General features: G+C 41.0%; 1 protein-coding gene across 1 annotated transcript; it reads left to right on the forward strand.

Annotated features, from left to right (window-relative positions):
• Positions 1 to 8,610: 8,610 nt before the first annotated feature.
• Positions 8,611 to 49,374, forward strand: LOC138987029 (rho GTPase-activating protein 20-like; the record flags this gene model as incomplete). Its single annotated transcript, XM_070366991.1, has 9 exons — positions 8,611 to 8,763; positions 15,057 to 15,221; positions 21,002 to 21,151; positions 26,219 to 26,303; positions 28,722 to 28,799; positions 31,770 to 31,833; positions 34,160 to 34,354; positions 47,215 to 47,390; positions 49,213 to 49,374. Coding segments are annotated over exons 5-9 (624 nt in total), but the record flags the coding sequence as incomplete, so codon positions are not given.
• Positions 49,375 to 56,521: the final 7,147 nt, after the last annotated feature.

The raw sequence follows: 56,521 nt of genomic DNA on the forward strand, positions 1-56,521 counted from the left end.
TCACAGGTACCCAGACTAACTGAGTGGCAGCCTCCTCAACTGTACAATGGCCAATTTTCTAGTGGAAGGAGAATACTGTCTTTATTTTCTTTAAAAACAAGATACCATTGCTGTTGTTATTTGCTAAGTCGGGTCCAGCTCTTTGTGACCCCATAGACTGTAGACCACCAGGCTCCTCTGTCCTTGGGATTCTCCAGGGAAGAATCGTGGAGTGGGTTGCCTTGTCCTTCTCCAGAGGATCTTGCTCCCAAGAATCAACCCCTCGTCTCCTGCATTTGCAGACAGATTCTTTACCCTTAAGTCACCAGGGAAGACCTATAACTACCATACAGTCGGGCATTTACACTCCTAGGCCTTTAACCTAGAGAAATGGATACTTACATCGACACCAAAAAAAGTGTACACAAATGTTTGCTGCAGCTTTATTTGTAACGGCCCCAAACTGAAGACAGCACAGGCGTTCCCCAACATGGTTAAACAAACCCTGATACATCATTCTCATGGACTGCTACTGAGAGGTACAAGGAAATGAACTATTAATCCCTGCAACAGTCTAGATGAATCTCCAATTATGCTGAGCAGGGAGCAAAACGGGAGCAAATCCCTAAATGTTACATCCTGTATGATCCCGTTGATATAACATTCTTGAAAGGGCAAAAATAAAGGAGAAAACTTAGTGGCTGCAGGGATTAAAGAGGTGGCAGAAGTGGAGGGGAGTCTGTGTGGCTGTAAAGGATCACTGAGGTGATGGAAACATGCTGTATCTTGACAGTTTCAATGTTAATATCCTAGTTATATTGTACTATAGTTTAGAGAGATACTACCATCGTGGAAAACTGGTAAAAGGTCATAGACTGTGTTATTTCTTGTAACTGTGTGTGAATCTAGAGTTATTTCAAAATAAAAATATAAATTTAAAAAAATCAAAGCGTCAGTCGTTCAGCCATGTCCAGCTCTTTGCGACTGCATGGACTGTAGCCCAGCAGGCTCCTCTGTCCATGGGATTCTCCAGGCAAGAATACTGGAGTGGGTTACCATTCCCTTCTCCAAAAACATTGAAAGATGGACATAAAGTCAGGGAAACAAACATTGAAGCTGGTCTGCTATGGCACGAGCCTCACAATGTTGACAGCATAATGGCCAGTGACCTGGACTACTACAGAATCCTCAGGCTTCATGGGTTTGTTCACAGTACTCTGCCAAGTGCTGTAGACACACTCAGCTTTCAGTGCCGAGATTTGGAGAAAAAAGGATTTTCACGGCAATCAAAAAGCTCTTTGAGCGTTTTGATTGTCATTCAAGGTTTTACCACATCAGGTAATCCTTTAATATACTATTTTTTTATCATCAAAACAAACTGGTGTTCACAGTGAATTTTATTTTGTTTCTTCTAAGACATGAACTAATTTTTAACCTCAGCATAGGTTTCTTGAAAAGCTACTGGTGTTCCTAAGATTCATACTGCGGAACACAAGTGAGCAGCTTTACATCTTCAGGGTGGGCCAGGGTGTAGGGGGACATTTTCTTGGCTTCAAGGCTAGAATTTTCTGTAGATCTATGAAAATATCTGCTCTATTTATCAAAGAGTCTTTATGTTCAGTGTAACATATTTGTTTTGATGAGGCAGTTCTCTGAGACCTTAGCTCAATCAATGAATAACTAGGCACTGCCTAGTATCTAGAAACTTTTTTGATGTTTCCAGGATTATTTCGCTGATTTAGAGAATTTTCCCCAAAATTTGAATACTGATTTAGATATGATTGAAATCAGTTTTCCAGAATCCTCGGTTATCTAAAATTTTAGGCTATCATGAAACCAAGTTGAAATTACTTCTTGGCAAATCTCCATATCTTTTTATCTCTAATAGGCCACACATTATCCTATTTTGTGTGGTTATTGGGTTCTTACTATTGTCTGTTTTTGCCTTCCTGCCATCCTCTCTACCTTTGGCCTCTTGGTTCTCCTCTTCCTAACAGTTCATGACCAGCTCCCTTCCTTTCTCTGTTCCCTGCCTCTAAGAGTCCGCATGCCCAAGGGCTTTGTCCTTGAACTTGTCACCTGTCCACATCAACTGCCCGAGTGACCTCATTTCTCTCAGTAACTTTCTATAGCTTGCTGATTCCTGGATTTGAGCTGTGAAGCCCTGTTTGGGAGACTGAGGCTTCTTTTTAAAGTTGTGTCAATCTTGACATTTAACATAAACCCCATCGTATATCTGACCAGTGACTCGTTGTTCTGTGGTGTTTGATGTTTTTCAGAAGCCCTTCTGTTGAGGTGGACACCAAGAGTGAGAATACTTCATCATCCGAGGGAGCCAACGGTACCCTGCTGATCCACAGCCCCGCAGAACTCAAAAGCGGCTGGAGGAAGCAGAAGGGGTACCTCTCCTCATTTAGTGATTCGTTGTTTGCGTCTAATACCACGCGTACATATTACATGCTTTCCTAATTACTATAAAATGGCACCTCTGGTAACCTTGAGGAAAATATGACAGGCAGGGTCTCTCTTCTCTGTGGCTTATAGACAGATGACAAAAAAAGAAGAGGGGGAAAGGAGAGATTGCGTCGTGCTTGTGATACAAGGTAGATACCATGAGCATCATGAAGGGGACCATGAAGACGATGGGACCATATTCAAAAAGGGTTGTCCAGCAGGACCTCTCAAGAAGGCAGCCTCTAAGCTAGACCTGTGGATTGAGAAGCAGCCTCCATTCCCAGCCAAGGCGGCTGAGCCTTCGAGGCTGAGGGAGCAGCAGGCTTGACTGGGTGCCGCTGGGCACCGTGGATGGGGTAGTTCTGGGAAGGCCAATGTGACTGGAGCCTAAAGTGAGGGGCATGACATTAGATATAACACTGTAGTCAGGGTCCAGCCACACAGGGTCCCCACAGGCCACAGTAAGGGGTTAAAATACATGCTGAAAGGTGTTTAACTAGGATAGTAACCATATCTGACATATACTTTTTAGCAAAGCTTTCTGGCTATCGGTAGACGAGAGATTTTGGAGTAAGCAAGGGTGGAAGCAGGGAGACTAGTTAGGGAGGCAACAGTCCTGTGAACAGTATCAAGGACTCCATCCTGGGGTTGGCAGTAAAAACAAAAGATTCAGCCACACAGATGCGGAATATATGTTGGAGACAGAACCAGAGGGCTGCACTTTCCTCTCAACCCTCAACATAGATGCAACTAACACCATAGGCTTGGTGGCTTAACAAAAGAAATGTGTTCCCTTATAGTTTCTGGAGGCTGGACATCCAAGATCAGGTACCAGTATGGTGAGGCTCTAGTGAGAGCTCTCGTCCTGCCTTGCACATGGCTGTCTTCTCATTGTGTGCTCACAAGGCATTTCCTTGGTGCCAATAAGCCCACCATCCTACTGGATTTGAATCTTACCCTTTATGCCCTCATTAGCCTCCATGACATCCCCCAAAGCTCTATCTCCAAATATAGTCTCATTTGCAGGAGGCGTCCACTGTATTAAGGACTTTAGCAGCCAGGGGGGCGGGGGACACAATTCCCCACTGCAGTAACCACAGCACTGAGTACTTGTACTTCACACAAGTTTGAAAAAGACCTAGAAGATCATTCCCACAGTAACATTTAGGTGTATTCATGATCATTATTAATATAAAAAAATTTTTTTCAGAAGGAAATAACTAAAAAGAAATCACTTCCTGTGATAACAAACATATCTCTTCCCTGTCTTGCCTCATTCTTAGATGGGATATCGTATCCTGCCTTGAACCAATCTGTTCAAATTAATAATCTGAGTGTAGCACCTAGTTTTGCCACTTAGCCCTAAGAAGAGGTGGGGGCACTGAGGTTCCCTATTGCCTCACCTCACCTTCAGACTTCAGTGGAAAACTCACTCATCTTGAGGCTGATGCTATAGAAATGAACACAAATGGAATAAATAGTTTACTAACTTCTCACTATGCATTTGATGAGAATAAGTACATTTTAGTTTCTAGGTAATAATAGGGGGGGATTTACATATTTATTTCTTCACAGAGAAATTATATTTCTCCAATTGTGGGATGTTAATATTCACGGAAAATTATTTTGAGATTTTTTTGGTCATTTTTCCCCATATTACAAGCATTAGAAATGTCTGTTCTCAAGAATTAATTTCATGAATTCTTCAACATCATTTTGATATTCATTAGAATGCTAATAAGCTATCTTTAAATAAAATTATTACTTTTAATTTTTATAACATGATCTACTTTATAAATATTAAGATATTAATACTAGCATGGGCCTATGAAGAATTACAGAGAAGGCAATGGCAAGCCATCCAGTACTCTTGCCTAGAAAATCCCATGGATGGAGGAGCCTGGTAGGCTGCAGTCCATGGGGGGGTCGCTCTGAGTCCGACGTGACTAAGCGACTTCACTTTCACTTTTCACTTTCATGCAATGGAGAAGGAAATGGCAACCCACTCCAGTGTTCTTGCCTGGAGAATCCCAGGGACGGCAGAGCCGGGTGGGCTGCCGTCTCTGGGGTCGCACAGAGTCGGACACGACTGAAGCGACTTAGCAGCAGCATAAATAGCCAACCAGAGAAGGCAATGGCAACCCACTCCAGTACTCTTGCCTAGAAAATCTCATGGATGGAGGAGCCTGGTAGGCTGCAGTCCATGGGGTCGCTAGGAGTCGGACACGACTGAGGGACTTCACTTTCACTTTTCACTTTCATGCTTTGGAGAAGGAAATGGCAACCCACTCCAGTGTTGTTGCCTGGAGAATCCCAGGGATGGTGGAGCCTTGTGGGCTGCCATCTATGGGGTCGGACAGAGTCACACACAATGGAAGTGACTTAGCAGCAGCATCATTGCCAACACCATTTTTAGACATCACTATCCTCACATTTAGTTGTTACAAAATACAGAAACAATATAAAATGAATGTTATTTAGATCAAAAGATAATTAGTATTAACTTATCAGTGAAACAGCAGACACTTACACACTTACCACACAATCTCTATTTCCAAGCATTTAAGGAACAGTCCAGAGAAGGCGATGGCACCTCACTCCAGTACTCTTGCCTGGTAAATCCCATGGATGGAGGAGCCTGGTGGGCTGCAGTCCATGGGGTCGCAAAGAGTTAGACATGACTGAGTGACTTCACTTTCACTTTCATGCATTGGAGAAGGAAATGGCAACCCACTCCAGTTTTCTTGCCTGGAGAATCTCAGGGACCGGGGAGCCTGGTGGGTTGCCATCTACAGGGTCGCACAGAGTCAGACACGACTGAAGAGACTTAGCAGCAAGGGAACAGTCTTGTGTTAGAATAGGGGAAGTCTGCCTAGAATCCCAGAAACTCCACAAACCACTGGGGCTTACCCTCCAGTATGAGGAGAAGGGCAGAGTTAGAGATGGTTATGTAGCCTCACTGTCTCAATGGACATGAATCTGGGCAAACTCGCGGGATAGTGAAGGTCAGGGGAGCCTGGCATTCTTCAGTCCAGGGGGTTGCAAACAGTCTGACATGACTTAGCAACTGAAGAACAACAACAAAAAGGAAAGGAGCGGGATGTGGGAATCCGTAGTAAGGGATACACAATAAAAATTTTAAATGTAGTCCTCCTCTTCCTTCTCATCCTTCAGTCATTTTATATTAGATTCATTCTAACTTGTGAGAAAATCTCATTAAATCGTGACTAAGGCTGAAGAAATACAATGAGACCCTAGGAGAATCCACTGCAGTATAAAGTTTTGTTGTCTTAAACATTTCCAAGCTGACATCTAGCTTTGTTGGTATAGTGTCATGAGATTTATCATGTCAGTCTGCAAATTAAAGAACAATCCTGTCAGAAAGCCTGGTGGCTCCTGGAGAAGTGTGGAGGCTGAGGATAGGAAAGAGGAGAAGGGTACCTCAGGGAAGCTGAGGTCCACACCGATGGAGGCCAATGGGTACGACCACAGACTGGTGATTTAGGTTGTCTGAGTTCAAACCCTGTTTCTGTTGCTTTGGGAAATTGACTTAACCTCACCTGTAAAATGGAGCTGCTGCTGCTAAGTCGCTTCAGTCGTGTCTGACTGTGCGACCCCATAGACCGCAGCGCACCAGGCTCCCCATCCCTGGGATTCTCCAGGCAGACTGGAGTGGGTTGCCCAAGAGTCTAGTGGGGAATATAAAATATGTATTCAGATTACTATTATAAGAGCCAACAAGAAAAACCACAAACTGCCATATGGTCAAATTTCAATTCTCCGCCATTGTCAAAGGAAAGAGACCGTCCTTAGGAGAAGAGGTTAGGGGCCTCGCTGCCCAGAAGCCACGTGACCCCTGGGTTGGCTGGAGCTGATCCTTCATTACTATTATACTGGGCTTCTTGCCCTCACAGGTACCCAGACTAACTGAGTGGCAGCCTCCTCAACTGTACAATGGCCAATTTTCTAGTGGAAGGAGAATACTGTCTTTATTTTCTTTAAAAACAAGATACCATTGCTGTTGTTATTTGCTAAGTCGGGTCCAGCTCTTTGTGACCCCATAGACTGTAGACCACCAGGCTCCTCTGTCCTTGGGATTCTCCAGGGAAGAATCGTGGAGTGGGTTGCCTTGTCCTTCTCCAGAGGATCTTGCTCCCAAGAATCAACCCCTCGTCTCCTGCATTTGCAGACAGATTCTTTACCCTTAAGTCACCAGGGAAGACCTATAACTACCATACAGTCGGGCATTTACACTCCTAGGCCTTTAACCTAGAGAAATGGATACTTACATCGACACCAAAAAAAGTGTACACAAATGTTTGCTGCAGCTTTATTTGTAACGGCCCCAAACTGAAGACAGCACAGGCGTTCCCCAACATGGTTAAACAAACCCTGATACATCATTCTCATGGACTGCTACTGAGAGGTACAAGGAAATGAACTATTAATCCCTGCAACAGTCTAGATGAATCTCCAATTATGCTGAGCAGGGAGCAAAACGGGAGCAAATCCCTAAATGTTACATCCTGTATGATCCCGTTGATATAACATTCTTGAAAGGGCAAAAATAAAGGAGAAAACTTAGTGGCTGCAGGGATTAAAGAGGTGGCAGAAGTGGAGGGGAGTCTGTGTGGCTGTAAAGGATCACTGAGGTGATGGAAACATGCTGTATCTTGACAGTTTCAATGTTAATATCCTAGTTATATTGTACTATAGTTTAGAGAGATACTACCATCGTGGAAAACTGGTAAAAGGTCATAGACTGTGTTATTTCTTGTAACTGTGTGTGAATCTAGAGTTATTTCAAAATAAAAATATAAATTAAAAAAAAAAATCAAAGCGTCAGTCGTTCAGCCATGTCCAGCTCTTTATGACTGCATGGACTGTAGCCCAGCAGGCTCCTCTGTCCATGGGATTCTCCAGGCAAGAATACTGGAGTGGGTTACCATTCCCTTCTCCAAAAACATTGAAAGATGGACATAAAGTCAGGGAAACAAACATTGAAGCTGGTCTGCTATGGCACGAGCCTCACAATGTTGACAGCATAATGGCCAGTGACCTGGACTACTACAGAATCCTCAGGCTTCATGGGTTTGTTCACAGTACTCTGCCAAGTGCTGTAGACACACTCAGCTTTCAGTGCCGAGATTTGGAGAAAAAGGATTTTTCACGGCAATCAAAAAGCTCTTTGAGCGTTTTGATTGTCATTCAAGGTTTTACCACATCAGGTAATCATTTAATATACTATTTTTTTATCATCAAAACAAACTGGTGTTCACAGTGAATTTTATTTTGTTTCTTCTAAGACATGAACTAATTTTTAACCTCAGCATAGGTTTCTTGAAAAGCTACTGGTGTTCCTAAGATTCATACTCATGGAACACAAGTGAGCAGCTTTACATCTTCAGGGTGGGCCAGGGTGTAGGGGGACATTTTCTTGGCTTCAAGGCTAGAATTTTCTGTAGATCTATGAAAATATCTGCTCTATTTATCAAAGAGTCTTTATGTTCAGTGTAACATATTTGTTTTGATGAGGCAGTTCTCTGAGACCTTAGCTCAATCAATGAATAACTAGGCACTGCCTAGTATCTAGAAACTTTTTTGATGTTTCCAGGATTATTTCGCTGATTTAGAGAATTTTCCCCAAAATTTGAATACTGATTTAGATATGATTGAAATCAGTTTTCCAGAATCCTCGGTTATCTAAAATTTTAGGCTATCATGAAACCAAGTTGAAATTACTTCTTGGCAAATCTCCATATCTTTTTATCTCTAATAGGCCACACATTATCCTATTTTGTGTGGTTATTGGGTTTTTACTATTGTCTGTTTTTGCCTTCCTGCCATCCTCTCTACCTTTGGCCTCTTGGTTCTCCTCTTCCTAACAGTTCATGACCAGCTCCCTTCCTTTCTCTGTTCCCTGCCTCTAAGAGTCCGCATGCCCAAGGGCTTTGTCCTTGAACTTGTCACCTGTCCACATCAACTGCCCGAGTGACCTCATTTCTCTCAGTAACTTTCTATAGCTTGCTGATTCCTGGATTTGAGCTGTGAAGCCCTGTTTGGGAGACTGAGGCTTCTTTTTAAAGTTGTGTCAATCTTGACATTTAACATAAACCCCATCGTATATCTGACCAGTGACTCGTTGTTCTGTGGTGTTTGATGTTTTTCAGAAGCCCTTCTGTTGAGGTGGACACCAAGAGTGAGAATACTTCATCATCCGAGGGAGCAACGGTACCCTGCTGATCCACAGCCCCGCAGAACTCAAAAGCGGCTGGAGGAAGCAGAAGGGGTACCTCTCCTCATTTAGTGATTGCTTGCGTCTAATACCACGTGCGTACATATTACATGCTTTCCTAATTACTATAAAATGGCACCTCTGGTAACCTTGAGGAAAATATGACAGGCAGGGTCTCTCTTCTCTGTGGCTTATAGACAGATGACAAAAAAAGAAGAGGGGGAAAGGAGAGATTGCGCGTCGTGCTTGTGATACAAGGTAGATACCATGAGCATCATGAAGGGGACCATGAAGACGATGGGACCATATTCAAAAGGGTTGTCCAGCAGGACCTCTCAAGAAGGCAGCCTCTAAGCTAGACCTGTGGATTGAGAAGCAGCCTCCATTCCCAGCCAAGGCGGCTGAGCCTTCGAGGCTGAGGGAGCAGCAGGCTTGACTGGGTGCCGCTGGGCACCGTGGATGGGGTAGTTCTGGGAAGGCCAATGTGACTGGAGCCTAAAGTGAGGGGCATGACATTAGATATAACACTGTAGTCAGGGTCCAGCCACACAGGGTCCCCACAGGCCACAGTAAGGGGTTAAAATACATGCTGAAAGGTGTTTAACTAGGATAGTAACCATATCTGACATATACTTTTTAGCAAAGCTTTCTGGCTATCGGTAGACGAGAGATTTTGGAGTAAGCAAGGGTGGAAGCAGGGAGACTAGTTAGGGAGGCAACAGTCCTGTGAACAGTATCAAGGACTCCATCCTGGGGTTGGCAGTAAAAACAAAAGATTCAGCCACACAGATGCGGAATATATGTTGGAGACAGAACCAGAGGGCTGCACTTTCCTCTCAACCCTCAACATAGATGCAACTAACACCATAGGCTTGGTGGCTTAACAAAAGAAATGTGTTCCCTTATAGTTTCTGGAGGCTGGACATCCAAGATCAGGTACCAGTATGGTGAGGCTCTAGTGAGAGCTCTCGTCCTGCCTTGCACATGGCTGTCTTCTCATTGTGTGCTCACAAGGCATTTCCTTGGTGCCAATAAGCCCACCATCCTACTGGATTTGAATCTTACCCTTTATGCCCTCATTAGCCTCCATGACATCCCCCAAAGCTCTATCTCCAAATATAGTCTCATTTGCAGGGAGGGCGTCACTGTATTAAGGACTTTAGCAGCCAGGAGGGGCGGGGGACACAATTCCCCCACTGCAGTAACCACAGCACTGAGTACTTGTACTTCACACAAGTTTTGAAAAAGACCTAGAAGATCATTCCCACAGTAACATTTAGGTGTATTCATGATCATTATTAATATAAAAAATTTTTTTCAGAAGGAAATAACTAAAAAGAAATCACTTCCTGTGATACAAACATATCTCTTCCCTGTCTTGCCTCATTCTTAGATGGGATATCGTATCCTGCCTTGAACCAATCTGTTCAAATTAATAATCTGAGTGTAGCACCTAGTTTTGCCACTTAGCCCTAAGAAGAGGTGGGGGCACTGAGGTTCCCTATTGCCTCACCTCACCTTCAGACTTCAGTGGAAAACTCACTCATCTTGAGGCTGATGCTATAGAAATGAACACAAATGGAATAAATAGTTTACTAACTTCTCACTATGCATTTGATGAGAATAAGTACATTTTAGTTTCTAGGTAATAATAAGGGGGATTTACATATTTATTTCTTCACAGAGAAATTATATTTCTCCAATTGTGGGATGTTAATATTCACGGAAAATTATTTTGAGATTTTTTTGGTCATTTTTCCCCATATTACAAGCATTAGAAATGTCTGTTCTCAAGAATTAATTTCATGAATTCTTCAACATCATTTTGATATTCATTAGAATGCTAATAAGCTATCTTTAAATAAAATTATTACTTTTAATTTTTATAACATGATCTACTTTATAAATATTAAGATATTAATACTAGCATAGGCCTATGAAGAATTACAGAGAAGGCAATGGCAAGCCATCCAGTACTCTTGCCTAGAAAATCCCATGGATGGAGGAGCCTGGTAGGCTGCAGTCCATGGGGTCGCTACGAGTCCGACGTGACTAAGCGACTTCACTTTCACTTTTCACTTTCATGCAATGGAGAAGGAAATGGCAACCCACTCCAGTGTTCTTGCCTGGAGAATCCCAGGGACGGCAGAGCCGGGTGGGCTGCCGTCTCTGGGGTCGCACAGAGTCGGACACGACTGAAGCGACTTAGCAGCAGCATAAATAGCCAACCAGAGAAGGCAATGGCAACCCACTCCAGTACTCTTGCCTAGAAAATCTCATGGATGGAGGAGCCTGGTAGGCTGCAGTCCATGGGGTCGCTAGGAGTCGGACACGACTGAGGGACTTCACTTTCACTTTTCACTTTCATGCTTTGGAGAAGGAAATGGCAACCCACTCCAGTGTTGTTGCCTGGAGAATCCCAGGGATGGTGGAGCCTTGTGGGCTGCCATCTATGGGGTCGGACAGAGTCACACACAATGGAAGTGACTTAGCAGCAGCATCATTGCCAACACCATTTTTAGACATCACTATCCTCACATTTAGTTGTTACAAAATACAGAAACAATATAAAATGAATGTTATTTAGATCAAAAGATAATTAGTATTAACTTATCAGTGAAACAGCAGACACTTACACACTATACCACAATCTCTATTTCCAAGCATTTAAGGGAACAGTCCAGAGAAGGCGATGGCACCTCACTCCAGTACTCTTGCCTGGTAAATCCCATGGATGGAGGAGCCTGGTGGGCTGCAGTCCATGGGGTCGCAAAGAGTTAGACATGACTGAGTGACTTCACTTTCACTTTCATGCATTGGAGAAGGAAATGGCAACCCACTCCAGTTTTCTTGCCTGGAGAATCTCAGGGACCGGGGAGCCTGGTGGGTTGCCATCTACAGGGTCGCACAGAGTCAGACACGACTGAAGAGACTTAGCAGCAAGGGAACAGTCTTGTGTTAGAATAGGGGAAGTCTGCCTAGAATCCCAGAAACTCCACAAACCACTGGGGCTTACCCTCCAGTATGAGGAGAAGGGCAGAGTTAGAGATGGTTATGTAGCCTCACTGTCTCAATGGACATGAATCTGGGCAAACTCGCGGGATAGTGAAGGTCAGGGGAGCCTGGCATTCTTCAGTCCAGGGGGTTGCAAACAGTCTGACATGACTTAGCAACTGAAGAACAACAACAAAAAGGAAAGGAGTGGGATGTGGGAATCCGTAGTAAGGGATACACAATAAAAATTTTAAATGTAGTCCTCCTCTTCCTTCTCATCCTTCAGTCATTTTATATTAGATTCATTCTAACTTGTGAGAAAATCTCATTAAATCGTGACTAAGGCTGAAGAAATACAATGAGACCCTAGGAGAATCCACTGCAGTATAAAGTTTTGTTGTCTTAAACATTTCCAAGCTGACATCTAGCTTTGTTGGTATAGTGTCATGAGATTTATCATGTCAGTCTGCAAATTAAAGAACAATCCTGTCAGAAAGCCTGGTGGCTCCTGGAGAAGTGTGGAGGCTGAGGATAGAAAGAGGAGAAGGGTACCTCAGGGAAGCTGAGGTCCACACCGATGGAGGCCAATGGGTACGACCACAGACTGGTGATTTAGGTTGTCTGAGTTCAAACCCTGTTTCTGTTGCTTTGGGAAATTGACTTAACCTCACCTGTAAAATGGAGCTGCTGCTGCTAAGTCGCTTCAGTCGTGTCTGACTCTGTGCGACCCCATAGACCGCAGCGCACCAGGCTCCCCCATCCCTGGGATTCTCCAGGCAAGAATACTGGAGTGGGTTGCCATGCCCTCCTCCAGGGAATCTTCCCCACCCAGGAACTGAACCCACATCTCCTGTGTCTTCTGCATTGCAGGTAGATTCTTTACCCACTTTGCCATCTTAGAAGCCCCTGAAAGAGTCTAGTGGGGAATATAAAATATGTATTCAGATTACTATTATAAGAGCCGACAAGAGAAACCACAAACTGCCATATGGTCAAATTTCAGTTCTCCGCCATTGTCAAAGGAAAGAGACCGTCCTTAGGAGAAGAGGTTAGGGGCCTCGCTGCCCAGAAGCCACGTGACCCCTGGGTTGGCTGGAGCTGATCCTTCATTACTATTATACTGGGCTTCTTGCCCTCACAGGTACCCAGACTAACTGAGTGGCAGCCTCCTCAACTGTACAATGGCCAATTTTCTAGTGGAAGGAGAATACTGTCTTTATTTTCTTTAAAAACAAGATACCATTGCTGTTGTTATTTGCTAAGTCGGGTCCAGCTCTTTGTGACCCCATAGACTGTAGACCACCAGGCTCCTCTGTCCTTGGGATTCTCCAGGGAAGAATCGTGGAGTGGGTTGCCTTGTCCTTCTCCAGAGGATCTTGCTCCCAAGAATCAACCCCTCGTCTCCTGCATTTGCAGACAGATTCTTTACCCCTAAGTCACCAGGGAAGACTTACAACTACCATACAGTCGGGCATTTACACTCCTAGGCCTTTAACCTAGAGAAATGGATACTTACATCGACACCAAAAAAAGTGTACACAAATGTTTGCTGCAGCTTTATTTGTAACGGCCCCAAACTGAAGACAGCACAGGCGTTCCCCAACATGGTTAAACAAACCCTGATACATCATTCTCATGGACTGCTACTGAGAGGTACAAGGAAATGAACTATTAATCCCTGCAACAGTCTAGATGAATCTCCAATTATGCTGAGCAGGGAGCAAAACGGGAGCAAATCCCTAAATGTTACATCCTGTATGATCCCGTTGATATAACGTTCTTGAAAGGGCAAAAATAAAGGAGAAAACTTAGTGGCTGCAGGGATTAAAGAGGTGGCAGAAGTGGAGGGGAGTCTGTGTGGCTGTAAAGGATCACTGAGGTGATGGAAACATGCTGTATCTTGACAGTTTCAATGTTAATATCCTAGTTATATTGTACTATAGTTTAGAGAGATACTACCATCGTGGAAAACTGGTAAAAGGTCATAGACTGTGTTATTTCTTGTAACTGTGTGTGAATCTAGAGTTATTTCAAAATAAAAATATTAATTAAAAAAAATCAAAGCGTCAGTCGTTCAGCCATGTCCAGCTCTTTGCGACTGCATGGACTGTAGCCCAGCAGGCTCCTCTGTCCATGGGATTCTCCAGGCAAGAATACTGGAGTGGGTTACCATTCCCTTCTCCAAAAACATTGAAAGATGGACGTAAAGTCAGGGAAACAAACATTGAAGCTGGTCTGCTATGGCACGAGCCTCACAATGTTGACATCATAATGGCCAGTGACCTGGACTACTACAGAATCCTCAGGCTTCATGGGTTTGTTCACAGTACTCTGCCAAGTGCTGTAGACACACTCAGCTTTCAGTGCCGAGATTTGGAGAAAAAAGGATTTTCACGGCAATCAAAAAGCTCTTTGAGCGTTTTGATTGTCATTCAAGGTTTTACCACATCAGGTAATCCTTTAATATACTATTTTTTTATCATCAAAACAAACTGGTGTTCACAGTGAATTTTATTTTGTTTCTTCTAAGACATGAACTAATTTTTAACCTCAGCATGGGTTTCTTGAAAGGCTACTGGTGTTCCTAAGATTCATACTGCGGAACACAAGTGAGCAGCTTTACATCTTCAGGGTGGGCCAGGGTGTAGGGGGACATTTTCTTGGCTTCAAGGCTAGAATTTTCTGTAGATCTATGAAAATATCTGCTCTATTTATCAAAGAGTCTTTATGTTCAGTGTAACATATTTGTTTTGATGAGGCAGTTCTCTGAGACCTTAGCTCAATCAATGAATAACTAGGCACTGCCTAGTATCTAGAAACTTTTTTGATGTTTCCAGGATTATTTCGCTGATCTTAGAGAATTTTCCCCAAAATTTGAATACTGATTTAGATATGATTGAAATCAGTTTTCCAGAATCCTCGGTTATCTAAAATTTTAGGCTATCATGAAACCAAGTTGAAATTACTTCTTGGCAAATCTCCATATCTTTTTATCTCTAATAGGCCACACATTATCCTATTTTGTGTGGTTATTGGGTTCTTACTATTGTCTGTTTTTGCCTTCCTGCCATCCTCTCTACCTTTGGCCTCTTGGTTCTCCTCTTCCTAACAGTTCATGACCAGCTCCCTTCCTTTCTCTGTTCCCTGCCTCTAAGAGTCCGCATGCCCAAGGGCTTTGTCCTTGAACTTGTCGCCTGTCCACATCAACTGCCCGAGTGACCTCATTTCTCTCAGTAACTTTCTATAGCTTGCTGATTCCTGGATTTGAGCTGTGAAGCCCTGTTTGGGAGACTGAGGCTTCTTTTTAAAGTTGTGTCAATCTTGACATTTAACATAAACCCCATCGTATATCTGACCAGTGACTCGTTGTTCTGTGGTGTTTGATGTTTTTCAGAAGCCCTTCTGTTGAGGTGGACACCAAGAGTGAGAATACTTCATCATCCGAGGGAGCCAACGGTACCCTGCTGATCCACAGCCCCGCAGAACTCAAAAGCGGCTGGAGGAAGCAGAAGGGGTACCTCTCCTCATTTAGTGATTCGTTGCTTGCGTCTAATACCACGTGCGTACATATTACATGCTTTCCTAATTACTATAAAATGGCACCTCTGGTAACCTTGAGGAAAATATGACAGGCAGGGTCTCTCTTCTCTGTGGCTTATAGACAGATGACAAAAAAAGAAGAGGGGGAAAGGAGAGATTGCGTCGTGCTTGTGATACAAGGTAGATACCATGAGCATCATGAAGGGGACCATGAAGACGATGGGACCATATTCAAAAAGGGTTGTCCAGCAGGACCTCTCAAGAAGGCAGCCTCTAAGCTAGACCTGTGGATTGAGAAGCAGCCTCCATTCCCAGCCAAGGCGGCTGAGCCTTCGAGGCTGAGGGAGCAGCAGGCTTGACTGGGTGCCGCTGGGCACCGTGGATGGGGTAGTTCTGGGAAGGCCAATGTGACTGGAGCCTAAAGTGAGGGGCATGACATTAGATATAACACTGTAGTCAGGGTCCAGCCACACAGGGTCCCCACAGGCCACAGTAAGGGGTTAAAATACATGCTGAAAGGTGTTTAACTAGGATAGTAACCATATCTGACATATACTTTTTAGCAAAGCTTTCTGGCTATCGGTAGACGAGAGATTTTGGAGTAAGCAAGGGTGGAAGCAGGGAGACTAGTTAGGGAGGCAACAGTCCTGTGAACAGTATCAAGGACTCCATCCTGGGGTTGGCAGTAAAAACAAAAGATTCAGCCACACAGATGCGGAATATATGTTGGAGACAGAACCAGAGGGCTGCACTTTCCTCTCAACCCTCAACATAGATGCAACTAACACCATAGGCTTGGTGGCTTAACAAAAGAAATGTGTTCCCTTATAGTTTCTGGAGGCTGGACATCCAAGATCAGGTACCAGTATGGTGAGGCTCTAGTGAGAGCTCTCGTCCTGCCTTGCACATGGCTGTCTTCTCATTGTGTGCTCACAAGGCATTTCCTTGGTGCCAATAAGCCCACCATCCTACTGGATTTGAATCTTACCCTTTATGCCCTCATTAGCCTCCATGACATCCCCCAAAGCTCTATCTCCAAATATAGTCTCATTTGCAGGGAGGGCGTCACTGTATTAAGGACTTTAGCAGCCAGGAGGGGCGGGGGACACAATTCCCCCACTGCAGTAACCACAGCACTGAGTACTTGTACTTCACACAAGTTTGAGAAAAAGACCTAGAAGATCATTCCCACAGTAACATTTAGGTGTATTCATGATCATTATTAATATAAAAAAATTTTTTTCAGAAGGAAATAACTAAAAAGAAATCACTTCCTGTGATAACAAACATATCTCTTCCCTGTCTTGCCTCATTCTTAGATGGGATATCGTATCCTGCCTTGAACCAATCTGTTCAAATTAATAATCTGAGTGTAGCACCTAGTTTTGCCACTTAGCCCTAAGAAGAGGTGGGGGCACTGAGGTTCCCTATTGCCTCACCTCACCTTCAGACTTCAGTGGAAAACTCACTCATCTTGAGGCTGATGCTATAGAAATGAACACAAATGGAATAAATAGTTTACTAACTTCTCACTATGCATTTGATGAGAATAAGTACATTTTAGTTTCTAGGTAATAATAAGGGGGATTTACATATTTATTTCTTCACAGAGAAATTATATTTCTCCAATTGTGGGATGTTAATATTCACGGAAAATTATTTTGAGATTTTTTTGGTCATTTTTCCCCATATTACAAGCATTAGAAATGTCTGTTCTCAAGAATTAATCTCATGAATTCTTCAACATCATTTTGATATTCATTAGAATGCTAATAAGCTATCTTTAAATAAAATTATTACTTTTAATTTTTATAACATGATCTACTTTATAAATATTAAGATATTAATACTAGCATAGGCCTATGAAGAATTACAGAGAAGGCAATGGCAAGCCATCCAGTACTCTTGCCTAGAAAATCCCATGGATGGAGGAGCCTGGTAGGCTGCAGTCCATGGGGTCGCTACGAGTCCGACGTGACTAAGCGACTTCACTTTCACTTTTCACTTTCATGCAATGGAGAAGGAAATGGCAACCCACTCCAGTGTTCTTGCCTGGAGAATCCCAGGGATGGGAGAGCTGGGTGGGCTACTGTCTTATGGGGTCGCACAGAGTCGGACACAACTGAAGCGACTCAGCAGCAGCATACATAGCCAACCGGAGAAGGCAATGGCAACCCACTCCAGTACTCTTGCCTAGAAAATCCCATGGATGGAGGAGCCTGGTAGGCTGCAGTCCATGGGGTCACTAGGAGTTGGACATGACTGAGGGACTTCACTTTCACTTTTCACTTTCATGCTTTGGAGAAGGAAATGGCAACCCACTCCAGTGTTGTTGCCTGGAGAATCCCAGGGATGGTGGAGCCTTGTGGGCTGCCATCTATGGGGTCGGACAGAGTCACACACAATGGAAGTGACTTAGCAGCAGCATCATTGCCAACACCATTTTTAGACATCACTATCCTCCCATTTAGTTGTTACGAAATACAGAAACAATAAAAAATGAATGTTATTTAGATCAAAAGATAATTAGTATTATCAGTGAGACAGCAGACACTTACACACTATACCACAATCTCTATTTCCAAGCATCTGAAGGAACAGTCCAGAGAAAGGCAATGGCACCCCACTCCAGTACTCTTGCCTGGAAAATCACATGGATGCAGGAGCCTGGTGGGCTGCAGTCCATTGGGTCACGAAGAGTCGGACATGACTGAGTGACTTCACGTTCACTTTGATGCATTGGAGAAGGAAATGGCAACCCACTCCAGTTTTCTTGCCTGGAGAATCTCAGGGACGGAGGAGCCTGGTGGGCTGCCGTCTATTGGGTTGCACAGAGTCGGACAGGACTGAAGCGACTTAGCAGCAAGGGAACAGTCTTGTGTTGGAATAGGGGAAGTCTGCCTAGAATCCCAGAAACTCCACAAACCATTGGGGCTTACCCTCCAGTATGAGGAGAAGGGCAGAGTTAGAGATGGTTATGTAGCCTCACTGTCTCAATGGACTTGAATCTGGGCAAACTCGCGGGATAGTGAAGGTCAGGGGAACCTGGCATTCTTCAGTCCAGGGGGTTGCAAACAGTCTGACATGACTTAGCAACTGAAGAACAACAACAAAAAGGAAAGGAGCGGGATGTGGGAATCTGTAGTAAGGGATACACAATAAAAATTTTAAATGTAGTCCTCCTCTTCCTTCTCATCCTTCAGTCATTTTATATTAGATTCGTTCTAACTTGTGAGAAAATCTCATTAAATCGTGACTAAGGCTGAAGAAATACAATGAGACCCTAGGAGAATCCACTGCAGTATAAAGTTTTGTTGTCTTAAACATTTCCAAGCTGACATCTAGCTTTGTTGGTATAGTGTCATGAGATTTATCATGTCAGTCTGCAAATTAAAGAACAATCCCATCAGAAAGCCTGGTAGCTCCTGGAGAAGTGTGGAGGCTGAGGATAGGAAAGAGGAGAAGGGTACCTCAGGGAAGCTGAGGTCCACACCAATGGAGGCCAAGTGGGTAGGAGCACAGGCTGGTGATTTAGGCTGTCTGAGTTCAAACCCTGTATCTGTTGCTTTGGGAAATTGACTTAACCTCACCTGTAAAATGGAGCTGCTGCTGCTAAGTCGCTTCAGTCGTGTCCGACTCTGTGCAACCCCATAGACGGAAGCCCACCAGGCTCCCCCATCCCTGGGATTCTCCAGGCAAGAATACTGGAGTGTGTTGCCATTTCCTTCTCCAATGCATGAAAGTCAAAAGTGAAAGTGAAGTCACTCAGTCATGTCCGACTCTTACTGACCCCATGGACTGCAGCCTACCAGGCTACTCCACCCATGGGATTTTCCAGGCAAGAGTACTGGAGTGGGGTGCCATTGCTTTCTCCGAAAATGGAGCTACTAAAGACTACTTGGTGTAGTTGACCATCAAATGAAACAAATGTTTATAAAAGTCTTAGAACAGTGGTCACTATATGGTAAATACTCAGTGTTACTGGAGAATGCAAACCATGCTCTGGGCCTTTGGATAACTCCTTGATTTGGTTTCAAGGGAGTGAATGATCTTGGCACTTCCCTTCACTAAGAAGAGAATCATTGAAATGCCTTTTCCCAGGTCAGTATATTTGGACGTTTCCACACAGTACCTTGGGTGTCAACACACTTAGACATCTACATGAGAAAAAAAAATCTATAAAACCCAGCAGATAGGCATCTATCTTTCCCATTAACTGAAAGTCGCTCAGTCGTGTCCTACTCTTTGCAACCCCATGGAGTATACAGTCCATGGAATTCTCCAGGCCAGATACTGGAGTGAGTAGCCTTTCCCTTCTCCAGAGGATCTTCCAAACCCAGGAATTGAACGGGTGTGTCCTGCATTGCAGGTGGATTCTTTACCACCTATCAGGGAAGTCCTCTTTCCCATTGGGCATACATTTTTAGTTTGAAAATGCTTTTAGAGTTACTATATAGAAAAATAATTTTATTTGATAATTGTGTTTCATAAAATCTTCAAATACACAGGCACAGGGTAAAAATGTTGAAATCAAATGTAGAAAAAACCCACCTTGTATCACAAAGCAGATTTCCATCATATTTATATTCATAGTGCCCACTGAATCAAGATTATCCTTCAAGTGGGCTTCCTGCAAAATTATTTTCATTTCATAAGTCCCATTGAAGAGTTGGAGCTTTAACTGTTCCCTGAACCAGAAGAATCAAAGGCATTTCTGCACACGAGGTATCTCTGATCTCATTCTACATCTAGTGTGTCTACATGTGGTTCTGAATTGTAGAAAGTTCCAGAGCTGTGTGCCCCAGTTACCTCGGCATCTTTCATAGGGCTTGTAGCTATCTAAATCTCAGGCCTGCCAAGAGTTAAATTTGTGAATTAACCAAGAGATATGGTGGTTTCCATGTTAGAAGTCAAAAGAGAATCAGCAGAAGCTGTCAGAGAGCAGATTCATTGGTGACCTTCTGACTCCCCAGAGGTAAATGGGAAAGATGTCTATCATCTATGCAGAAGACATCCTGGCCACTGATCTGAGGTTGACTGACTGACTGAGTTTTAAGTTGGGGTTCAATTTGTATGCCAACAATTTTTCAGTTTTTACCTATAAGAGAAAATGTTATGAACAAAATTTTAAGAAAGGAAATTTAGAATAACCTATGCTAGAAAATAAAATATCTTGTTTAAAAAATTAAAGTTGAAAATGTATTTTAAATCTCTCTAGTCTAGCTTTTTTTTTTTTTTTTTGGTCTCTGTTAAGGAAAAAGTTGTGTAACTATTTTTATAAACCATATATCATGCATGTATTTTGGTTCAGCCTCTCAATATTTTTTGACATATGCAAGACATGAATGAATAATAAACTAATTATAATTACAAAAATATTTATATATTTTCTACATTTATATTATTATAATTATAAAATGCTAAATATTTACATTTATATAAGATTTATTTTTAATATAATATATAATAATAAATATGAGACTGATAAATGAGTTAATGGTTCTCTAAAAAAGCTCTAAGATATAAAGGATGGTCTATACTCATTGCTTAACATTCAGAAAATGTCTATTCCTACCATTAAGGAAGTGTTTTCAGGGACTTCCTGGACCAGCCTCCGCTGAACACGCATTTTTGAAAAGGTCTATCAAATGCCTAGCCACGCCATCTACAGTGAGAAATAGAGATGAAGGAGGCACGCTTGGCCGTCCAGCAATAAGAAACACCATCTTAGCATGAACACAGCTGCTCTCATTACGTTTCAGAAACAAACTAACAGAGGCATTATTTGGTTCTTTCCAGGTATCAAAAGAACTTTAAGATAAAAGATAAAACACCACTGAGAACCATGTGAACTGCCAACCGTATACACAAGGCTGGTGAAGCCGGCGTCGTTGCCAGAAAGTCCTTTGTCCTGGGCTGGCCCCCGGTGAGCTTTGTGGCCCCCTTCAGGTGAGACCTACAGCTTGGTGTCCTGGATCTACGTGGGTTCAAAACGAGGACATTTTCATCTGCTTGCATATTAAGCCAGTGACTCACTTCTTGACTGACCATAATGACACACATGGGCTTCCCTGGTGGCTCAGTGGTCAAGAATCTGCCTGTAATGTAGGAGACTTGCGGAAGATGCCCACTCAGCCCCTGGGTCAGGAAGATCCCCTGGAGGTGGAAATGGCAACCCACTCCAGTATTCTGCCTAGGAAATCCCATGGACAGAGGAGCCTGGCGGGCTACAGTCCATGCGGTTACAGAAAGAGTCGGACACGACTGCGTGGCATAAACAACAGCAAATGACACACATGCCTTGTGCTTTTCCCTCCTAAAAAGGTTCTCATGTGCAAATGCATGCATGTGGATAGTAACAGTGGAAATGACCGCAGTGATTTCCTTTGGTTTTGATGTGCAAATGCATGCATGTGGATAGTAACAGTGGAAATGACCGCAGTGATTTCCTTTGGTTTTGATCAGTGGTTTTTCAGATGGGCTATGTGAGCTACTTGGGAAGCCAGATCCTCTTGTGTTCATGGTATCCTTGTATGAGGAAGGAGGATCATGAGAGCAAGACTCTAGGACCCCTCACCAATATCCTGCCCTCAATCCCGATTATCTTTCTTGAAAAAGTACAATTATATTTGAAAAACTGACTTTATACTCCCAAATTAATTCCCTTTAAAATGGGATTTCATTATACACATAACATTAATTGTGTCATCAAATACTAGGTTGCCTGAATTGCTGTGTACAAATAATCTTATTTGGTGTGTGTAGAAGGGTGACAGTAAAACACAGCTACGATTCCATGGAGCACAGGTCAGTTTTCCAATTACATTCTTAGACTGGAGTGAGGACGGGGAATGTGAATATCCCAAGTTGACAGTCCCGGGTTCACCAGCGTCATGAAACATTCACCACTGCCACTTGGAACAACCACACCCCGTATCTCAGTCTTGTGCGCACACCAGGCCCTCATCACACGCACGTGACACACTTTCTTGTCCTCCTCACCTGACACCAAAATCTCTTGTCTCATCACAGAGCTAAGACAACTAAAATACTGCCGAGTGGTAAATTGACTAAATGCTAGAATTCAGCTGTTGACTTAATGAAAACTTTGAAAGCTTTTGGGGAAGAAATATGTATTTGTATCATTCTCTGTATGTCTCCTTTCCATGACTTATTTCTCTAAAGATCCAGTTCCTATTGCTTAAACATCTTTTCCATGTTTTAAGTGAATGGAAGCAGTTTCATTTGGGAATGTGCAGTTTCTGATAAGGGAGTGTCCAAGAAACTTTTTTCCTAGTGAGGCTAGAAAGGAGGAAGCCAGGTTTACACCTGTTATTTAGGTTTAAAAGCTGTGTGAGAACATACATGGCATTCATAACAATGCCTGACACCTAGTGCTTTGGCCATTTGCTCTTTTACTCTTCTGCAGGTTGCCATGAGTAATTAGAAGCTGTGTTCGGGTATATATGCAGGTTGGGAGCTCAGAGGGCACTCTACTTCCTGGTGAAACAGTTCTTGAAAAGGGGATGGGGGGTAGGAGCAGTGTTTTGGTAGGAATATAAAATGTGGCAGCCATAGGAGAACATACATATTCTGGGTATATAGCCAAGAGAAATGAAAACTTACATCCACACAAAAAACTTATACACAAACGCTCGTAGCTGCTTTATCCACCACAGCCAAAAAAAAAAAAAAGGAAATAGCCTAAGTGTTTATCAATTAATGAATGTATAAGCCAAACCTGGTATGGGGCCTGAGGATGGAGGAGACTGGGGTGTGACTCCTTAATGCACACAGGGTTTGCCGTTGGGTAGTGAAAATATTCCAGAACTAGATAATGGTGATGGTTGCACAATATTGTTAATCTACAGATGATCACTAATTGTCAGTTGTATGTTATGCATAATTTACCACAATAAATAAAATTTAATAAGTGATAAGTCTGTGTATGAATGAGCCTAAAACATTTTCAGCTCTGGATAATTAAATGCTACACAAACTTTAGCAGAGAAAATGCTAATCTTTAATAATTTAGAAGTAGATTGATCTGCATCAGAGGATCATAGTAATGAAGAATAAGTTTTCTAGAAACTAATTTCATATATTACAATTTACTATATGGTACACACATAAAGTGGGCTGGAAGAAGCACAAGCTGGAATCAAGATTGTGGGAGAAATATCAATAACCTCAGATATACAGATGACACCACCCTTATGGCAGAAAGTGAAGAGGAACTAAAAAAGCCTCTTAATGAAAGTGAAAGAGGAGAGTGAAAAAGTTGGCTTAAACCTCAACATTCAGAAAACGAAGATCATGGCATCTGGTCCCATCACTTCATGGCAAATAGATGGGGAAACAGTGGAAACAGTGTCAGACTTTATTTTTGGGGGCTCCAAAATCACTGCAGATGGTGACTGAAGCCATGAAATTAAAAGACGCTTGCTCCTTGGAAGAAAAGTTATGACCAACCTAGATAGCACATTCAAAAGCAGAGACATTACTTTGCCAACAAAGGTCCATCTAGTCAAGGCTATAGTTTTTCCAGTGGTCATGTATGGATGTGAGAGTGTGAAGAAAGCTGAGTGCCGAAGAATTGATGCTTTTGAGCTGTGGTGTTGGAGAAGACTCTTGAGAGTCCCTTGGACTGCAAGGAGATCCAACCAGTCCATTCTGAAGGAGATCAGCCCTGGGATTTCTTTGGAGGGAATGATGCTGAGGCTGAAACTCCAGTACTTTGGCCACCTCATGAAAAGAGTTGACTCATTGGAAAAGACTCTGATGCTGGGAGGGATTGGGGGCAGGAGGAGAAGGGGACGACAGAGGATGAGATGGCTGGATGGCATCACCGACTCGATGGACATGAGTCTGAGTGAACTCCGGGAGTTGGTGATGGACAGGGAGGCCTGGTGTGCTGCGATTCATGGGGTCACAAAGAGCTGGACACGACTGAGCGACTGAACTGAACAGAACTGAACACACGTAAAGGAATAAAATATGGTAGGGTTTTTTCCTAATAGGATACTCCTGTTTCTGAGATAACATAGTTCCATCCAAATGCCAATTCCTAAGTATGATTTAATCTGAATAATAATGTTCTTTATATCTGAATAGCACTTCTACCTATAAGAACACTCAGGTATAATTAATCCTTTTCCTGTTCTGGAAACTGAGGCACAGAGTGGTTCAGTGACTTGCCCATGATTACACAGCTTGCATTACACCTGCAGTTAAGTGTTTAGATTTCAAACCAACTTTTTGTCAAGTTTAACATCTACTTCTCATCACTGTAATATGGTTTAAAAAAGAGAGACTCCATATCAAAGAGCCTAATTACGAAGAAGGTACAACTTACACATGCATACACATTAGTTAACAACTGGCTGCTGATATTTTTTTTAATCTGGAATAGCACTTAATATGTTAATACAAGTCTTAATATGTTAGTGTGGAGAAGGAAACGGCACCCCACTCCAGTACTTTTGCCTAGAAAATCCCATGGACGGAGGAGCCTGGTGGGCTGCAGTGCATGGGGTCGCTAAGAGTCAGACACGACTGAGTGACTTCCCTTTCACTTTTCACTTTCATGAATTGGAGAAGGAAATGGCAACCCACTCCAGTGTTCTTGCCTGGAGAATCCCAGGGACGGGAAGCCTGGTTGGCTGCCGTCTGTGGGGTCGCACAGAGTCAGACATGACTGAAGCGACGCAGCAGCAGCAGCAGCAATATGTTAGTGTAAGTATTTTATGTAATTTTTCTTCCATTTTTTAATATTGCAGTTTTCCTGAACAAAAGGAAAAATGGCAGTCCTTCCTTCAAAGGTATTTTGACAACAGTATACATATGTTAAATTTTTAATCCATGATAGAAGAATGCAAATCTCTTCAAGGCAGTGCCCCCAAACTGTGTCCTTCTCCCTGGTAGGAATTGTTAGACTCCCCTCAAGTAACTTCTTGTTTAGGTTGATCCTGACTGCTACTGCAAAGAATGTTCTCTCATTTACATGTATGCTCTGCTTAGCTTTAAGGAAGTTCTGTGTGTCACTGTCATCTTTCCTTTCTCTCCATCCTAATGGTTGGAACTAACATTATTCTCAAAACATATGTTAAATTTCCGTAAGTGTAGATTACTTACTCTAATGAAAGATTCTCAAAGCAAATGCTACTTCCTGTCCTTGAACCCAGGAAGGCCCTGGGCCCGCCAATCTAGGCAGGAAAACTTTGAGGATTGGATCTGCTGCCCAAATCTCACATAACAAAGGCGACCTGTTACTTTCTGGGTCATATCTTATTTTCCTGAAAATATTTTTGCATATCTTCTTCCAATCCCTAATTTGATTTTACTCAGTTTATCTCTCCATGCTTTTAAGAATAATAACAAGGGCTTCCCTGATGGCTCAGTGGTAAAGAATCTGCCTGCCAATACAGGAGATACAGGTTTGATCCCTGATAGAGGAAGATCCCCCATGCCGCGGAGCAGCTAAGCCTGTGCACCACAATTGACTGAGCCTATGCTCCAGAGCCCAGGAACCGAACTGCAGCCACTGAAGCCCGCGTGCTCACAACAAGAGGAGCCACTGCAAGGAGAAGCTCGTGAACTGCAGCTGGAGCATGGCCCCCACGGGCTACAACTGGAGATGGGCCTCCACAGCAACACAGACCCAGCACAGCCGAAAATTTAAAAATTAAAATAAGGCGAAATAAAAACATAGACATTAAAAGAAGAAGAATAACAAATAAGGGACTTCCCTGGTGGTCCAGTGCAGGCGCCTGGGTTCAGTACCTGCTCAGGGAACTAGACAGATCCCAGGCGCCACAACTAAGTCTGCATGCCACCAGTAAAGATCCTATGTACCACAGGGAGACCCGGTGCAGCCAAACTAATTCAGTAAATGAGTTTTTTAAAGAAAATAATAACAGTATTTAAAAGATTAGCAACATTGATTGATTTGAAAATAAGCTAATAGCTAAAGCTAATTCGTCTACCCTATTCTGGGTTATTACTGAATTTTATTAGGTACGTCAATCTAGCCGAAGAGAAGGATCAATCAGAAAGCATTCCCCTCAAAATCTTCACTGAAGACATCAAAAACAGTGCCTGTGTAAGTATTTTTAAGATCAAAAATTAAATTCCAAGTTCTCAACTTAGCAAAATGAAACTGATAGAGATATACAGAAGAGATAGAGAGATGGGGTGGGTAGGAGGGAGAACAAAAAAGAAGAGAAAGAGAGAGGGGAGTAATTTAGCAAGCACTGTGTGGGAACACATATTTTCCCGTGAAAAGATGAGTGTCTTTACATTGTGGTTTGGATTGTTTCCACTGGTTTTTTTTTTTTTTTTTTTTTTTCCCCTGTGATGTTTTTATTTGGAATAATTGTAACTTACAGAAAAGTTAAAAAAATAGTACAAAGAACACACCATATGCCAGTTACCTAGATTCACCTATTTATGAACCTTTTGTTCCATTTGTTTGATCCATTTATTTGTCTCTTCTCTCTCTCTCTTTATATATATATATAAATATAAATATATATATATTTGTGTGTGTGTATCTAACTATTTTTGAGGGTCATACGTACACCATGCCCTTTCTCCTTAAATAATTAGGTATGTCCTAAGAATAAGGATAGTCTCTCATATAACCATCACACAGCTATGACCTTTAGTAAATTACCATATGTGTAATACTTTAATCAACCATTTACTTTTCCATTTTGTTAGCTGATCTCAATAATGCCCCTTTCTAGCACAGGATTAAGAGGAAGGTAATGCTAAATGCAGAAGACTTTTGAAAGGTCTTTCATTCTGCGGAATGTCTGGATAGAACTGAGCCAAAAGGGATGATACTTTGAAAGGATCAGCAAATCTCTACCTCATTTTGTTTATGCTACTGGGGGGAAAAAATCATACCATTAGCCCCAGTTATTTGCATGTAATTTGATTTCTGAAAGTGTAGTGCTGTAGCCTAGACATTTGTGATGAAAAGATATTCTGGATGTTTTTTTATGATACTTTGTTCTACTGTAGTTTACAGTAACTCTAGATGACACAAAACAGTATTTGAAGGTAGAAAAAGGAAGTCATTTAAGACAGTTATTTCCTGGCCAAGAGCAAAGCCAGGCAAAATCCAATTTGTTCCTGACCACCAGATAAATGCAATGCTGGCAAGAGATGCATCTAGAGGGCTCTCATGCAGCAAAGCACACTTTCGTCTCCACCTACTTTGATTTGTGACAATGGGTTACATTCAGAATTTTTCACCTAGAAATTTTAAAAAATCAACTTTATTTATGTGTAACTTACACAAAATAAACATTTCTGGTGTTCTTCATTCCTGAAGATTCAAGTTTCCTTCTAGTACTTCATTTTATCCTGGAGAACTTTCCTTTTCTTATACATATCTGGTACCAACAGATTTTCTTAGTTTCTTTCACCTGAAATGTCTTTATTTCACCTTCTTGAAGGGTATTTTTGCTGGATATAGAATTCTGTTTGTAAATGTTTTCAGCACTGTAAAGATGTTTCACTTTTAGTCTCTGTGTTTTCTGATGAGTACTCTCTGCGTTTTCTGATGAGTACTCTCTGCTCACTCAAATCAACCCTCTGTATGTGACTTGTCATTTTTCTTCAGCTGCTCTCAAGATATTCTCTTTAGTTTTGGTTTTTAGCTGTGTAGCTATGAAGTGTCAAAGCATGGTTTTCTTTTAATCTACCTGTTTGGTACTTTCTGAACTTCTTGATTTTATAAATTTATGTCTTTCACCAAGTTTGAGAAATTGTAGTCATCATTCTCTTGTATTAATTTTCTATAAGTTGCCTTCCTATTTTTATGGAGCATTTTTTAATGTGTTGTGTGGTCAAGAGCTATTATAAACACCCTGTTCACTGGCAGTTTAGAATGGAACTTACATTTTTAAAATTTTCAATCTCATTTCCTAGATTAATTGGTTTTATTTAATTAATTCATTAGATTTCAATCATGAAAATCTTAGTAATCATGACACCTGACAAAAAGAAAGTAATCACTGAATAGTAGTTAAAAAAAAAAACTTTAATAACCAGTTCTCATTCTAATTTTACTAAAACTGACTATGTAATGACAAAGAAATAAATCCATATTATAAAAGCACGACTCAGGAAGACCAAGATGGTACTTTTTTTTAAACTATCTTTCCTCCATTATGGAAACAGCCTTAAGGTGCTGAGGGTAGCCTATGTGCCCTTGTGGAATTCTCAGTCTTTCTAGTTCTTGCTTAAGCTATTATATTTTGTGTGCCTCAAATCCTTTAACAGAAATATTTGTTTTACTGAAATGCTTTCTACTAGCTTCATGTTATATAAAGGAATGGAAGTAGATTATAATTAGGGGATTATATTCTATATACAAGCATTTTACCTTGTCATTACCTGAATTATAAGCTTTGCCTTTAGAGTATAGATAACAATTTAACAATAATGATTTACTCACTTGTTTAAAAATGTTTAATTTATAGCAGCTTTTCTCACTTCTTTTTTGCAGTCTGTTACTGTAACAGTGACAAATTCAGACACAGTGAATGATGTTATCAATATGTCACTTTCAAAGCTAGGAATAACTGTAAGTTACCTGCAAGTTATTTTTAGTTAAAAGACCAACTTTGATTTTTGAGATTTGTGTGTGTATGTGTGTGTCTGTTTGTGTATAATGTATTTATTATCATAAGACAGCTGATTATTTCAGATAACTCCATCATATTTGGTAGAATTTGAAGGCAGCCAAACTATATTAATAACCTATGTGTGTGTTAGTCACTTAGTCATGTCCGACTCTTTGAGAGCCCATGGATTATAGCCCACCAGGCTGCTCTGTCTATGGAATTCTCCAGGCAACAATACTGAAGTGGGTTGCCATTCCCTTCTTTGAGGATCTTCCCAACCCAAGGATCAAACCTGGGTCTACCATATTGTAGGCAGATTCTTTACTGTCTGAGCCACCAAGGAAGCCCCTTAATAATCTATACAGATGTGTTATTTGTGTATTCCCATTATAAATTTTGTGTGAACCGAAGTCATAGCACAATGAAATCAGGCTATAATTTTACAGTTTTTTTTTTTTTTCTCTAATTTTATTTTATTTTTAAACTTTACATAATTGTATTAGTTTTGCCAAATATCAAAATGAATCCACCACAGGTATACATGTGTTCCCCATCCCGAACCCTCCTCCCTCCTCCCTCCCCATACCATCCCTCTGGGCCGTCCCAGTGCACCAGCCCCAAGCATCCAGCATCATGCATCAAACCTGGACTGGCAACTCGTTTCCTACATGATATTTTACATGTTTCATTGCCATTCTCCCAAATCTTCCCACCCTCTCCCTCTCCCACAGAGTCCATAAGACTGTTCTATACATCAGTGTCTCTTTTGCTGTCTCGTACACTGGGTTATTGTTACCATCTTTCTACAGTTTTAAGGAAAAAATGTATATTTATTATATATATATATACACACACACACACACACATAGACAATAAAATATTTATGATTCTAAATATTTCCTCCTCTATTGGATTATTCTTTTTGTATCTTCTTTCCTGATTCCTCCTGTCCCATCTCCATTTACCCTGATTGCACCTGAGGACTCAATCTCAGTATGAGAAAATCCTAAATGATATGTTTTGTTGTAAATCTGATGTAAAGACCACCTGGCAAGAAGCTACATCCCCTTGATGCAGGTCCTATAATGCAAAGGCTAATGCCTCTTGTGAACTGCTGAAGAAGACAAGTTCTGAATAAGACCATGGGTCTGGAGACGTTTGTGTACACATCTCTTTCATCTCATTTTGTTTTCAAGTGTCTGCTCTTTTATATTTTGATAGGACTGTTATGCTTGTTAAAAATTTTTTAGTGAAAGAGATGGCTATGTTTGAGGATGAGGGTTCAGAAGCAGAAAGAGGAGTGGAACATTCAGATGGACAGAACAGAACAAAGCACTTGTAAAGCATAGATCCTTATATAAAATTATATGTATTTATATATATACATATCAATGTGTAAAATGTACATATACATATAATTATGAATACATATTTATACATAAATGTGAAAATACCTTGCTATTGTGATATGACATAATTACAATATTTGTATTTGTGTTTCTCAATGGTATAATAAAGCCCCTTAAAACCTCAAGGCAGCCAGAATTTGGTATAAGACATCAAGATTTCTGTAAAAATATAATTTAATAATACATTTTAAATAAAATTGAATTCATATGCATTGAGTACAGCACCCCTCTGCACTGATTTCTAATCTATATGATATATATGCCCTGAATGAGAGTTAAATCTTAGAAGAAAGTGGCTTTAGGGATAAGGTTGGGGAGACTGATTAATGTTAGAACTCATTTTATTTCATTTTTGTAACTTTCCTTTGCTTAACGTGATCAATCTCACTAGACAAAAAATTTCTATTTCAGTGAACAACTAGGGTTATTTGCCTATATACATATGCCTGGTTTATGGGATTCCATCATAGTTTTTCCAGTTTTTACCTTAAAAGAAAAGATTTTTATCAGCTCTCTCATTTCTATTTGCCATGCCATTTTGAGCCTATTTAGTTACATGTGTGTGTTTGTGTGTGTGATTGCGTCCATACCTGGGAGCTTACTTCCTTCATGGCAAGGCCATGATTTTTAATCAGGAGTCAAAGGTAAGTGTAGTACCTAGTACCTATCACCAACAACTCTATTTCAAACATTTTTTGCTTTATCTTCTCCTGGAGGGCTCTTTAATTTAGCAGTCTTTGTAATTTATACTTGTTTCAAATGGGATATTCAGAATTCCTAGGCAGTGATTCTGCTGGAAGAAACTGTTTTCTACGTCTGACTCCCTCTTCAGGTTAGAGTCCTTGTCCCTTCTCTCCCTTGAGTGGTGTTGCCTACATCACAGCCAGTAGGCTGCCATCTACTCAAGGCCTCTTGGGCACCTGTCTCATTTTGTTAACAGTTGCTGAGCTAATGCTGCCTTTCAAGTTTTACTTTGTTCAGGAATAGTCATGGCAGAGTATGTGGCTTTCTGGACAACATGCTTGACTGGGCAGGGACATTTTAAGGCAAAAGCCAGAATTCTCCAAGGAGTCTCAAAACAGCAGAAAGCAGGATTCTTGAGATTAGACTTCTCTTCCATAGTGAAGAGAAGTTTTTTTTAAATTATTTTATTTTTTATTTATAATTTATATATTTATTTATAATTTTATTAAAAATTACTATGTTTTTTTTAATTCATGGACCACCCACAAAGTGAGAGGCTGACTGTGACTGCACTATGGTTGCACAGATCCTCACCCTCCTCACCCTTTATCAAAAAGGACAAGAATCTCAGTCGATCCATTGGAGGCTATGAGAGAGGGACAGGGGCTACTGGAATCAGCATTGTTCACTCAAAAATTGTTGCCACTTCCATGGACCAAATAGCATTTATACTGGCCCAAATTCTCCTTTTGAAAGTATAGAAATGCTAAGGAAATGAGTTCTTCAAGTATCTACTAGGAATATTTGCTGTGACACATAGTTCTTTTTCTTTCCAAGGGCTCTGAGAAAGATTACCAGTGGATCAGTTCTGCTGAGAAAAAGACTTCATATCCACTTACTGGTAAGTGTCAGGGAAAACCTAAGATGGAGCTGGTTGGGATCCAAATTGTAACTTTAAAGTCTCAAAGTAATGGTTGATCAGTCTTAAGCTTAAATGCCCTTAAACTGAAAATCTCTTGCAGTATTCATTTATACACGTCTTAAATATTTCGAAGCACCTGCTCTATCCCAAGCACAGATAGCATCTCTTCATGCAGCAGCTTATGGTCTATTTGGGAACAGCAGTGTGGATTTTTCTTCTTTACTTTTTCCACTTGACAAACAGAGTTGTCTTGAAAACACTTACTTACTTACTCTCTATTTACTCACTTAGGTATGAAAGCAACACAAGCAGGAATTTCTTTTGCTCATACATTATTTTTCATATTCCAGTCTTGACGTTCTCAGTTCCATTTTCTAACTACTAAGTTGTCTCTATTTCGTGATCATCTTCTAAAATCCAGCCATACCTCTGACCTCAAGTACATTTATTCAATACCTATTCTGTGCCCAAAGCTTTTCTCAGCATCATAAAGAAAATGAAATAATCACAATCAGACACTTAGATTCTTCACTGACTAAACCACCTGCATGTACTTTGCTGTTTCTCAAGCTGAGTTCACTAGCACTGCTCTTGAAATTTTTGATAAATAGACTATATCTTTCCTAAAATAGTTATCATAGCAAGTTAACTAAAAATAATAATGCACATTCTTGGATGAGCAAATCTGTCAGGGGTGGTCAGTGAAAAAAGGAGGAATTAAAACAAGGGAAAAGACAAAATCTGTAGTGGAACTTGCAATATAGTCATGGTGACAATGACTTCTGCTAGAAATCTTAGAGCACTTCCTCTTGTAACTTTTTTCATCTGTTCAACAATCCTGAGTCTATTACTCTTTCAAGTGATCTGAGGAACATTTTCATGTGGTCTGAAGAATCTAAACAGCTACGTTTTTTCTGTGATATGTATATTCCCAGTCTTAGAATACATAGAGTCACCGAGTATAAAGCTGAAGACAAAATCACCTCACCCATTTCACGTGTTTTTCTTGTCTTGTTGACATCCTTGTAAAAGTCAGTCAGCAGTAAAGTGGAAAAAAATTGAATATTGAAACATATTTAGTTTAATAAAATGCGTTAATTTAAATAAGACCATGTAGATGACAACTTCTAAGCTTAGAACAGCCTCAAACAGCATGGCTGGCTCTGAGGACTCCTAAGAGGCTGTCTTTCATGCTGCTGCCTCAGCAGTCATTCTGAATGTGCTTCTTAGCATGTTCTCAGCTGACAATTATGGATTAGCTCCTGGTTATCCTGGTGTCTTGGTTGTATTTTATTACTCTCAAAGAAGCTTCTTTTGCCTTAAAGGATGGAAGTCGCTGCGATTCTTGTTCTGAATAGAGCACTGACATTGTGTTTATGCCAGATGTAAAGCAAAAGCAAGAACTCCTCCAGTTGCATTTAATAAATCAGAAACAAAAGAAAAGGAGCTTTCATGCAATTCTTTAAAGATGGAATCCACAGGACAGCACAGGGTCTTAGAGAATTCTCTGGAGAGGAAGCAATTTATAGCATGAAAGAGCAAAACAAATCACTTGGCAGGCAACTCCCGATGATTTCTGGTGTGGTTTTCCACTCTGTAAACACCGTTTTGCACTTTACTTCTGGGTTTTCTCGGCCGTGCAGGCTTGTCTCTGATCACTGTCTCGTAGGAAACCCCTTAGAGGGAAGCAGCAGCGGGAGGGAAACATTAAGGCAAACCACCCCACTGCACTCTGCCTACTGAACTGACAAAAGGAAATGGAAAATCTGTTAAACTGACATGTGGGACAGAACACTGATCAGAGCCATTCTTAACATACATAGTCCGATGATTTTAAAAATATTAAGCACCAATGCTTATTAATATATTTACTTTGATCCTTATGAGTCTATGTGTGAGGGTCAGTGTTTCAAAGGAGGAATGTTAAGGCTAGCATTTTGCCTAAGATGTACAGGTGTAGTGCGTCAAGGCAGAAACTAGAAGGCCATAAATATTCTCAGATGGAAACACAATGAAAGTCAATATTGTGCAATTCACTGATGAAATGCCTTCCAAGCCAAGCAAGGTGTCTAAAAACATTTTTCTTGTTATGTTTTAAACCCTTCTGTTTGGGCACCTGCTTTTTGCAGCGTGTCCCCTTGAGAGAGTGCACATTGTGCTTACTCGGGAGTCACAGCCTTCTCTACCCGGAAGCCCCTGAAGGTCAGCAGTCACACCAGTGTGGCATACTCGCTCACGGTAAGGTGGGTTTGATCCCACCCATCACCATCGGTCTGAATCTATATTTAGATTTTTCTCCATATAGGTCATGAACATCCCTATGGAATTAAAATGAGCTGTATTCCAGCTACTGGGCTGCTGCAGCAGCAACTGGAGGGCTCCACTTCTGCTTCTGCCCTCCAGGAGGCCTTCCTGGAGGGGCCGCAAGAACTCCAAGACCAGTTTATCCTGAAACCCAGGCACTCAGCCAGAAACCAAGCCAGAAATCAGCACGGGAAAGGTGAGCCCCTTTCCTTCCTGCAAGTGGCTTCTCTTGGCTCTTGTCTCTACTCCTGAAAACAAACTGTTGACGTACAGACAGTTCTCCATGTGGGGCTGGAGGGCAGTATAGGCAGGCACCAATTCCACCCAGAATCAAGTCCAGAGAAGCCCCAAAGGTCTGAAATCAAGACCCAATTCACTTCTAGGAAGGCCTTTTTTTTTTTTTTTTTTTTTTTTTTTTTAATTAAATTCCTCTAGGTAGACAGCATAGCACTTCCTACATATAATTATGTATTCACACATCTGTGTGGGCTTTGCTGGTGGCCTAGATGGTAAAGCATCTGCCTGCAACACAGGAGATCTGAGTTCAATCCCTAGGTCAGGAAGATCCCCTGGCAAAGGGAATGGCTATCAGCCACACCAATATTCTTGCCTGGAGAATCCCACTGACAGAGGAGCCTGGCAGCCTACAGTCCATGAGATCACAAAGAGTCGAGCATGACTGAAAAACTTAAAACACACATACACACACACACACACACACACACACACACACACACACCCCTATGTATCTTATTAGAACATGAGCTTCTTATGGCCTGGAAACACACGTCCCCCATCCCAAGGTTTTGTCCAGTATCTCGGGCCCCTCACAGGAGGTGCTTAGATGACTGTGTGGCTTAGAGAAGACCCAGAATCTATTCTGGGCTTAGGCTGAAGTGGCCTTGGGCATTCTGGTTAGACTTGAACTCTCTCTCTCTTCTTTTTTTACATTAGTATATTTATTGAAGAAAATATATTTCAAAAAGAACAGTAAACCATTTGCTATTTGCTAGCAAAATTAATTTTCTCTCAGTGTATTTTGTAATTATGAAAGTCCAAATGCTCCTGCATATAGTCTATTAGCAGAGAAGGTAAATTATCAAGCACCTTGGTCAAATATCTATTTATAGAAAATCTAATATTCAGTTTTAACTAGTTTAAATTAGAGTCTTGCAATATAATTCAGTTATCAATATTCTTATTTTTCCTGTCAGTAAACTGAATGTGCTAGTTCTCTTTGGGGGAAGACTATGTTACTCAATATTTTCCTATGCTTTTGATTTTCAAGAGAAGAGAAATCTTAAGACACTTGTGTTTGAATGTCTGGTATTGTGCCTAATGAATATTTTACTAATTAATGTTATCATTAGTAAAATGTTCATTCTGATTACTTCCCATGCTGGTTTAAAGTGACCTATGATAAAAGACATATATCAATTAGGTATGTTTTGGATTGACATGTACACACTGCTCTATTTAAAATGGATAACCAACAAGGACCTGCTCTATACCACAGGGAACTATGCTGAATACTCTGTAAGAACCTAAATAGGAAAAGAATTTGAAAAAAATAGATGTATGTATAATTGAATCATTTTGCTGTACACAAGAAGCTACCACAACATTACTAACCAGTTATACTCCAATATAAAATAAAGCATTAAAAAAAGAAAATAAACTTTCGCAGAAGACAAAAATAGCAATAAAAACTAAACAATGTTGTTCAGTTCAGTTCAGCTCAGCTCAGCTCAGTTGCTCAGTCACGGCCGACTCTTTGCCACACCATGGACTGCAACACGCTAGGCCTCCCTGTCCATGACCAACGCCCAGAGTTTACTCAAACCTATGTCCATCGAGTCAGTGATGCCATCCAACCATCTCATCCTCTGTCACCCCTTCTCATCCCGCCTTCAATCTTTGCCAGGATCAGGGTCTTTTCAAATGAGATAGCTCTTTGCATCACGTGGCCAAAGTATTGACAACGTTGCATCTTCAGCAACATTCCTTCCAATGAACATTCAGGAATTATTTCCTTTAGAATGGACAGGTTGGTTCTCCTTGCTGTCCAAAGGACTCTGAGGAGTCTTCTCCAACAGCACAGTTCAAAAGCATCAATCCTTTGGTGCTCAGCTTTCTTTATCGGAGAAGGCAATGGCACCCCACTCCAGTACTCTTGCCTGGGAAATCCCATGGACGGAGGAGCCTGGTAGGCTACAGTCCATGGGGTCGTGAAGAGTCAGACACAACTGAGTGACTTCACTTTCACTTTTGACTTTCATGCACTGGAGAAGGAAATGGCAACCCACTCTAGTATTCTTGCCTGGAGAATCCCAGGGACAGGAGCCTGGTGGGCTGCCATCTATGGGGTCACACAGAGTTGGACATGACTGACGTGACTCGGCAGCAGTAGCTTTCTTTATAGTCCAACTCTCACATACATTCATGACTACTGGAAACATGATAGCTTTGACTAGATGGACCTTTGTTGGCAAAGTAATGTCTCTGCTTTTTAATATGCTGTCTAGGTTGCTCGTAACCTTTCTTCCAAGGAGCAAGCATCTTCTAATTTCAATGCTGCAGTCACCATCTGCAGTGATTTGGCACCCCAAAACATAAAGTCTGTCACTGTTTCCACTGTTTCCCCATCTATTTGCCACGAAGTAATGGGACTAGATGCCATGATCTTAGCTTTCGGAATGTTGAGTTTTAAGCCAACTTTTTCAATCTCCTCTTTCACTTTCATCAAGAGGCTCTTTAGTTCTTCTTCGTTTTCTGCCATAAAGATGGTGTCATCTGCATATCTGAGGTTATTGATATTTCTCCTGGCAATCTTTTTTTTTTCTCTTTTAAAAATGTATTTATTTTAATTGGAGGCTAATTACTTTACAATATTGTAGTGGTTTTGCCAAAATTGACATGAATCAGCCATGGGTGTACGTGCATTCCCTATTCTGAACCCCCTCCCACCTCCCTCCCCATCCCATCCCTCTGGGTCATCCTAGTGCACTAGCCCCGAGCACCCTGACTCATGCATCGAACCTGGACTGGTAATCTGTTTCACATATGGTAATATACACGTTTCAATGCTATTCTCTCAAATCATCCCACCAGCAATCCCACTGTGTGTATGCCCAGCAGTGGGATTGCTGGGTCATATGGCAGTTTTATTTCCAGTTTTTTAAGGAATCTCCACACTGTTCTCCACACTGGCTGTAATAGTTTGCATTCCCACCAACAGTGTACGAGGGTTCCCTTTGCTCCACACCCTCTCCAGCATTTATTGTTTGTAGACTTTTTGATAGCAGCCATTCTGACTGGTGTAAGATGGTACCTCATTGTGGTTTTGATTCACATTTCTCTGATAATGAGTGATGTTTAACATCTTTTCATGTGTTTGTTAGCCATCTGTATGTCTTCTTTGGAGAAATGTCTGTTTAATTCTTTGGCCCATTTTTTGATTGGGTGGTTTATTTTTCTGGAATTCAGCTGCAGGAGTTGCTTGTAAATTTTTGAGATTAATTCTTTGTCAGCTGCTTCGCTTGCTATTATTTTCTCCCATTCTGAAAGCTGTCTTTTCACCTTGCTTATAGTTTCCTTCATTGTGCAAAATCTTTTAAGTTTAATTAGGTCCCATTTGTTTATTTTTGATTTTATTTCCATTACTCTGGGAGGTGGGGCATAGAGGATCCTGCTGTGATTTATGTCAGAGAGTGTTTTGCTTATGATTTCCTCTAGGAGTTTTATAGTTTCTGATCTTACATTTAGATCTTTAATCCACTTTGAGTTTATTTTTGTTTATGGTGTTAGAAAGTTTTCTAGTTTCATTCTTTTACAATTGGTTGGCCAATTTTCCCAGCACCACTTGTTAAAGAGATTGTCTTTTCTCCATTGTATATTCTTGCCTCCTTCATCAAAGATAAGGTGTCCATAGGTGTGCGGATTTATCTCTGGGCTTTCTATTTTGTTTTATTGATTGATATTTCTGTCTTTGTGCCAGTACCATACTCTACTGATGACTGTAGCTTTGTAGTATAGCCTGAAGTTAGGCAGGTTGATTCCTCCAGTTCGAGTCTTCTTTCCCAAGAATGCTTTGGCTATTCAAGGTTTTTCTGTATTTCCATACAAATTGTGAAATTATTTGTTCTAGCTCTGTGAAAAATACCATTGGTAGCTTGATGAAAGTGAAGTCGCTCAGTTGTGTCCGACTCTTTGCTGACCCCGTGGACTGTAGCCCACCAGGGCCTCCATCCATGGGATTTTCTAGGCAAGAGTACTGGAGTGGGTGGCCATTTCCTTCTCCAGGGGATCTTCCTGACCCAGGGATCGAACCCAGGTCTCCTGCATTGCAGGCAGATGCTTTAACCTCTGAACCCATGAGACTCCCTCCTAGAAATTATTCGTTCTAGTTCTGTGAAAAATACCATTGGTAGCTTGATAGGGATTGCATTGAATCTATAGATTGCTTTGGGTAGTATACTCATTTTCACTATACTGATTCTTCCAATCCATGAACATGGTATATTTCTCCATCTATTTGTGTCCTCTTTGATTTCTTTCATCAGTGTTTTATAGTTTTCTATATATAGGTCTTTTGTCTCTTTGAAAGTGAAAGTGAAGTCTCTAAGTTGTGTCTGACTCTTTGCGACCCCGTGGACTGTAGACCACCAGGCTCCTCTGTCCATGGGATTCTCCAGGCAAGAATACTGGAGTGGGTTGCCATTTCCTTCTCCAAGTGTTCTTCCCAACTCAGGGATCGAACCCAGGTCTCCTGCATTGCAGGCAGATGCTTTAACCTCTGAGCCACCAGGGAAGCAGTTAGATATATTCCTAAGTATTTATTCTTATCATTGCAATGATGGATGGAATTGCTTCCTTAATTTCTCTGTTTTCTCATTGTTAGTGTATAGGAATGCAAGGGATTTCTGTGTGTTAGTTTGATATCCTGCAACTTTATTATATTCATTGATTAGTTCTAGTAATTTTCTGGTGGAGTCTTTATGGTTTTCTATATAGAGGATCATGTATTCTGCAAACAGTGAGAGTTTTACTTCTTCTTTTCCAATCTGGATTCCTTTTATTTCTTTTTCTGCTCTGATTGCTGTGGCCAAAACTTCCATAACTATGTTGAATAGTAGTGGTGAGAGTGGGCACACTTGCTTTGTTCCTGACTTTAGGGGAAATGCTTTCAATGTTTCACCATTGAGGATAATGTTTGCTGTGGGTTTGTCATATATAGCTTTTATTATGTTGAGGTATATTCCTTCTATTCCTGCTTTCTGGAGAGTGTTTATCATGAATGGATGTTGAATTTTGTCAAAGGCTTTCTCTGCATCTATTGAGATAATCATATGGTTTTTATCTTTCAATTTGTTAATGTGGTGTATTACATTGATTGATATGCAGATATTGAAGAATCCTTTGTATCCCTGGGATAAAGCCCACTTGGTCATGATGTATGATCTTTTTAATATGTTGTTGGATTCTGTTTGCTAGAATTTTGTTAAGGATTTTTGCATCTATGTTCATTGGTGATATTGGCCTGTAGTTCTCTTTTTTTGTGACATCCTTGTCTGGTTTTGATATTAGGGTGATGGTGGCCTCATAGAATGAATTTGGAAGTTTATCTTCCTCTGCTATTTTCTGGAAGAGTTTGCATAGGACAGGTGTGAGTTCTTCTCTAAATTTTTGGTAGAATTTGGCTGTGAAGCCGTCTGGTCCTGGGCTTTTGTTTGCTGGAAGATTTCTGATTAAAGTTTCAATTTCCGTGCTTGTGATGGGTCTGTTAAGATTTTCTATTTCTTCCTTGTTCAGTTTTGGAAAGTTATACTTTTCTAAGAATTTGTCCATTTCTTCCAAGTTGTCCATTTTATTGGCATATAATTGCTGATAGTAGTCTCTTATGATCCTTTGTATTTCTGTGCTGTCTGTTGTGATTTCTCCATTTTCATTTCTAATTTTGTTGATTTGATTCTTCTCCCTTTGTTTCTTGATGAGTCTGGCTAATGGTTTGTCAATTTTATTTATCTTCTCAAAGAACCAGCTTTTAGCTTTGTTGATTTTTTCTATGGTCTCTTTTGTTTCTTTTGCATTTATTTCTGCCCTAATTTTTAAGATTTCTTGCCTTCTATTAACCCTGGGGTTCTTCATTTCTTCCTTTTCTAGTTGCTTTAGGTGTAGAGTTAGGTTATTTATTTGACTTTTTTCTTGTTTCTTGAGGTAACCCTGTATTGCTATGAACCTTCCCCTGGGTACTGCTTTTACAGTGTCCCATACATTTTGGGTTGTTGTGTTTTCATTTTTGTTCATTTCTATGCATATTTTGATTTCTTCTATGATTTGTTGGTTATTCAGAAGCGTGTTGTTCAGCCTCCATATGTTAGAGTTTTTAATAGTTATTCTCCTGTAATTGACATTTAATCTTACTGCATTGTGGTGAGAAAAGATACTTGGAATGATTTCAATTTTTTTGAATTTGCCAAGGCTAGATTTATGGCCCAGGACGTGATCTATCCTGGAGAAGGTTCCATGTGCACTTGAGAAAAAGGTGAAATTCATTGTTTGGGAGTGAAATATCCTATAGATATCAATTAGGTCTAACTGATCCATTGTATCATTTACATTTTGTGTTTCCTGGTTAATTTTCTGTTTAGTCGCTCTATCCATAGGTGTGAGTGGGTATTAAAATCTCCCACTATTATTGTGTCACTGTTAATTTCGCCTTTCATATTTGTTATATTTATAATTGTTGTATCTTCTTATTGGATTGATCCTTTGATCAGTATGTAGTGTCCTCCTTTGTCTCTTTTCACGGCCTTTATTTCAAAGTCTATTTTAACTGATATGAGTATTGCTACTCCTGCTTTCTTTTGGTCTCTATTTGCGTGGAATATCTTTTTCCAGCCCTTCACTTTCAGTCTGTATGTGTCCCTTGTTTTGAGGTGGGTCTCTGGTAGACAGCATATATAAGGGTCTTGTTTTCTTAATCCATTCAACCAATCTTTGTCTTTTGGTTGGGGCATTCAACCCATTTACATTTAAGGTAATTATTGATAAGTATGATCCCTTTGCCATTTACTTTGTTGTTTTGGGTTCGAGTTTATATACCCTTTCTGTGTTTCCTGTCTAGAGAAGATCCTTTAGCATTTGTTGGAGAGCTGGTTTGGTGGTGCTGAATTCTCTCAGCTTTTGCTTGTCTGTAAAGCTTTTGAATTCTCCTTCATATTTGAAGGAGATCCTTGCTGTATACAGTAATCTGGGTTGAAGGTTTTTCTCTTTCATCACTTTAAGTATGTCCTGCCATTCCCTTCTGGCCTGAAGAGTTTCTGTTGAAAGATCAGCTGTTATCCTTATGGGAATACCCTTGTGTGTTATTTGTTGTTTTTCCCTTGCTGCTTTTCATATTTGTTCTTTATGTTTGATCTTCATTAACTTGATTAGTATGTGTCTTGGGGTGGTTCGCCTTGGGTTTATCCTGTTTGGGACTCTCTGGGTTTCTTGGACCTGTGTGACGATTTCCTTCCCCATTCTAGGGAAGTTTTCAACTATTATCTCCTTGAGTATTTTCTCATGGCCTTTTTGTCTTCTTCTTCTGGGACACCTATGATTCGAATGTTGGGGCGTTTCACATTGTCCCAGAGGTCTCTGAGGTTGTCCTAATTTCTTATAATTCTTTTTCCTTGTTTCCTCTCTGCTTCATTTATTTCTACCATTCTATCTTCTACCTCACTTATCCTATCTTCTGCCTCTGTTATTCTACTGTTGGTTCCCTCCAGAGTGTTTTCGGTCTCATTTAGTGCAGTATTCATTATATATTGACTCTTTTTTATTTCATCTAGGTCCTTGTTAAACCTTTCCTGCATCATCTCAATCCTTGTCTCCAGGCTATTTATCTGTAACTCCATTTAGTTTTCAAAATTTTGGATCATTTTTACTGTCATTATTCTGAATTCTTTTTCAGGTAGACTCCCTATCTCCTCATTTTTTTGTTTGGTTTGGTGGGCAATTATCATGTTACTTTACCTGCTGAGTATTTCTCTGCATTTTCATCTTGTTTAGATTGCTGTGTTTGGGGTGGATTTTCTGTATTCTGGCAGCTTGTGCTTCCTCTTTATTGTGGAGGTTCCTCCCTGTGGGTGGGGTTGGACGAGTGGCTTGTCAAGGTTTCCTGGTTAGGAAAACTTGCATTGGTGTTCTGGTGGGTGGAGACAGATTTCTCTCTGGAGTGCAATGAAGTGTCCAGTAGGGAGTTTTGAGATGTCTGTGGGTTTGGTGTGACTTTAGGCCGCCTGTATATTGAAGCTTAGGGCTATGTTCCTGCATTGCTGGAGAATTTGCGTGGTATGTCTTGGTCTGGAACTTGTTGGCTTTTGGGGGGTGCTTGGTTTCAGTGTAGGTATGGAGGCTTTCGGATGAGCTCTTATCCATTAATGTTCCCTGGAGTCAGGAGTTCTCTGGTGTTCTCAGGTTTTGAACTTAAGCCTCCTGCCTCTGGTTTTCAGTCTTATTCTTACAGTAGCCTCAAGACTTCTCTATCTATACTGCACAAATGAAAAAATATCTAGGTTAATGATGAAAAGCTTCTCCACAGTGAGGGACACCCAGAAAGGTTCACAGAGTTAGATGGAGAAGAGAAGAGGGAGGAGGGAGACAGGGATGACCAAGAGAAGAAGAGGGGGAATCAAAAGGGGTGAGAGCAAGCTAGCCAGTAATAAACTCCCTATGTGCTCTCCACAGTCTGGACCCCTCAGAGAGGTTCATGCAGTTACACAGAGAAGAGAAGAAGGAGGAAGGAGACAGAGGTGACCAGGAGGAGAAAAGAGGGAATCAAAAGGAGACAGATCCAGCCAGTAATCAGTTCCCTAAGTGTTCTCCACAAGCTGGAACACACAAAGAGATTCACAGAGTTGGGCAGAGAAGAGAAGAGGGAGGGAGGAGATAGAGGTGAGCTGGTGGAGAAAAGGAGAGTCAAAAGGGGGAGAGAGCAATCAAGCCAGTAATCACACTCCTAAGTAAAAATGGGTATTGAAGATTGGGTTCCTAAAGGTACAAAATTGATAACAAACACCAAAAAGCAAAGATTAAAAGTCTAGAGTAGAGGTTAGATTCTCTAAAATGCAGTATTTAAAAAAAAAGTCACAAAAAATGATAAAATATAAATATATGAAGTTTGCTTTAAAAATACGGTCTTTTGTTTTCTGCAAGGTAATAGGAGGTTACAAAAATGAAAATTAAAGGAGTAATAGAGGACTTAATTTTTTTTTTTTAATTTAAAAATTACAATAGTAAAAATATATCTAGGAATTTCTCTGGAGCTGTTGTGGGCAGTGTGAGGTGAGTTCAGATAGTTCCTTGATCCAGCTTATACTTCTCAAGATCTATGTGTTCCTTCCAATGTAGTCAGTGCTAACTACAGGGCTTTAATCTGTTGCACCTGTCATTTCCAGAGTGGTTCCCTCTGTTTATTTTAGCTTCTTCTGTTTGCTGGTCTTTTCAGTGTCTAATTTCCGCCCTGAAAAAAGGGGGCGAAGGTGGTCACTTATTTAGGCTCACTTATTCAGTGGTGCTGTGGGGAGGGAGGAGCACTGCAAACAAATATCCCTGGCGTGTGCTCACAGTGTCCTGGCCACACTGGGTTTGCCCCCGCTCACGGTGTGTGTGCTTTCCCAGTCTACACTGCTCAGGCTCCAGGTTGCTCTGCCTGCAACTGTCTGAGGCGGGCCCTGGGTTGCGTGTACTTCCCAGGTCTAAGCCGCTCAGGTTCAGGTTCTCAGGTACTCCACAAGGGCACAGACTCAGTCGGGCCTGCGTTTTGTGCCCTTCCCAGGTCCGAGCAGCTCATGGGACCAGGTGCTTGGTGAGCACAATGACCCCCAGGTGTGGTGTGTCTTATCACCTCCCCCATCCCAGCCGCTCCATTTCCTGGGTGGCAGCAGGTGTGCCTGTCTCAGGTGGGCCGTGTGTCTCTTCTGGGGAGCTGATCTCTGGCTGTGACCATCCCAGTGGATGTCAACTGCCCAGGAGAAGTCTTGTTTAGCAAATGGGAGCCTGCTTGCAGTTTTGTAGAGGATGCCTCTCTGGGGCTGAGATTGCCCCTTTCAGGCTCTGGCTGCCCCTGCCTGCCTCCCGGTCTCTCGCGGGGGATGGGCCAATGCACAGCCAGCTAGCTCTCCTTTGGTATTCGTTCAGTCCTTTGTTCTGTGTGTGGGTCATGCAGTGCCTTAGGTTAGGGCTTTTCACAGGATAGTTCTCTCTCTGGCTATCCCACAGATTGGGTTGCTATCTCACGTTAGCTCCCTCAGATTGCCCTCAGGGCATTCAGACCTGGTCCTTACCCTAAGCAATACAGCCCACACCTCCTGTTCAGCCCCCCGCTTGTTGGTGGCAAATATGAGTGTCTGGACTACTTCTCTGCTGGAAGTTGATGTTAGGCACGTAATCTGTGGGATTTATTTATTTATTTATTTTTCCTCCCGGTTATGTTGCACTCTGAGATTCCAAAACTTCCCACTGACCTGCCAGTGAGAGTGTTTCCTGGTGTTTGGAAACTTCTCCTCTTTGAAGACTCCCTTCTGGGACAGATCTCCATCCCTACCTCATTTTGTCTTACCTCCTTTTGAAGAAAATGGGCTGCCTTTCTGGGTGCCTGGTGTCCTTTGCCAGCATTCAGAAGTTGTTTTTGTGGAATTTGCTCAGGGTTCAAATGTTCTTTCAATGAATTTGTGGGGGAGATTGTGGTCTCCCCGACCTATTCCACCACCATCATAGGACTGCCTCTGAGACTTGAAGTCTGGATTCTACCTCCACAGCAAGCTCTCTTTCCATTCTGCTTCAGACCTAGGTTGAAATTGGAACTGGACTGAATGTTTATATGTCTGTTTGCTTTTAAATCTTTGCTCTTGCAATCACCCCTGCTACCATTCCAGTATTGTCCCATTGACATTTCTTTCTCTGAATAAAATGTCTTACTAATTTAGGAAGTATTGGGGCCAGAATAGAATTTCTACTTAAAGTATTTGTATTCTTAGAATTGTTATTCTATACCCACAAAGTTACAAAATTTCACATTTTAACATTCAAACCCTAATTTGAACATCAGGAAACACTAACCTAAATCGTTCCAGGACTATTTAAGAAAGATGAGGTTATAAAGTTAACCTGTTTAACAGTCCCTGGCAACTCACTCCAGTATTATTATCCAGGAAGTCGCACGGACAGGAGCCTGACAGGCTATAGTCCATGGGGTCGCAAGAGTTGGACACGACTGAACAACTGAGCACCATACTTTTCATGGCTATAGTATACATTTTTATTGGTCACAGAGCCAGCAAGAACTCTAACACCAACCAATGTACATTAAAAAGGTCCATCTAGGCCTGAAAATAAAAGTATAGGGCTTAACGCCTATTTTGCCTTCCGTCTATGCTTATAGACTAGCTGAACATATAGCTTTGTAACAACTGATAGAGATTTCTTCCTAAAAGTATTCTTATTAAAGCTGAACAATGAATGAATACATTTAGAATACATGAATACTTTTGGGTAGTTTAGAAATAAAAGAATCAACTTAAGAGTAAGGAAACCTGGGGGCATAAGGCAACTCAACCCATATAAACATATATCTTTTTAACATTTCTACATATTAATTAGGAGAATCTCTTCCTGAATTTAAGAATACATTTGCTTTCTTCATTATCTCCTTTTAAAATGATGGCGGTATGAATGTCAGGTCAGAAAGGGCCTAAGGCCAAGTGATGGCATTCTTTCAGGAATGCACACCTTCTGGAGGCTGCAAAATTAAATGGAAAATGGGGGTCGCATCTGCTTGTGGGGAGGTGACTGATGTCTAGGCTGCCTTAGGCCCTTTGAAGGAAGGAAATTACCTTTATTAAGGGTGCTATATGCCATGTCTTGTGCTGGTTAGTAAGTAGCATCATTTATGTTAAGTTTGAGCAAACTAAAGCTCAAAGAGTTTTAGGTAACTTATCCAATTAAGGGGCAGAATAGGAGCCTTCTGGTTCTCTCCCCCAGCACAACAAGTGTTTCTCCCACTTGAATGGACATGGTGATGTACTCACTATTTCTCAGAAAAGACAAGTGGATGGGCATTGTAAAATATTTGGTTAAATTCTACTGTATATTTTTCTACAACTTGGCTCCTCTATTGACTTCTTTAGCTGGTTATTTAAGGAAACATAAAGCAGGTTTATTGAACAAATATCAGGGAAATATTCATAGCTGGGCATGAGAAACTCTGAAGTCAATTTTTCATTGCTGATTACTCTTTCTTTGAAAAGCCCTTCATCTGCATTCCTTTGCGAGGGGCTGTTGGTAGTTAAATTCACCTTTGGGTTACCTGAGTAAGGTGTCACAGAAAAATGGCCACCTGTAATCTTACCACAGAGTCTGTATTTAATGACTACTTCCCAAGGAACCTGAGGCAGGAAGTCATCCTTGGAGCTGACTGAGGTGTGTGGCCTCCAGAGGAGAGCTCCAGAAGCTGACTGAAAAGCACGGTCAGGCAGGCTGTCTCAAGAAAGGCGAATCTTTTGATGGGAGAAAATTGGGCATCACTGGGTACTCAGAAAGACAAACACATAACTGAACACAGGAAGGAAACTTCCTATAAATGTAAATGATAACCAAATGCTGCTTGATTTGAATATTAAATAATTTTGCCTTTCAAATGAGATCTGAAACCAGAATCCACTGACAACACTTAACATTAGGAAACCTGTATAACTATAGGTTAAGTGCTTCATGACACAGGGCAAAGGGAATACAGAGCACTGTCTGGGGAATACTGTTACAGGGAGAATCAACCCTGAGTCTGATCACGCCTCTAGGTTTAACTACTGGTTTGCAGAATATGGGGAAAAAGAACATGTTAACACCACAAGGATGCAATTAGCCTGCTTAAGATTGAGGGGAATGCTATATAACAAATGGTTCAGTTTCTCTCTTTCAGCCTCTGCCATGAACATGCTGCTGAATGTAAGTGGTGGAAATCAGGCTAAATAAGCTCAACTACTACTAGTGAAAATCTCTCTTCTACATTAGTTTCAGACAAGAAGACAGTTAGGAAGAGTTCTCTCAAAAACTGGGCCTTTGGCTGTATCTCCAGGACCCGCGAGGTGAACGAACACCCATGTCTACCACCCACAAAGACAAAACAGCTCTTTGGAGCTCCTCTTGAGGATGTATGTGATAATGACACCCTGCCCACCCCAATTCTGGTAGGTCTTATTTTGGTTTCTGTAACCTTCCTTAAAAGGGGAGTGCTGAGACATCAAGTGTTCTCTTCCAAATCTACTCCAAATGAAGAAGTCTGGCTTTGTCCGATAAGATTCATAACATTACTTCAAAGAATAAGATCTGATTTAGGTACTGCAGAGTCAGAAGGCAAGTACAAGATGAAAAGATACTCTCATCCATTCCGCTGATTTCAACAAAGACCCATCTATACCAGCTCAGACCAGTTAACATGGACTCTGTAAGTTAAGGCAGTTAGAGAAGGCGAGGTTGAGGAAAAGAATGAGAGCAGTCCTTTACAGATCACCTTTATGAGGTGAGAAGGGGCAGCAGTCAGATTAGTGAGCTACTGCCCTTACCCAAGAAAAGAGGAAGTATATAGAGGCACGTATGTGGAAAGCTCCAGTCTTAAGGGGACCTGTTCTTCTGCAAGGTTGTTCAGAGTAGTTATCTCTTAAACAGCTGCGGCAAGGAATTGTGGAGATCAGCCAGAGGCTGGGACAGGCTGGGAGCTGGGCAAAATCAACCCAATGTCCATTTTTTCCTTCGGGTGACAGAGTGCTTGTTTTGCATAGAATGGTGGGGTGGTCCTGGAGGCGAGTTTTAACTCCAGGCTATTTTGACCGCGTAGCTTTCCTTCAGACTCTGTGTGTAAGAATCTCTGCGAGTCCACCTCATCCTCATATGTCTCCCCGTCTCCTCCCTTGAAGTCCACACGAGTCTCAAGTCTCCTTCAGCTGAGTCTACTCCCCCTTATTATGCAAAATGTCTCCCATGGATTTGATTTGCAACTCAAGTGTTTAAGCATAAAGTACATATCCTCTGGCAAAGATGAATCATTTGCTCCTGACAGAAGGTGTCAAAAGAGAGTCACAGATTTCGGACTGTGCTCTATCAAATTAGTGTACTGAACTGTAAGCATTAACTCTTGTTCACTGTCCACTATCTCTCCAAGCACTACACTAGATGCAGGGAATTTTATGGTATATATGAAGAAATTTATCATACTAGCTATGTGCTACCTACTACCCCAGACCTTACGTCTTTCACAGAAAACTTAGGGGGTAGCCATGACTATCATCACCCCCACTTCATCAATGAAAAACAAAAGAGCCTCACCCAAGTATGTGCTATGCCCAAAGTCACACAGTGGATGACTGGCATAACAGATTCCACATTCCTTGAAAAACCTGGCTCCAATAGCTGTTATCTCTCTAACTCTGCAGACAGCAGAGGACATAAAAATACAGGAAAAGGAACTACAAAGGCTGATGAGACAAGAATGTCATCGGAGAAGGAGGAGAGGCGTATAGAGCCTGATTTTGAGGGGAGGGAATACAGGAAACAGGACTGAATGGGGTGGACAGTGCCTGGAAGGGGAAGAAACAAATGGAGCATGAATATGGCAAAAAGATGTCCACACTTAGGGAAGAGCATCTATAATAGGGATTAATGAGAAAAGAGCGGTGAAGGAAGAGAGGGTGAATCTACAAAGGCCTCAAAGCAGAAACGTTTAACACAGTAAATTCACTGAAACGGAAAATCTGATTACACAAGTGTTTAAAATGTTTCAGTGATGATGAGTCCCAAAAAAAAAAAAAAAAGTTTCAGTGTATGAATGTCAAATCGATTGTTGGGTCAAAAATATATTTAGAGACACTGAAGAAAAAATTTCAAATTGACTTCGGTGCTGTTCTAGAACTGTACCCTCATATACCACAGATTTGTCAAAACTGGAGCAAGCTTGTGCTCTGGGCTTCTAGACATGAAACGTCCCACAGTTTTCTTTTCTTTCCTTCCCTATAGGATATGCTTTCCTTTATCAATCAAAAAGGGCCGTTCACAGAAGGCATCTTCAGAAAATCAGCCAGTATAAAATCATGCAGAGCCCTAAAGAAGAAACTAAACTGTGGAGACACAGTGAACTTGAATGATGTACCAATATTTGTGATATCCTCAGTCTTAAAGGTAAGGAAAGATTGAGCATTATCCACGGACACAGTAAATGCGAAGCTATATGACTGGTCCTTCATTATGAATGCCCAAGAAACCTAATAGGCATAAGAGAGGAAGGAGCTGAAAAGTGAAAAACACTTCACAAAGGCAAAACTGAAGGAAGGTACCGCAAATGTTATAAGCCCCATACATTAGATATTTTCCTTTTTCATTGCACATCTTGACTCCTGAACACTCCATGCAAAGGAATAACAAGATATTTAAAATACCCACTTACACATTGAGTGTTTACCAAAACAAGCTTCCTGCTTTGGATGACTTCCTCATCACCTTCCTAATGAAGGCCACATTTCCAAAATAAAATTCATAATCAGCCTTTGGAAACAGTTAACAGAAGTAACTTCCCAGGTGACTCAGACAGTAAAGAATCCGCCTTCAATGCAGGAAACCTGGGTTCCATCCCTGGGTTTCCAGGATCCCCTGGAACAGGGACTGGCATACGACTCCAGTATGGTTGCCTGGAGAATCCCATGGACAGTGGAGTCTGGCAGGCTATAGTCCATGAGGTGGCACAGAATTGGACACGGCTGAAGCAACTTAGCATGGATGCAGGACAGATGTTTACTCACTATGGTAAACTCATGTGTTTAGCGTGTGTGTTTTTGTGTGTGTGTGTGTGTGTGTCTGTGTCTGTGTGTGTTAGTTGCCTAGTCGCAGCCGAGTCTCTGTAAGGTAATGTAATGTATCCCATTAACTGTAGCCCAGCAGACTCCTCTGACCATGGAATCCTCCACGCAAGAATACTAGAGTGGGTTGCCATGCCCTTTTCCAGGGGATCTTCCTGCCAGGCATCGAACCTGCATCTCTTGCATCTCCTGCATTGGCAGGCAGGTGTTTTTCCCACTAGCACCACCTGGGAAGCCCATTTGTCTTACAATGAATCAAAAAACGCTTAGTGAGGCCACCAAAATCTCTGATCACTGTATTATCCTTGCTTCCCCTGGGTCTCAATGCCTTTTACTTGAAAATTAGTGTAGGGAAGATGCCACCATTTGTTCCTCCTTTTATCTGCCTTACCATCTTTAATGGCTTTGTTAAAATTTGTAAGTTTAGCCCACCACCCAAGGTTAGAGTTACATGGTAACCAGTTTTACTATATGCCTAATCTTATAAATCTTATTTTTAAAGTGAGTGCAACAATCAAAATCTGTTTGGAATTTTGCAAAATTCAATAGATTTATACAAAAAATAGACTGAGTTTGAAATAATACAGCTAAATCACAAGTATGTAGTTAAATTTCTATCAGGTCGATAATACAACAGAAAGAAAAAATTAATCAATCCATCTTGGTACTTGTTAGCAGCTATGAACAAAAGTATTTTGATGTAGTAATAACTACAGACAGGTTATTAAAATTATCTTAGAAACCAAATAACATATGGTGTTTCCTTTTCCCCTATTAATGTTCGATTGTATGATAATAGCAACAGTGCAGGTATGATTTAGAGTTGACCCCTACTACACTTGACCCATAATAATACACACTAGGTATGCAAATAGCAAGTAGAGTGCTACCCTCTAAAAGGTGCACACTTGGAACTGATTTCACTTTTGAGCAAGTGTTACTAGGCTCTTGCCTGTTTCCATGCTATAAGCACAGAGTAGTAAGAGGGTGGCTACTTATGGGTGCTGGTCTTTGACAGTCCCAAAGTTTTCTCTTCCTAAAGTTGATTGATCTTGGTGGGGAATCAAACCTTGCAACTTTGGCCTTGAGAATACCATATGTCAAAGCAACCATGGAGTTGGTGTAAATCAGAAATGAATATATAGTCAGAACCACATTGAGTTTGTCATTAAACTGTGTATAAACAGTGGTCCAATAGCAAATACCATGGCATATTCTGCATGAGTCATGTCCTGGCTTAACCATACTCAGTCTCACCAATCGATTCTACAGCACAGGGTTCAGGAGAGAGAAGAGACACACTCCAAGTGCATGTAGTTTGGTACACAAGGCAAAGGCCCTGCTGCACACTCCCAGACTCCCAGAAGCCAAAGCCAGATGACGTGGTTGAATGGCATCACCAACTCCATGGACATGAATTTGAACAAGACCCAGGTGTTGCTGATGGACAGGAAAGCCTGGTGTGCAGTCCATGGGGTAGGAAAGAGTAGGACAGGACTGAATGGCTGAACTCACATGGAGTGTTTCCTCCTTCCAAATGTACTGCGGACACTCCATAAGAAGCATAGTGAAACCCTGATGACGATCATTGGGTACTCTATACCAATTCCAAGAAAAAGTATGAGAGGACTGAGACTTTGTGCGTTATCTTCATACTCTATCCTCAGTACTCAAGAGAGTGCCTGACACAAACAGCAGCTCAATAAGTACTGAAACAAGCGAACACTAACAGGATTGTAATCATGATAGTTGCCTTAGAAACACTGCGTAAAGAAGATACTATTAAGAGAAGTCAGGCTGTATATTAAGACCAGTGGAAGCAAGTTGTGCCTTTGAAACTGGCAAGGCAATGCAATCATTTCCCCTCAGTCTTGCACAACAGGTTACAACTTCATCCATTTTAATAGGCCCCATTCTCCGATATTAAGACTTGGTCATCAGGATAAAGTTTTCAGGCCTCCACTTAGGAAGCTGACATTTGCATATTCTATCCCACAGATGTCAAGTTGCAATGTATCTAAATTTTCAGTTTCCTCTTTGGGTGGATATATTGAATTCAAAGTGTTGTAAGGGTAACATGTAGTTTACCATTGGGGCTTTTGATTTATTTCTAACACCTGCTGCTTAAAAGTCTGTAGAACTGAACTTTTATTTATTTATTTTTATTTATTTATTTTGCTTTTTATTTTATTTTTAAAATTTACATAATTGTATTAGTTTTCCCAAATATCAAAATGAATCCACCACAGGTATACATGTGTTCCCCATCCTGAACCCTCCTCCCTCCTCGTCCCCATACCATCCCTCTGGGTCGTCCCAGTGCACTAGCCCCAAGCATCCAGTATCGTGCATCGAACCTGGACTGACAACTTGTTTCATACATGATATTTTACATGTCTCAATGGCATTCGCCCAAATCTCCCACCCTCTCCCTCTCCCATAGAGTCCATAAGACTGTTCTATACATCAGTGTCTCTTTTGCTGTCTCGTACACAGGGTTATTGTTACCATCTTTCTAAATTCCATATATATGCGTTAGTATACTGTATTGGTGTTTTTCCTTCTGGCTTACTTCACTCTGTATAATAGGCTCCAGTTTCATCCACCTCATTACAACTGATTCAAATGTATTCTTTTAATGGCTGAGTAATACTCCATTGTGTATATGTACCACTGCTTTCTTATCCATTCATCTGCTGATGGACATCTAGGTTGCTTCCATGTCCTGGCTATTATAAACAGTGCTGCGATGAACATTGGGGTACATGTGTCTGTTTCCCTTCTGGTTTCCTCAGTGTGTGTGCCCAGCAGTGGGATTGCTGGATCATAAGGCAGTTCTGTTTCCAGTTTTTTAAGGAATCTCCACACTGTTCTCCATAGTGGCTGTACTAGTTTGCATTCCCACCAACAGTGTAAGAGGGTTCCCTTTTCTCCACACCCTCTCCAGCATTTATTATTTGTAGACCTTTGGATCGCAGCCATTCTGACTGGTGTGAAATGGTACCTCATAGTGGTCTTGATTTGCATTTCTCTGATAATGAGTGATGTTGAGCATCTCTTCCTGTGTTTGTTAGCCATCTGTATGTCTTCTTTGGAGAAATGTCTATTTAGTTCTTTGGCCCATTTTTTGATTGGGTCATTTATTTTTCTGGAGTTGAGCTGTAGGAGTTGCTTGTATATTTTTGAGATTAGTTGTTTGTCAGTTGCTTCATTTGCTATTATTTTCTCCCATTCTGAAGGCTGTCTTTTCACCTTGCTAATAGTTTCCTTTGATGTGCAGAAGCTTTTAAGTTTAATTAGGTCCCATTTGTTTATTTTTGCTTTTATTTCCAATATTCTGGGAGGTGGGTCATAGAGGATCCTGCTGTGATGTATGTCAGAGAGTGTTTTGCCTATGTTCTCCTCTAGGAGTTTTGTAGTTTCTGGTCTTATGTTGAGATCTTTAATCCATTTTGAGTTTATTTTTGTGTATGGTGTTAGAAAGTGTCCTAGTTCCCTTCTTTTACAAGTGGTTGACCAGATTTCCCAGCACCACTTGTTAAAGAGATTGTCTTTAATCCATTGTATATTCTTGCCTCCTTTGTCAAAGATAAGGTGTCCATATGTGCGTGGATCTATCTCTGGGCTTTCTATTTTGTTCCATTGATCTATATTTCTGTCTGTGTGCCAGTACCATACTGTCTTGGTAACTGTGGCTTTGTAGTAGAGCCTGAAGTCAGGTAGGTTGATTCCTCCAGTTCCATTCTTCTTTCTCAAGATTGCTTTGGCTGTTCGAGGTTTTTTGTATTTCCATACAAATTGTGAAATTATTTGGTCTAGCTCTGTGAAAATACTGTTGGTAGCTTGATAGGGATTGCATTGAATCTATAAATTGCTTTGGGTAGTATACTCATTTTCACTATATTGATTCTTCCAATCCATGAACATGGTATATTTCTCCATCTATTCGTGTCCTCTTTGATTTCTTTCACCAGTGTTTTATAGTTTTCTATATATAGGTCTTTAGTTTCTTTAGGTAGATACATTCCTAAGTATTTTATTCTTTCCGTTACAATGGTGAATGGAATTGTTTCCTTAATTTCTCTTTCTGTTTTCTCATTATTAGTGTATAGGAATGGAAGGGATTTCTGTGTGTTGACTTTACATCCTGCAACTTTACTAATGTCATTGATTAGTTCTAGTAATTTTCTAGTGGAGTCTTTAGGGTTTTCTATGTAGAGGATCATGTCATCTGCAAACAGTGAGAGTTTTACTTCTTCTTTTCCAATCTGGATTCCTTTTATTTCTTTTTCTGCTCTGATTGCTGTGGCCAAAACTTCCAAAACTATGTTGAATAGTAATGGTGAAAGTGGGCACCCTTGTCTTGTTCCTGACTTTAGAGGAAATGCTTTCAATTTTTCAGCATTGAGGATAATGTTTGCTGTGGGTTTGTCATATATTGCTTTTATTATGTTGAGGTATGTTCCTTCTATTCCTGCTTTCTGGAGAGTTATTATCATAAATGGGTGTAGAATTTTGTCAAAGGCTTTCTCTGCATCTATTGAGATAATCATATGGTTTTTATTTTTTAATTTGTTAATGTGGTGTATTACATTGACTGATTTGTGGATATTGAAAGAACTGAACTTTTATATGATTTTTTTTTAAAGAAAAAGATTAAAGCAATTTTGATACTAGCTTTTTCCCAAAGAGCACATATACTTCAGGTTTTCTCTTAATATGTGTAGAAGACCATGTAGGGGTGTAATTTTGTTTGTTTTATTTCAGAACTTCTCTTTCTTGAATCACAAGCAAGCATGTGTCTGAAGTAAACAAACAAAATGGGCATGTGCGTTTCTTTTCAAGAAACTGATAGGATTTAGGATCAGTTATCAGCAGGCCTTGCCAGTTTGTACTAATGTGTTAACATGTACACAAAGAGTAAGTTCCAGGCGATAGAAGGAGCTTTAGCTTCATTCTCACTACAGCCTAGACTCTGCTTTTATGCTTCTAATTTTAGTTGGGGAAAATCCAACCAGTACTTCTGGGTGTGCAAGGCTGTGGAGAATGACAGCCAAGCTCTGTGTGAATCAGTGTGCGTGGCTGTGAAGGAATTGTGGACTGAATTGAATTTTTTTCCACTAAATATTTTCTTTGCAATTTCTCCATTGAATTTATCCTAAGAATAATATATACTTTTTGATCTATATAAGGATTTTTTTCTTGAAATATCCAAGGAAGCATATTTTCAGCCAGTCTCTATGATAAATGGCTTGATGTTATTGATCAAGGGAAATGAGGACGACAAAAAAAAAAGCGACCCAGAGGTAATGATGCCATAATTACTCAACTCTGAGAAAATACAACCAACATACTCTTAGGAAAATATTAGCTTATACTTTACAGCTGTGTCCTCTAAAATAATGACCAGTATCACGGGGTTTCACTTGATCATGCCCATGGAAGCTAGTTTGAAGAGAGATGCATGCCTTATTGGTGACACTGTAATTGGTGTTTTTCTCCTAATCTCATTAACATGGACTGCTTGACAATTTTACACCTTCTGAATACATGAAACTGTTGGAGATGAAATCCACTGGTCTAAATTGAGATGATAAAGAACCAATCCGCCAGTGGTATGATCTTAAATACAAACACATAACTAACCAGAGTAGGTCTTACCTGGTTCAGGAATTAAATTCAGTGAAACATTTTTGTATGCTTTCATGCCTGGAACTGTGAGAATGGACTGTGTACATGGTATAAAAAGAAGTACTTTGTTCTCTGTATTTCCACTTACTAAGCAAAATGACTCGCTTTATTTATAAGTGTTTTCTCTGTCCTTAGGCTTCTAGACCAGCTGCCGAGAGCCAATGTAGTTTTTCTGCGATATCTTGCAGTTTTACGCAATATTGAGCAACATTCCTCATCCAATCAGATGACAGCTTATAATTTATCAGTGTGTATAACCCCAAGCATGCTTTGTCTGTCTAATTCTGGCAGCTCAGAAAACTTCACCAAACAGGTAATGAGATCTCTCATTTTTTGCCTTGTGGAGCAGAGTCCCCATCTTGAACTTGAAGTCTGTAGTATTAACTCTGATGAACCAGTTTTTAAGTGCACATTTTAATTACACTGCCTTGGAGTGGCAGAGTCCTACTCTGGTTGGGCATGGGAAGGTGTACTATAACTGAGAACAGTTGACTCACTTCCCCCTTTGCCATCCGAGAGATTAAATGATAGAGAGGTAAGAGTAGGATGATATGATAGAAAAGAACCTGGCTTTGGAATCAGAGAGCCAAGGTTCAACTCTCAGCCTAATCACTGAGGGTGTACAAGCCTCCAAACTATGATTTCATCATTACACAATGATGACACCCAATACATCTGGTCACTGTCGGCACATCTTAGCGGCCTGGGCTATATGAGCACCTGAGGCTCCACACATACTGGCCGCACTCTGCCAGCTTTGGCTCATTCAGGAAAATACTTGG

Source organism: Bos mutus, unplaced genomic scaffold, assembly GCF_027580195.1.
Source record: "Bos mutus isolate GX-2022 unplaced genomic scaffold, NWIPB_WYAK_1.1 CTG435, whole genome shotgun sequence".
In the NCBI taxonomy this organism is placed as follows: domain Eukaryota; kingdom Metazoa; phylum Chordata; class Mammalia; order Artiodactyla; family Bovidae; genus Bos; species Bos mutus.